Source organism: Spinacia oleracea, chromosome 1 (assembly GCF_020520425.1).
Source record: "Spinacia oleracea cultivar Varoflay chromosome 1, BTI_SOV_V1, whole genome shotgun sequence".
Lineage (NCBI taxonomy): Eukaryota > Viridiplantae > Streptophyta > Magnoliopsida > Caryophyllales > Amaranthaceae > Spinacia > Spinacia oleracea.
In genome coordinates this window covers 106,782,840-106,854,153 of record NC_079487.1, presented here as the reverse complement: position 1 = coordinate 106,854,153, position 71,314 = coordinate 106,782,840, and the positions used below count along the sequence as shown (strand labels likewise).

Below are 71,314 nucleotides of genomic sequence, written 5' to 3'. Positions count from 1 at the left end.
AATATTTACCTGTGGCTCATTCGCACCCAAAAAAGAAAGCAAAGAATTGAATCATTCTATAATACCGAAGGCTTAAATCGTTGTATTTACATGTCTAACTATAATAACGATGCCCTAGATCAGCCTATCAGGTTCCCATCCATCTTCAGTGACTGCAAGAAATCAAAACTGCCTTCAATTCAAGTGCAGCCACCCTTCAAGGCTTCAATGATTTCAAGAATAAGACGAGCTTTACGAATCTAAAAGGCATGTGAGATGCGACAGTTGACATCGGTACCTAAACTAACACGTCCCTATCTCAGCCTCCTCGTCTCCTGCGGCGCAGGTTGCTAGCCCTGGAATTAATACCAGAGTATATTTTCAAAGATAAGAACACCACAGAGACAATAAGGGGGATCGGAGCACATAACTATTATACCAAAGTAGTAAAATCCTGATTCTACCAACAGCAAATATAAACACTCCTTCCTGAATTAGAGAACAACAAGAGTGCTTCCTACACATTGGCCACAGAATGCTAAGACCAGAAAAGAGCAGCAAAACATACCAGTATTGATTGTGGAATACCACAGAATCGGTTGGTATACTTTTCCCATCATCATTGCGGTTCCATCGATAAATTGCATGGGTTCTGTTATGGACCTCCAGCGTGGAGTGTCCATAACTGGCTTCTCGGAACGCAGAATAGTCAGGTTGTGGATCCCAAAACCTGTATATTCATTTATAACCCTCAGAAACACGACCATGGTCATCAACGAAGATATCCAACATGTAAAAATGATGCATCATACTTAGTTACTTACTTGGCAGCTAGACCTTCTCGATTTCCACCGTCTCCAACGGTTATGTAAACCGGAGCTGCCTTATTTGGTACAGGATATCGATCACCAGAAGTTACATTGTAGTGTATATTAGACATCCGATACTGAAACAAACAAAAATAGCTTTTCTATTAGGCATCAAGTCTTTCATTCAAACCCCAATGCTGGGCTTTTGACCAGTACAATAAGAAGATAAAAATCTTCTTTTTGAATACTTAAATTTTTAAAGTTATAAACAGGAGCAACAAAAGAAAGTAAATTTTGTAATATCCAGAATACATAATATTGGGGCTACAAATTAAAGCATATAGTTTTTTTCAACCCAAAAATAAAAGGCATACTTTTAACAATTATGCACGAAATTTGTAAAGCCTTCACCTTCATTTCTTCCTCAAAAAATGCAAGGTTTCCCTCCCAAATTCCGCTTATCGCATAAAAAATTAATAAATTAACACATTGGAGATGCAGCATGGGTTTTATTGAGAGATTTTACTAATGAATGGTCACAGCTTGCATTGGAAATCAGATTTTTAGCTCATCGATACCCAATTTAAATACTTTCTCCGCTCCTTAGATATTGCAACATGTTAACTTTTACGCTCCCGAACACATGATTTTGAATCTTAATATCTCGAATTATGCATAAGTAAAAGTTATAAAAATATTGATATTTAGAAAGTATATATCGACATGAATCTAACAAGAGCCACATGATCACATTTTTTCTTATGTATAAATTACAAAAGATAAGATGGTCAAATAGTGAGAATAGTGTAAAAGTCAAATTGGTGCGATATTTGGGGAATGAGGAAGTATTTGCATTAAAAATTACGGGTTAGTAGGTTACTATACATGTCCAATTTTTACATGCCTCAAAAAATTGTCGCCAATATTAGTGTCCTACAACTTCAGAGTCCCACACAGAGTTTCCCATTTTCCCTCAAGGTAAAATATTCTTTTGAAAAATGACAGTAAAATGGGAAAGCTCCCATTCGGAGTTTACAATATTCAGCAAGCACTGGGTTATAACTTTATTAACATTTTTTGTTTTTGTGTCGGGCAAGAATCAGGGCTTCTTAGATTGACCAACCCTGGCAACCCATATTCTATAAGGTTCCTACACGGGCCGCACCCTCTACCCACATTGACCCATCAACAACTACCAGGAAAACAGCACACTTGCAAATCTGATGGGATTAAATTCAATCCTGAACCTAAAACAAAAGTTTCAATGCCTGAAGTCCGACCATTTGGGTAGAGCAGTATGACCCTCCCCCATACTTTCCGCAGTTTTTGTTTAATCCAGAACGACGTCGAACCATATTGGAATCTCAGAGGCTCAGAGCTTGAGGTGTCATCAGAAGTTTACCAAGTTTTATTGGTGTACAGATTATAGATATCAAAGATTTGTGTCCTATATACTCCGTACAAAGCAAGGGAAGTCTAAATTCAGTTTTAACATTGAATAATGAATATAAGAAAGTAGAGCATGAGCACTATTGAATAGTTGAAGAAAGGAAGAGAATATACATACTGATCTTTCATACGCATGGACATGGCCAGAAAAGACGAAGTCAACTCTGTACTGAACAAACCAGCTCTCGAACACAGAACGCATACTTTCACCCTCCATATAATGGCCTACATTACTACTGTAAATGGGGGCATGCATTAGAACAATAAGCCAAGGTGTTATTTCTCTATTCACCCTCTGGAGTTCTTCTCTGAGCCACATCCATTGAGGAGTATATTTAACTGTTCAAGATGAAGACAAAGTAGATCAGCAAATGCGGAGTTCTGAAACTGGCATTACTCAAGCTTTATTCAAGCATTGTCCAAGGATAGAAAACCCTTGATAGTAAAATGCAGTGTTCAACTAGCAGCAAGTAGAAAAATAGAAACAGTAAACCTAATAGGAATATAGCTATTACGAAATGTTGCAATATTATTTTCCAGTCGGAAAAAGGGGGGAAAACAGATTTACATTGACACTTATAAACTCTTTCCGTGAAAAGTTAATTAAATAATGAAACAGAACATTTAAGGCTACATCTTAGACAATATGAAAGCAAAAGCTAAAACAATGATATAAAACAATCATCCAAACCTCAATTGACATTCAAATTACAAAATATGGGACATATTTGATATTTCTTCATTGGATAGTAACTAGATCAAAACAAAAGAAGTAGGTAAAGAAATCCATCCATTCCTGGGGATCACTTTGCAAAATATTTATAATAATGATCGTCTCCTCACCTAATATATGACATAGAATGAAAACGTAACGTTGACACCAAGAGTCACAAACTCAAATTCAAGCTACAATGTTTCAAGAGCACTCTGATGGAACAAGTTCAAACAAAGGTTAATAAAACTGACCACCTAACGTTCTAGTCATCTTGTACTTTCAGTTCTTTTTTTTAGCCCCATGCAAGCTCAATACAATCTTGACTCTTGACAAAAATTCATTAATCAAATGCGAGGATTATATCAAAATATAACTAAGTAAACAGATCTTCGTGAAAAGAAAAGAAGGAAGAAGAAACTACCAAATGGAGAATAACTGGATAGCACAATGATATGAGCAGATGCACGGCGAACAGAATACCAGAGAGGGCTACTACTTTTGGAGGCGGCATGGGGTGTAGGATATCTATGTAGATAATTTTTGAACGTAGTAAGTTCCCCCTGAAAAATATAGCATAGCATGAAGCCATGAATTACAGAAATCTTATAAGCAATACAGAACGAGAGCAGAAAATCAGCTATCTACCTCTCATGTTTCACGAATCGCGATAGTCAAATTGCAAGTGTACTGACTAATAACACCACACAAGTCACAACCATGAAAAATGAAAAACACAGAGATACAGAGGCATGCAAAACATCTTCCAACTGCAAGAACAACTCTATATTCACAGTTTCACAGCTGTACGATGGTTATCAAATAATACCAATCAACCTCAAAAGACACCAAAATTAGGACGCATTCCACCTGAATATGTGCAGCTACAGCACCAATTCTACATCAGCAGCATTGATAATGTAAGACACACTCCAGTTTAGACCGAATATCAGCACAAAAAGAACCTTGCGTTCACACAAACTTAAAAATCCCACACTTTCTCCCCCCTCCCTTTCCCTCCAAATTACCTATCCAAACACATTGTGTGCATCTGCGTGCATCTGCAACCAAAATCTTACCAAAATCTTACCAAGTCTGGCATATACTCTATCTCGTGATTTCCAGCCGTCCAAATCCATGGTTGGTATGCGGCAATTGGCTCAATGAAACGACCCCAAGAATCCCACCTAACCCCAATATTATTGTATTTATACTGATCTGCATAAGAAAGATCGCCCACGAATAGTACAGTTTGTGCTCCAGTTTGCTTGTAATGCTGGAGAGTGGAAAGAGAGTTGTATGTTTGACCTAAGTCACCTAATGCAGGAAAATAAGTAGGCATGAGTTAATTAAGTATCCAGCTGTATGCATCAACAGAAAACTAAGCAACAAGAAGATATCATAACAGAGAGGATGTTCCATAGTACATCATCTATAACTCAAAGATACCCAAAAGGTGAATTTATGCCTCTCCAATTAATATCAATGGGTAAAACTGCAACAAACATTCAGCAATACTAGCAAACTGCTACTGGAAAGGGTCAGAAAATGCATGTAGTTTAAAATGATGTGAATGCTGGGTGGGATGTATTTAATGGCCACACTTTTGGCTTTTCCATTATTTAAGATACCTTAGACCGTTAGATGTACTCAACCGACTTATGTTTACTTTGACCAAAATGCCTATTGGGCTCAAAGGCAGACCCAGGATTATTGGCCAGGGATGGCACGAAAAATCATACGAGAGATTGCTAGTATATAATTATTATAATCGGATAAAAAAAGTGGTTAACTGTAGTTTTTTTTCATGATAATGCATCATATTCGTGTACTCCGTAATTGGTTGTGGGCATCAAGAGAATTTTTTTAAAAAAAAAATATTATGATAAAATAATAGTTGAAGGAAGTTACTTTGTTCCTTATGAAAGTGAATTGTTTTTATTAAAAAAACGTAGTCCGATTAAATATGTACAAAGTAGTAAGAACTACCAAAAAGAAAAAGAAAATGCAACTATATACTGCAGTATGAAGTATATGAAGGTGAAAAAGGCAAAAAAAATGCTTTTATTTATAAAAAATAAACAAAAAAAGATCAGTTTGTTTCAACTGGTTGTCGAACCCCATACCACTTGTAAAAGCACTTCTGCCTAGAAACCACTGCGCTATTTTGCAACTTCCGTTAATACTGCACATAATTTATTATATAACCGTATTAAATGATATTACTAAGATTTTCAGTTTTTTTTTCCCGGGGGTGGCACGTGCCCCCCGGCCCTTAGCTGGGTCCGCCAGTGATTGGGCTCCATGCTACTGTATTCTAGATTTGTGTGAACAACACACCAATACACCATCTGTTTAGAAAACATCGTACAGCCATATACCAATTACTAACCACACCATTGATACTCCTTTAGAAAATAACATCTGCGCTCAATCAGTATTGTACGACTTGTATTTGCAAAAAAAGTCTTATTAGTTCAGGCATCAGCACCAGTGTTATGCACACATCAGTTGAAGGAACTTCCTACAATACTAACCAGTCTGCCTCTGCATACGATACTTACCAATAATTCCAAAAGTGTAGGGAGCATCAGGATGGATCCTTGGAGGTGTTTGAAACCAAAATTCTCGAGACGAGTCTCTTGCTTCAATCTTGTAATAGTATTTTGTGCTGTACTGTAAAATAAGGATATGAAAACTGGTAAGGATTTGAAAGGATAGAAAAGAATAATTCACGAAATCATATTTATAATTTATAAATTAGATTACATCAACATCATAGACATGCAGATTAATAAAGTATGATGTAGTTATATCATCTGTAATGACTAATGAGACGAGGGAAAGAACGGCTAGCAAAACATTGAGTAAGAACAGAAACAAATTTAATTTTCCTCACAAAGTAATGATCTAAAAAATTTAAGACACCATGGTATCAGCACATATTTAATGCCAATGAAACAGCAATAAACTATAATTTTTAAAGCACCACTATTTCTAAAGAGAATGGAAAAGAAACTAGTTAACGATAGAAACATAGAATTGGGAGCTTTTACTTCTTTCTTTCTGATGTAGAGATATTATCAAAATTTCCATACAGTTATAAGTTATAACAGGTGTCTTGAGAAAAAAATCATTGATCACCCAAAACAGGAAAACTGGCAACAATCTTACACATGTAGTTTGTCAATGATAGCTACTCCTAGAATGCAGTTACGACTGCTACGAGGGGATGAACAATAATCAATTAAGACTTTGAATTTCAATTACTAACTTAAAGGGTTCAGGCGTTCAGCTTGACCAGTCTAATATGGAAGTTGGAGTGATGCAATAAAATATATATCAAAACTTGTTAAGTTAAGAGTTTCATCTATTGATTATATTATATACTCATATGCGTATCAAACAGTCGCTCAGTATTCATTAATATAGTTTTCATAGGATCCTTTAAAAGACAGTTTAAAGAGAAAGTAAAGTGACATACCTCAAGAGCATTAAGGAGACAATAATGAATGTAACCAGAATTGTATTTATAGAAAGTGTAGTTAGTTACAGTGCTATCAGCACTAAGTTTGTAGTCCTTGGATTTTCCATACTGTAGCTTACGAGGGCCTGGTTCATCAGGTGTAACCCATGATATTATGACAGACTTTCCATCATAATCTCCCTGGGTTATATGAACCTGTTTATCACAGAAAATGTTTAGAAATGGTCATTAGCAAGAGATTTCATTAAGGAGACATTAATGAATGTAACCAGAATTGTATTTAATCAGAATTGTATTTAATCAGAATTGTATGAAAAAAGGAACGTGTATGCATAACAAGCAATAACAAGCAACAACAATCTTATACAGTTAGACGTAAACTAAACAAAAATGATCTATTGTTCCTCTTTCAGTGAGAAACAGTACATGTTGAAAGTGGGGATGAACAGAGTAACAGACCCTTTTAGATAGCAACAGAAATCTTAAATTCCTTTACTCTGAGCATCAAAACCATGAATTTGACACACTTGGGATAAACGAGGCACTCGATGCTTCTTTTGTACCATGTTCAGAATCTTTACTGTTGTTACAAATGAACTATTTTACCACAACAATCATGTTTAACAAAGACAGATATTAGATTTAAAAAGGGTGCAGCAAAGCATATATTTGTGCGCTAATTCATAAAAAGTAAGGAGGCTTAGAATGTTAAAGAACAAACTACGAACCTGCTGAGGAATATTGTGACCCTCTGGAACTGCAAAAACTTCATTATCAAGAGGAATGTCAACAGAAGGCCATTCTGATCGTATGTACGCACTAGTTACCCCAGCATGCCCACTGCTGAAAGAACTCAATATCGTAGAAAACAACAATAAGAAATGAAAGCACGGTCGCTTTCTCCTGAAAGTCACGAGCATTGGTCCTCACAAATTGATCTGAGAAGTATTGAAGCAGACAGAAAGACTAGTCTCAGAGCACAACCCAACAAAATACAAAAAAGAAAAACCAATGAACATAGAGCAAAGCTCAACCACTTTCTCAACTAGTGTTTCTTCCTCCTTTAAAATTGATGATCTAGATAAGGACAAGTTTGATAGAGAAACTGCAATATATTGTAGCCACAGGACAACATATCCTTTTTAAAACAGGAAAGAACTGCAAGAAACCATGCAACCATACTGGATATCAGAAAGCATGTAACGTAAAAAAAACCATCCGACAAATACAGGTTACAAACACCATACAATTCCTCAACATCTCAGCCCCTTTAGCTCTATTACAAACACCTTCATTTTGCTCAAACCATAACACCCAATTACTGCCAGAAACACACACCTCTAAAGTATTCTTTGATGTTTACTACTCCCATTACCAACCCATCAAGGAGGTTGTAGTTTATCTTATCTAAAATGGTTTTCAACTCTAAATCCCTTACCTCCATATGGGCCTTTGTTCTTCCAAATAGACATCCTTACCGAAAGGCATGCAGAAAAAGTCAGCAGAAGAACAGGCAATCTAGGTTCTCAGATGAAGCCCTCTCTATCTTAATGTTGCCAAAACAAGTTATGTGCCTTTGAACCATAAACAATGAAACAGAAATATCATGTAAAGTGGACAAATGATAAATGCAGGAAACGAAGAATCCAAAAAGGTTTCTCATGCCCAAGAAAAGAAGTCTTGTAGATGATTTCATGGGCTTAGATAGGAAATCACAGCAATAACTGAACCCTTTTCAAATCACCAGCCCTAGATAAGAGAAAATCCTGCATGAATCTCTCTAAGATCCTAACAACTCCAACCAATATTGGAGGCTTCCCCCCTACCCCCCCCCCCCCCCCCACCCCCGTCATCATTAAGAGGCTTATAACCCAAGTACCCAACACAGAATTTAAATTCTTTGCATTAGTCCATATCCCGCCATCCCAATTATCAAAATCAATGTCACTGGACCCTGAAAGCATAAATTGTTATGTCACAAAGACATGCAAACCCTTTGCTTTTCTATTAGATGTCCGCCTCTCACGGCCCGTTTGGTAGCCAGTAATAAATTGTGTTAATGGGAATGAATTTGTAAGGAAGATTAATGTTCATTCTCGTGGTAATGCTAGTTCACCCCCAAATTGTCTCTTTTTCTTCACAACTTCTCATTACCATCTATTAGCAAATGGGAGTGGTATTGTGTGGTATTGTGTAGGAATGAAAATTTATGAATAAAAACACAAGTTAGGAGATGAGATTGTGTTACCAAGGAGATTATAATGTTATTTTGCTTGTCAAATTATACTTCAATTCATTCCATTGCCACTACTTATTACCAGTTAACAAATGGGCCGTCAAAGTCTTTTGTAAAGTTGTTTATCTAGGGACGTTTTGAAGTTAAGGAATGACAGAAATATAGTTACTTGAAGAGTTGCTCCCAATATCTTTCCTTTACTAGAAAAGTAGAAAATAACTTCCCTTTTATCAGGAATGGAGGCTTAGGGTTACCTTCTCTGTGAAAATGCTTCTCTAAGGAACCAACTCAAAGCTTAACCATACAAATTGTGGTAATTAAAGTCAACTCCAACACTATTAGCTCCTCTCAGGGCTATCAAAGCGGACAAAACAACAATAATCAACAAATACACACTTCCCTTGGTTTCAATTCAAGTAAAAATTACAAATACAACTCCGGAAAAATGAAGCTTCAATACATACTCACATTTTCTTTGGTTTACAGGAAGAAGGATTGAGCAACTTCAATGTTTTACTAATATTACTCCTATATTGATCACGAGTTCACTACTCATTACTCATTAGCTATGTAACTAGTTCCGTTGCCACTTTGTGTTATAATTGTGTAGGAATGATGACAGCTCGCCGGCTCGACCTCAAAGGGATCCCTAGCACTCATAGCACTCAATTTATATTGAATAAACAGTAGCAAATTTTTGCAAGAGTAGTTATTTACTTAACATAGATAATCAACTTTCAACCAAATTTCCTCATCAAAATGAATCCATCAAGCATATAACATCCTAATACTATGCTCATCGTCAAGAAAAACAACATACATTATTCAAATTGTTCTATCGATTATGAAAGTAAACCCCAAATTTTGGAATAATATAACGATACCCAGATCAATTTGACAATTGAAGCCAGATCATAGCAGATGAAAGTATAAAAATAGCAAAAATAATCGAAAATAGAACCAAAGCATAAAGGGTTAAACAGTTACCTGAAGATTAAACTGATACGAAGAACAAAGAATTGAACTTGGGGATTATAGAGTGAGAAAGAGGTGAAATCAGAAATGAGAAGGTTTCGACCTGTATAAACTATAAAGTGATGATTGGTAGCAGGAAGTTATCAGTAGTTAGGTAGGTACGGAGTACTAGGTTGTGCCGGCAAAAAGAAGTCTGTGTCTTCGTAAACACACTTATTTTGACGCCATTGACGGAATAGACGGGTCATTGCTAAATTGTTTAAATCACTCGATAAATTGGATACTACCCAAAATGGTTTACATTTTTCATTTTCTAATTCGAGGAAGTATTATACAAGATTTTACCAATATGTCTTAATTGAGTGGTAAACACCGAGGACATGTGTATGTCTGTATGATAGATCTTACGTTCGAATCTTTTTCGCGTTTTTAATTTATTTATTGCTCTTGTGGCTCATTTTTATCAGAAAAAATATTATACGAAGGACAAGATTTTAAAATTAAATTGTGTTACTCCTCTGTATTTTGTTAGGAGTCACACATACGATTTTTAGTAATTTTTCTACTCTACCATCTAATTAAATAATATATCTAATTTACCATATGACTCGCCACCATATTAAACAATTAATTTCAGAAACCCCCACCCTACACTCCCTCCAAAATTTAATGGTCTTCGCTTGTTTTACTTGATTAAAATAATTACCCCAACCCCTACAATATGTCTCAGGTTCGAATCCCCCCGCCCCCATTTGTAATATATATTGCCCTTCTAGCTCATTCGCACAAAAAAAAAAAAAAGTAAATGAGAGAAGATGGAGTTATTTGTTTGACAAAAATATATGCACTTTCTTTTGGCGCAAAAGAAAACCAAGCTCTGACAAAATACGAAGTAAAATTAAACAACAACTAATCTAGGTGTTGCCACCCAATCAATATCTTGAGAAATATATGGAATATGAGAGAAATATGTGCACTTTCTAACAAGATCTACGTAGTACAGAAATATGTGCACTTTCTAACAAGATCTACGTAGTAGTTCCCTACGGGAGTGGAAATTGATCACTTAGGCACTCCTAAAAGTTGTTTTTTTCATGAAGTTTGGAGTTTGATACAAATTATTCAATTGCAATTGGAATGTGAAATTACTAAAAATAAGAATGAAAATACATAATGATTTGGTGGTTTTTTTTATAAAAATAAAAAAAATAAAAATGAAGGGGAGAGGACATTATTTCATGGTGGCAAAAAAAATTTATTTTAAATATTAGTATAGATTATTTATTTTTGTTCAAAACCGATTGCAAGGTGAAATTGTCAAATGAAATTATTTCATAAAAGTTAATTAATACAGAGTATATTTTGCCAAGAATTTATAACCACGACTTTCAATGACGGAATTAGTTTTTGGGTTCGGGTACTGCCTCGGGTTACTACATTAATAACAATTACATTTAATTATGTATATACTCTTATGTAGTACGGAGTATTATTTTACAATAATACCATGAAACATGTAATAGCTTAGTGGTAAAAGTTTTATCCTTTAAACTTGAGATTAGGGTTTCAAACCTTGTACGAAGTATATTTTATTATAAACTCTTTTTAATATATAGTATAGATTTACGAATCCCCTCTAAATAAACCGTAAGCCTAAAGTTTTAGAGCTTATAGTTCACTCTCTCCGTTTCTTTTTGTTTGTTACGTTTGGAGTTTTGCACGTTTATTAACGTATAATAAAGATTATTTTTCTTTTTTATTAAAAAAATAAACCAAAGTAAAACCTCAATCTAGTAATCATTACAACAACCAATAAGATTGTTTTATTTATCAAAATGAACCAATAATGGAACAAAGATTGCTAACTTAACATACTTGGGAAATTGTAAAGAAATTTAATGAGTTGAAAAAATTGGACCAATTAAAATTAAAAGTTGGCACAAAAAATGATAGTATAATAAGTTTATAAAAGGAAAGATTCTCTCACGTAACAAACATGTAAAACACCCTAAAAAGAATACGGAACAAACAAAAAGAAACGTAGGGAGTATTTCCGATCCAATCCTATTAGCTATATGATGCATTTCTCCTATGTAATTTATTTTTTAAATCCTTTAAACTTTGCAGAAACTTTTGTGTGAGACCGGCTCACAGGAAAGACCGCCTTGTTGGCAGTCTTGCTGGCAGCCTAGTTGGCAGTCTTGCTGACAGCCTAGTTGGCAGCCATGTTGGCGCATGTGCTGACGTCAACTTTTTTTTTTTTGAATTTTTTTTTTTTGGAAAAAAAAAATAGATTTTTTTTTCAGGCTTAACTAATTGGACTTCAGGCTTAACTAATTGGTGTTCAAACTTAACTAATTGGATTTCAGGCTTAACTAATTGAATTTCAGGCTTAAACTTTTTCTTTTTTTTTTCCGATTCGAATTTTATTCTAATTTTTTTTTCGAAATTAAAAATTTTCAATTTTTTTGGGTACTAACTAAACTAGTGTTAAACATAACTAAAAGTAATAAAATCATAACTAATTGAATAACAAAATAGTTAAACTTATGAGTCAAATAGTTATTAATTTAAAACAAATATATTATTAACTAAAACTCATAAAAGCTTAACTAATTAGTTGCAATGCTTAACTAATTGATTTCATTGCTTAACTAATTGGTTTCAGTACTTAACTAATTGGTTCATTGTTTAACTAATTGGATTCGTTGTATAACTAATTAGTTTCGTTGCTTAACTAATTGAATCTCAAACTTAACTAATTAGTTCCAGTGGTTAACTTAATTAAATCCAGTGCTTCACTAATTGCTTCCAGTGCTTTACTAATTGCTTCCAGTGCTTCACTAATTGGTTTCAGTGTTTCACTAATTGATTGCATGGTTTTACTAATATGTTACATTGCTTAACTAATTTATTACATTGTTTAACTAATTGATTCTGAAGCTTAACTTAATAGTTTAATTTTTTAACTAATTGATTCAATTGCTTAACTAATTGGTTTCAATGCTTAAAAATTTTATATCTTAACTAAAACTCTGAAATTCGTTATCTAAAACTCAAAAATACATAACTAAAAGTCAAAAAATCTTAACTAAAACCAAGAAAATCGTAACTTAAACTCGTGAAACTCAAAAAATCGAAACTAAAGCCCTGAATTGAAACTAAAAAATACGTAACTAAAATTCAAAAAACTTTCACTAAAACCAAGAAAATCGTAACTAAAACTTACAAATTCATAACTAAAACATAGAAAATCAGAAATTTTAAATTAAACTCAAAAATTCGTAACTAAAATGAGAAAATATTAACTAAATTTCAGAAAATCTTAACTAAAACTCAGAAATTTAATCTTAACTAAACAAGATTATTCTTAACTAAAATGAAATAATTCTTAACTAAAATGAAATTATTGTAACTAAAACAACAATATTAGTAACTAAAACAAAATAAATTATAACTAAAAGAAGCATTCAAAATGAAATTAACTAAACCACCAACATTCTTAACTAACCCATCAACATTCTTAACTAAAAGAACCATATTCTTAACTGAAACAAAAGACCTAAAACTAATTAAATAACAGCAATCAATTGCTAATTCGCGACACCGCAAGTCTTAGCAGCCACCGGAAAGGCTTCCCTTCTGCATCAATTGGTCCGATTATCACACCAACAACATGAACAACACCGAGCACCAGCAAGCCCGAGCACCGCAACTTCCAGCACCAGGGTGGTGACTGTAGCCTCCACGACAACCACCAGAAGCAACCACCAGTGGCAAATCCTCCTCCTGTCAGAAATTCAAAAATAGAAAAAACCTAAATCAAAAGAGGAAATTAGAAAAAACCTAAACAATTCAATCGAAACGAAACATAAACCTAATCAAAACAAAAACAAAATCGCATACATAAAAATCAAAATCCAAAAATTCCAGCAACATGATAATTTCAGATAAATAAAATTAAAATCTACATATTGTAGAAAATCAAACCTGTTTCCTTCGCCATTTATCATCATAATCGACTTCTCGGCTGAGGCGGACACACGAGCAACCTTGGTGGCGGGCGAAGGCTTCCATTACCACTATATTAGACTTCTTTTTCCTTCGTCGTTCTACTTCACGCTTCCGCCCCGTCGCAGTCACCGCCGATAACGTCGAGACCGAAACCGCAGCGGCTCGCCGTAGGTTTGCGAGGAGGTGAATCGCCGCCACTGCTCCCCGCTTCCACCATCCGCGCGGCTCTCCTCCTTCCTCTCCGCTCTCCTCCTTCTCGAATCTTGACGAGCAGCGGCGGCGTGATAAAAAAGCATAGGCTGTGGTGGATCTTGCGGTGGCCAACCGCTGTAAGATAACACCAAAAAATCAATCGAAATTCGAAATGAGGAAAAATGGAGGAGAGATGAAGGAGATAGGGAGAAGAATTACCTCAACAACCAACCATTGATGTCTTCTCCGTCGTCTGCTTCATGATTTCCGTTGTAGAGTTTAGGAGATGACGGAGGCCGAGAGAACGAGATGAGAGAGAAAGAGAGGAGAGAGAAAGACTGCCGAAAATTAGGGTTTAGAAATAGAAAATGGGTGCATATATATTTTTGAAATAAATAAACAATAAAATAAATGCTGATGTCATTAATTCCACGTGGTAGGATGAGTGACAACAAAGCGGTCTTACCGGTAAGACCGCCTTATACAAAAGTTTGTATAAACTTTGTGACTTTATGAGGACCGTTTGAATTGAATGGTTAGTCCCGCGAAATTGGACTAGTAGTTGAAACCATTCTTCATCGTGCGAAGCATAAAACCCTCTTTATCTCTAAACATCCATCTACCTCTCTTTCTCTCTCCTCCTCACCATCTTCTTCCATTGACTTCAGCCATGGATGACGATGACTCTAATCAAATCATGTCATTTCTTCAAGCTCTAAATACAGGATTGGATCATATTCAAACCAATTCCCTTTATTATTTAAGTATAATTGACGTAAACTCACCCCAACTCAATTATCTTATAGAGCTTGAAAACAGAGCATCAACCTATCTCTCTCCTCAAGATCCAATTCTATTTAATCTGAATCATCTCAAAACCCTTGTTAATAATTTGAGATCGTGTCAGAGTTACAGCCCTCGATCCTTCGTTCAACGCCGTCTAATTTCTTACGAAATCTCTCGCCTTGGTTTATTGATTCAGAAGGAAATTCAGCTCTGTTTTGATAACGAAAATATCAGAAATCTTGTTAAATTACTCCTGGAATCATGTGATGAGGAGGAGAAACTGAGAGCTATTGATCAATTTGAGGGTCGAATCTCAACTGGGTTTGATCTAGAATTGCAGAATTTGATCCTTAAAGAGAGGCTATTCCCGGTTTTGGAGTCGCTACTATGTGATGATTCTTGCCCACCAACTGTTCGACTAAAAGCCGGGTGCGCGATAGCTTGTTTGGTTATGTTCAATCGGAATGTTTTTGTAGGAGATTTGTTAATGGGTTTTACAGTTCCTAAACTAGTACAAATGGGTTCAAAACAATCAATTGAGGTTCTCGTATCTTTAGTGAAATCATGTAAAGGTCATTTGGTTAATGAGATGGAGCTAAACGGCGAAATCCCCATTATAATTGGCTTGTTAAGCTCAGAAGATATGGAGGTAAGATTAATGGCAATGCACTGCCTTACTGAAATGGCGTATTTCGGTAGAAAGGAAGTAATTAAGTCCATGATTGATTGTGGGTTGGTTGAGAAGCTTGTGTCTTTGCAAAGAGTTGAGTCTGAAACTGAAAGTGTAGATGATGATTTGGGAAGAGAAAAAGGTGAATGTTCGTCGAGTAATCCGTTTTCTGGGTGCATTGCAAGGTTGGCCGTGCAAGTAGAGGTAGGAGAAGGGATGGAGAAGAGAGAAAAGAAGGAAATTAAGATGGAGATAGTGAGGAGAGCTAGTGCTGCCTGTGTTACTGAGGCAGAAGCTGCTACTGTTGTTGCTGAAGTTTTATGGGGATCTCATCCTTAAAGTGAGTACATAAACTTTGTTACAAAAATAGGTGACAAACTCTAACCATGTTCAGCCCCACAAGTTTTGAGCGTGAAACTACAGTCTTGTAAAGTTGTAATCAGAAAACATAAGCATAAAACAGCTCGAGCTAATTAGATTGTGCTACGTTGTTTGGATGAAATTTTAAGCATATAACTAAAACCATTGTATGAACCGTAGGAGGTACAAAGGTTCAATATCAAACTTCGAAAACAGTGAACAATGTGCTTACACCTGTGTAGGGACTTGAGCCGTTAATTAAGCTAAGATCTTATGGGAAAGCAGATTTCATATGTATAGTCTGAATATATAATCTCTTCACGTATATATTATATTGAATCAGATTGGTGTTTCATATAATCCATGTTGATAAATTATCAACTTTCTTTGAGTCTCTAGCGTCGTTGTAGTCTCGAGGCTATGGAGGTTTAATCTTCAGCGCCCCACCTCCACCCAAGTCACTTCTTACAGCGCACATCAGGGTCACACACTTTTCTAGTGCTTTTTCAGCTTGCCCTGGAACAAAGCTAAGTTGTTCATGAATCACTTTTTCTCTTGCATGAGCTCGACGACCGCATTCTCAAGTCTTTCTATTTCTTTGGCTTGGCCAGCTAATCACAATTTCCTCGAGTCGGGTCCAGTTTTCTGACTTGTTCTCTAGCCATGCTAGTCTTTCTTCTATTGATCCTATCTTAAATTGCTTGCTCGGGCCTCTTAATGCCTAGGTTTGAACCTTGGCTCTGATACCAAGTGTCACGGTTTGAGTGTTTTGACACCAGATCAAGCGGCGTATTCTTGCCTATGGGGGATGCAAGGGCGCAAGCCTTGTGTAGAAAGTGAATCTATCTCAAGGCTTGGGGCAGGAGCGGAAGCTGGATTTAGAATGCATGGGAACTCTTGCCTATTGGCAACAAGAGCGAGGGTCGAAGGTTGATCGGGGCGCTTGTGTGAGCACAACATACACAAGCGGGACTGACAACGAGAATGTATTTGTTTTGGGAAGACTTTGTTGTGTTTTGAAAAGCTTAAAACATGCGACAACACAATATCTATAAAGACTAACAACAGCGCAAGTAATTAAGCAAAGATAACTTTCGATGATGGGTATTGGTCCATTCCTCTCATAAAGGTTCATTTTGAATTAGCTTTAAACTTCAAGTGAACGCTGCATTGCTAGAAACATAATAATATTATCTAAAGCTTAGAAAACTATTAGACCTAGAAAGCAATAGATAAACAAAATACAAGTAAAGAAATATTGAATTCTAACACTATGACTACGTGGCCTGGCGTAGTAGGAGGGTAACCGTAAATTCTCTATTGTTAAGGAAAAGACAAGAAAAAAACTAAGAAAGAATTTGAGGGTATTTCAGTAATATCACTATTATAGAAATAGTAACTAAACTTCATGACTTTTGAAGTGTTAGGATGCGTAAAATTAAGGCTCTGTTTGGTAACCACTTTCAGTCACCTTAAATGATTAGGTGCTAAAATTTTAAGTCACCTTAAAAGATTAAAAGTGTAACATCCCGACCTCTAATTCAATTATTTAATCATAATTAACAGCGGAATTAACCTAATTCGGTCGGGACATTACCCGCCGTAACTCCCTCTTGGGAATTACAAGGCAACTATCAATCATAAGCTATTAAACTCCAAAATTCACATAATCATCCTTCTCAATTCCTTAATCAAAGTACATAACTTAATCTCGAATCTTTACTGAAACTTGTTACAACTTAACATTAACTTAGGTGAACTTGGTAATAGTGAAATCCTCGCCACTACTCGTTTCCGTGGTCCCCAGCAGCACCTAAAACGGAAAACAAAACGGTGAGCCGAAGACTCAGTAACAAGTTACCCTAGCATCGTAACATCATTTCAATTCATTTTATTTAATAAACAGGAAGAATAGAATATAGTAAAACATTTAATAAATCCTTGTTTCAGAAGCATCATCATTTCAAAAACATCATTTCAATAACGTCATTTCAGAAACATCGTTTCAGGAATATCATTTCAGGAACATTATTTCAGGAACATCATTTCATTAATCTTTTTCCTTTTAACAGTACTCCCTCCGTCCCATAATATAGTGCCTGTTTTCCTAAAATGGTGTCCCTAAATGATGTGCCTATTTCTATTTTAAACCATTAATTTTTAATTTGAAAATTGTATTTTTTGACTTTTATTCAACCCATGTGCTTGATTTTTGTCTTTTTTAGGCCTATTTATTATGTACACACCTTTAATCTCTAATTTCTCTCTCCATAAAAGCCAACTAACATGTACTTTATCTTGAAAAAACAAATAATTATTGTTTTTATTATCAATGTTATACTTTACCTTAATAACCGTGATTTTGGTCAAACGGGCACTATATTATGGGACGGATGGAGTATTATTCTGGTCGTCAGGACTTTACAGGAAAACATGGTAGGACGTCTCCTACGAACAGGGGAAGCCAGTGCTTCATAACAGGGGGAGTCAATGCTCCATAACAGGGGAAGCCAGTGCTTCGTTTCAGGGGGAACCTTGGTTCCATATCAGGGGAAGCCAGTGCTTCTTATCAGGGGGAACCTTGGTTCCATATCAGGGGAAGCCAGTGCTTCTTATCAGGGGGAGCATGGGCTCCATATCAGGGGAACTTGACCAGTTCTTACACTTTTATTTATCATGTTTACATTTCTTTTAATCGAACATTAATCAGGAAAATCTCAATCCTTCAGGGTGGTTCAATAAACCATTAAATCTCGTTATTTCATAAAATCATTTCTTTCAGGAATAATAATAATTCATTAAATCAATACTTTGCATAAAGCTGCATTATCGTAAAACAATTCAATCAAATCATACTTGTAATCCCGCAATTCATAAAACATCATTATAAAACATCAATCACTCATAACATCATTCATAAATACATTTCGAAGGGATTGCGGGTACTAGCAATAACCGTTACCTCAACTGTGGTTTTACCCTTCCTGTTTGATGGATCGTTCTTCCTGAGCTCCAAGTCCGATTTCTTTCAGAATATTAAATTATTGAATTAGTAACTAAAACGATAAATAATTTAAAATCAACATTCTATAAATAACAAATTTTGTAAGTAATGAATAACGAATTTTCATAAAATTCTATTTTCGAAATTTAACGAAAATGTTATTAATAGAATTTTCAATCGAAATATACATATAGTTTATAAATCGATTTTCATGAAAATAATATTTAAATTCTAATTTGATAAATAATACTAGAATCTTAAAAACCTAAAAAAAATCATAAATAATTTATTAGTAAATAGTTATATCATAAGAATTATTAAAACATGAATATTGATAATATTGGAAATCTGAAAATTATAATTCAGTTTTTAACTTACCCAAAGCCCAAAGGAAAGTGGCCCAATTTAGTTATGGGTTTGAGGGGAAAATAAATCAAGTTTCAATTGAAACTGATTTGTGGTTTCTGGGAAGGGAGGCACGAGCAGGGGAAGACACGAGCAGGAGGAGAAGAGAGGAAGGAGAGGAGGGAGGAAGGGAAGAAGGAAGAAGGGACGGCGGCCCAGCCAGGGCGGCGCGACAGTGAGGCGGAAGGAAAGGGGACAGCAGGGCGCGGCGGTGATGGTGGTTGCAGGGTTGCGGTTTACGCGGAGGTGAGGGAGAAAAGGCAGGGGAGGTTGGAGGAGAGATGCAGGGGTGTGGGAGTGGTGGTCGGCTGAAGGTGGACGGAACCTGGGCGACGCGGTGGTGGGGGTACACTGATGTGGTGGCTGCGTGGAGGAGAGGAAGACAGGGAGTTGGGCGCAAAGGCAAGGGAGACAGGGGAGGTTGTGCGAGGCGGAGAACGGAGTTTGTGGTGGTACTGGGTGGTTGTTTTTGGTGGTTTCCGGTAGTAGTTAATGGTGGTGGTGGTGGTGTTCTGAAACTGGAACGAAGGTGATGCTGAAGAACACTATGTTCATCAATGGTGAAATTTTGGAATTTGATTTTCCAGACTCTGAACAAAGGAGCTATTATAGAAATGAGATTGAATAATTTATGCAATTGATGTTTTAATTTGCAAGAAATATAGATGACAAATGTAAGAGAATAGGAAAAAGGGAGGTGATGACTAATGAAAGCTAGTAATTTAGGGAAGTGAATCAGCAAAGCTAGAGATCTTAGATACAATACATGGCAAGCACCATGGCTTCCATTTGCCCAAGTTACACGACAGAGAAGAGGAGAAAAGAAGGGTTGACTTGGTTTCAATGGGTCAAAAGGGAATTTGGTAAATATTTATATTGTTGCAAAATTTTCAGAATTTCTATTGCTATTTTTGGATGAAAATAGAATCATTAAAATTAATTTCCAGAATAATTCTTTTATAAAGTTCTAATAAAATAAATTTAGTTTTCGAATAAAATTAGTCGTTGATAAGAACGTTTTTGAAATTATTAAAATCTTTTATATATTATGAAATATAATTTAGAATTTAAAAGGTAGCTTAAGCTCGTAAATATGAAATTAAATTATAAAATCTGACAAATAATAAATCGTGTAACGATATTGAATTTAAAAATAAAACTTCGTTAATCAAAACAAGGTTCAAAAATTTGGATTCAAAACGAATTTAAGCTAAATAAAAATAATTAAGCATAATTAATCAAGTTTTAGAAATTCGGGGTATTACAAAAAGCGTTTGGTAAAGAGCTGAAATAAAATTGAAGGTGAATAAGTCGACTGAAATCGAAACGTTGTTCAGAGTAACGTCTGGGTTTAAGGAGCTGAAACGTCAGCAACTTAAATTTATTTGTCACTTCCAAAGCATTTCAAAAATCAAAATTCAGAAGAAAAAAAAACATACAGAGACTGCATATGACCAACGGCAAATATCGCACATACATTTGATATGAACTAACAATATCGCAGATCCATTCTTCAATTTTTTGTTTCAAGAAGAAGTAGAACGGTGAAGAAGAAATGGAGGAAGGAACTAGAAGAAGGATAAGGGGAAGAAGGAGAAGGAGAAGGGGAGAGAGAAACTTCACGTGATGTTGTCATGTTGTTGGGTTTTGAACTTTTGATGTTAGACTTTGAGGGGTAGGTGGGATTGGGGAAGATTAGTGGTTTTTATATTTTATTTATTTTGCTTTTTTTTTTTACTCTGAACTTAAGTTTAATCTGTACGCAGTATTAAAGAAAATGTTGAATCTTTTTAACTTCCTTTCGAACGAAAGTACCCTTAAAACTCAAAATTTTGTCCTTGTTTGTTTTATTTAATTATTTCGATGTTCACATTATAAATTTCAATTACAATAATGAAAAAAAAGTTAATTGAGATTCAATATTCTATTAATAATTACTCCGTATACAAAAAAATTAAATGTAGAAATATATAAAATATCAATTAAAAACTTAAAATTTCAGGTACTTAAAAAATAATAGTTTACCAAACCAGTAATGCAAACAACAATCTTATCAGTTTACTTATCAGTTTCAACTCAATTTCAGCTATCTCGTCACATATCGTCATCCTTGACATGTCATGTCATATATTTCCTTGATCATGATCAATGTTAGTTATAAGTTTCGAACCCGTGACCTCTCATTTATTAGTCACATATTTTAACCACTACGTCACAACTCATTTGGTTGTTTCTTATACTTGGACAATTATATTACGGAGTATGTCAATATAATTAGAAAAATTATTTGAATAATTTATTAATAGTCTTACATCACTAATTAGTCATTATTTTTACGAGTTAGTAATCCTTACATGATAAAGTTTATTAAAGTATACTCAAATAAAGATATATTGTAATGTATTCCGTAACAAATTAAATTAGACTCAAAGCGAGTTATATAATAATCTAATTAATCCATTTTTTTTACTATCTGGAACATCGCTTAGGACACTAACTAGTGCAGATTTAAATCTTCAATTGGCTAAAAATATTCTCCCTAATAATACTATGTTGTAATTCAAAGCTTCAAACTAATTGTGGTTAAACCCTAACAGATGTGCATGGGGCCGGTGGTGTCATTTTCAATTACTTGTATCAGTGATCAGTTGCATAATGCCCACCATCATCATCAGCCAGCGAATGTGCATGAGGATTGAGGAATGGAATAGCTAGCCAAATCTGATTTGTCAGTTCAAGAACTTACAATTTATGGAAAAATTGGTGGAAATAAGTCAACCTTTGTACCATTTATTAATATTAAGTCTAACTTTTAATTATATCTAATTAAGTTAATCTTTTATTCCCATTTATTTTTAACAAGTTACATTACCGGTAACCAGCTAGTTTAAGGATCAACCGGTAAGCTTTCACTTCTCCCTCTAAAAATGCATATACGTGGCACTAACTTATACAAATACCATCCACCTCACATTTTCTTCACTTATACCACAAACATAGAAAAAATTAAATAAAATAAAGGCATTCAAAGTTTTTGTCAATCGACACATTCAGCAATTTGGTCGATCGCCATTCTCTGCCATTGCCATAGCCATAGCCATAGCCATAGCCGAGCTTCACCCACCTTCATACCTTCCTCTTTATTGATGAAATCACCGAGAAAAATTGATAGAGACGCAACAATTCAAGGAATAAAGAGCAATTAATTCATTCTCCAAGAAAAATTCGCAGGTATAATTTGATAACCCTAATTTTTTGAATTATGAATTATGGGTTAGTTTTATTACTTAAAAAGGTAATTTGCTTAAGTATAGGAATTAAATTCTTCGTGGGTAAATTTCGTTGTTGGTGGGATGAATTATTAACAAAATTTCATAACAGAGTTGGGTTAATTGAATTGAATTGAATTGAATTGGGGCTCAATTGAAAACTAAAAACCGAAATTCGCTAATTTATCGGGTTAACTGAACTTTTTGAATTAGTTTCTTAATTATTTTTCAGATAAAAGAGGTGTCATAAGATGTATTTCTCACTTAAAGTGGCTTAATTTCTCAACTTTTAGCCAAATTGCAATAAACAGAGCACTAAAAGAATACCCATAAAGATGTTTAAAGTGCAAATCTTATAAAAATGGGCTTATGGATTGCAATGGGAGTATTCAGTTTATCCTTTTGGACGTTGATTGTACAAGTGTTGGGATTGGTTTTTGGGAATCCATGGAAGATTGGGAAGCTTGTTACGATTTCAGTGATTATTGCCCTGCATTTTGGTTTCTTATTTTGGGTAGAACCAAACTTTATGGGCTAAAGCGCTTGTAATGTAATAATATCATCTTCTTTTGTGCTAAGATTAGTACTGCAATAATTTCAATAAATTACCAAACTTGTAAGTTGGATAAGTATCCAACTGTAACCTAGAAGCTTAATGTGTAATATCATATGTGGCTTATAATTCTCGTGTAGTACTACCGTAGTTACAAGGATGACTAGTTGAGTGATACCTCCTTATATTACTGAATTGCAGGTTATCATGAATTCTAGTGTGTTTGCTGATATTACTCTGAAGTTTTGGCATGGTGGGAGATTTAAAAGGGTTGGTGTTGGGGAGTTAGTGTACATGTGAGGAAAATGTAGGACGGTAGCAGTTGACCCAGATGAATTATGTTACTTTGATCTGGTGGACTTGGCAAAAAAATGTGGACAGTATGAGAAAATTGCGGGATTATATTATCGGGTTCAAGGCATTAGTTTAGAGGATGGGTTGAGGCAAATTTTCAATGACGAAGAAGTGGCTGAGATTGGTGAGCTCGTTGTAAAATGCAGGACTATTGAGTTATATGTGTTGCATTGTGATGATGAAATTGTGCATCCTGATACTGATCCTAAACATTCACAACCACTTACTCATCCTTCACCTTTTGCTGGTAATGCAAAAAAATTAACACCAAAAAGGGCCCCACCTAAATCTTTGATGTCACCGACTAAGAGTAGCCCAAGGAGACAATTTCAAACTACTGCTAGCAACACAAATGATAACGTCACTCTTTCCTCTCCTTTGAAAAAAACACAAACACTAGCTTCCACATTATCCAAAAAGGATTATTTTTCCACGAAATATGTTGCCTCTTCCTCTTTGGTTGAACCATCCCTCTACAAACAAATAGAAAACCCTGATGTCAACACACAAGCTGCACAAAACACCAATTTCCTATCTCAAAACACAAACTCCACGTATGACTCTAGCATACCTTCAGATTATGAATGGGAAGATCCTAGGCCGGAGAGTCCTCTGAAGTATAATGAGTTGATTAGTGAGGACAGTGATGATGATCACGATCCACTTTATAAGCCTGACAGTGGGGTGTTGTTTCATGACAGTGAAGATGATGATCTAAATTACGAAGGGGAAGAGGGGTTAAATCTGGAGTTTGAAGAAGGAGAAGAAGAAGAAGAGAATGTGATTGAAGGAACAGATTTTATTGAAAATGAATCTGATGAGAGTGATGATGAGCTAAGAGTAGCTAGGGAAAGGGTTAAATTTTGCAATGTTCGGTTGCTTGAAATAGCCAATCAGGTGGAAAGGGAGGCCAAAGAGGGTAAGCTCGGGGCACAATCTTCACAACCTACAGAAACAACACCTTCACAATCTGGTTATTTAAGTGAATACGAAGACAGTGAAGATGATATTCATACTCCTCCTGATAGTGGAGATGAGTTTCAGGAGAGAAGAAAGGGAAATAGGGGTTCACTTGTGAGTTCAAACACCGATTTCTCAGTGTTTAAGTGGAAGGTTGGTCAGAGATTTCCAAATAGGGGTGAATTTAAGGCGGCAGTGGCTAAGTACGGCATTGTTCAAGGGAGAAATGTGTACTTTGTTCTGAGCAACAAGAACAGGAGGGAAGAGTTAGGGGTTAAGTGTATAAAGGGGTGTCCTTTTTACCTATATGGTTCTTGGCACTCTAAGTTAGGTACTTTTTTAGTTAAGAGGGTCAAGGAAAACCACACTTGTCATAGAAACATGAAAAGAAATAGACAACTTAAATCATCTTGGGTTGCACGGGAAATGTTAGAAGTGTTCAAAGCAAGGCCTCATTGGCCTGCTAAGGAGATCATGGAGGCAGTTAGGATAGCCTATAAGGCCTTGATTAAGAGACATTTTGCCTATCGAGTGAAGTATCGTGCTCACCAGTTACTTCACGGTTCAATGAAAGAACATTATTTGAAGGTGGGGAGGTACATGGAAGCTATAAAGGCATCAAGCCCTGGTAATGTGATGGAGCTAAGGGTAGATAAGACCAAAAAGGTCGATCCTCCAACTTTTCAGAGGTTTTTTGTTTGTTTTGATGGACTAAAACAAGGGTGGAAGGAAGGTTGTAGGAAGGTCATTTGTGTAGATGCTGCCTTTCTTAAAACGTTCTTGGGTGGTCAGATATTGAGTGCAGTTGGGAGGGACGGCAATGATCAGATGTATCCCATTGCATGGGCTGCAGTTGAAGGTGAGAACAACTTATCATGGGAGTGGTTCTTCACTCATCTTCAATCATGTCTTGACCTGGGAGATGGGACTGACATTGCGATGATATCGGATGAGCATCAGGTAATCGACATAACTTTAAATGAATATAAATTTTGCTTGTTTGATTCTGGTTTCTTTATGTTTTGTTGCTTTATACCTCTACTTATTTGCTTATTTTATTGCTTATGATCTATTATTCTGTTATCGTTGATGTGTTTTGATGCGTTACGTTATGAACTATTGATCTGTTTTGCTTCTAATTTTTCTAATTTTCTTTTGTTTTGCTTCTACACAAGATGTTGTAATGGTGACTTTATGGTTTATGTTGTTGTTTGTTTATTTTTAGGCTATATTGCATGCTGTTTCTACTATACTGCCAAAAGCCGAACACAGACATTGTGCGAGGCACATTTTTGCATTATGGCACAAAACTTATAAGGGGGATGAGTTTAAGCTAGTTTTTTGGAAGGTGGCTAAGGCTTATAACATGGCTGATTACAACGAGGCATTGGATGAGTTGACTACATTAAGTGAGGATGCTGCTACTGCTTTCAAATCATATAACCCAAAAGTTTTTTGTAGAGCATACTTGAATAGTTCCATTAAAACTGATGCTATAACAAATAACATGGCCGAGACCTTTAATGGGTATATCATTAATGCAAGGACAAAACACCTCATTTATATGTTAGAGGACATTAGGGTTGCTTTAATGCAAAGATTAGTTTGTAAAAAGAAAGGAATTCAGAAAACCCCTTCTCTTCTTTGCCCTAGAATCCAAGCCAAATTAGAGAAAGAGAAGACAAAAGCAGCAAACTGCGAGGTTTTACCATCTACAGATAACTTGTTTAACGTGAGGTATTACCTAGACCAACTGAATGTGGACTTGGATGCTAAAAGTTGCACTTGTAGGAAATGGGACATGTTAGGTATACCATGTTGCCATGCTATTGCTTGCATTTTCTTCTTAAACAAGGAAGCAGAGTCCTTTGTTGATGCCTCTTACAAAAAGGAGATGTATTTGAAGGCTTATGGTGGATCAATACCACCTTTGGAGGGGGAACGACATTGGCCTAGGGCACTGTGCATCATAGACCCCCCGCCAATCAAAATAGGTCCTGGTAGGCCTAGGATAAAACGGTTCAAAGGCCCTAGTGAAAACCCCAAGAAACCGGGAACTTTGTCAAGAGTTGGTATGGAGATGACTTGTAGTATTTGTCAAACGAAAGGCCATAATAAGAGGAGGTGTCCAAATAGAGATAATCCCGTTATTAGGGAGCCAACATCTAAAAGACCAAGAGGGAGGCCTAAGAAAGATAATTCAGCAACGAACAACCAATCTGCATCAAACATGATTTCAACGACAGTAACTGCCCAACCATCTCAACTTGGAAGGAATGGTAGACTGATTCTAGGTGGATTGGGTGCTAGAGATGGCTCTCAAATAGTTGGAAAGGGAAGAGGCTCACGTGGAAGGGGTCAAGGTGATGATGTTGGTGCATTCGGAAGAGGCTCGAGTGGAAGGGGCCAAGGTGGTGGTTGTGCTGCAACTGGAAGGGGCAAAGGTAAAGGGAGAGGAAGGGGGAAGGGTAAAAACCAGGTATATGATTCAAATGACCTTTAAATGTGAATTTATGTGAATTGCTCCTCGTGCATTACTAATCACTATTTTTTTTAAAACAGGTGCCTGTAGGAGTTGGGGTCTACATTGGTGCTGATGGTACACCATTCTCAAATGTAAGTTGATAATCCTAGCTGCAGTGGAACCGCAAGGGTGCTAAATGAGGCCCCTTTAATTGGAACACGAGCAAGTCAAACGTACACAATGTGATGTAATAGCTTAGGTTTATGCTCAAGTATTTGGTTTTGTAATAGTTTAGGTTATTTGAAACTTATGTTGGATTTACCTTCACTTTTGTGCTATAAGGTATTTTGGAACTTAAGTTGTGTTTCTATTCACGACACTTCTATGTTGTAAGGTTTTTTGAAATCTATATCGTATTTTGGGATTTTAAATATACTTTGGAACTAATTTATATCGTGTTTGTTATGTTTGCCCTGCTTCTGTTACTGGCAGTGAGTTTTGGACGTGCTAACTGGTCAAATTTGACTTGTATAAGAAGAGGCTGTATTTTCTGAAACACGGTCACTGGCTGGAAAATCCTCTAGTGCTTAAGTATCTGTATCAGCAAAGTTCCATTAAATTATCAAGGCCAAGAAGGTTTTTGCGTTCCTTGTACACTTCAAGACCTCGATACGCATTTCGTGAAGCTCGTTTTTCATCTCCAATATCCTTCTTCAATTTCAGTTTATGTATCTTAGCATCTTTGATTTTTTTTTCTCAGCCTCCAATTTGCAGATTGTTGTTTCCTTCTCCTCAAGTTGATATTGGAGAGTTTCCACAATATTACTCTCGTTAATCCACCTAAACATATCATATAGGGTATCCTACATCAAAACTCATTTTCAATTATATAACTAACACACCAATTTTACCAAAAAAGAACATTTAATTTAAAAAAAAAAAAAATCAAATTTCAATTATGTGGTTACTTACAAGTTACAACAGCCAACCAGATCTTCGTTCCCAATTCCAGGCCATTTTTTACCGTTCTCGTCTCTTCTACATTCCCACATGTACAAAGCCTTCTCTGAACAACCTCCATTATTAAACTCGGAGAAAACCCAGATCCAATAGACGACTTCTTCATTAGTCACGAATTGCAATTAGGAACTATATATTTATTAATATATGCATATGTATAATAAAAGGAAATAAACTGGAAATACAAGGAAAAGGTGGAAGTTTAATGGAGGAAGGGAAGAGGAAGCGTTGAAGATGAAGGCATTAGAAGAGGAAGAATAGAAGATGAACCCAGAAACTAATTCAAGTAACAAAAAAAATCTTAAAATAAAATAAAATAACATGACAGGTCAAATTAGTGTTGCCACCTCATAACTGTTACCCACTATAACCAGTCAAAATTTAAGATAACTTGTTAAAAATAAATGGGTATAAAAGATTAACTTAATCAGATATAATTAAAAGTTAGACTTAATATTAATAAATGATACAAAGGTTGACTTATTCCCATCAATTTTTCCATAATTTATTACTAATTTCAATTTGTTTAATGCAAGAACAATTATAAATTGATCTTTATAAGTTCCACTATCAAAAGTAAACTATCCCTTTAATCCTTTATCACAATAAATTATCTCACCTTCCCAGTATATGCTATACCTCTTATAGTCTTATCGATTAACTAGGTTTTAAGCTCGGTCGATGCATCAGGATATTACATGAATGAATAAGTAATTATACTTATGCTCTTATACATAAAATAAATCTAATGAAAGCTTGATAACAATCATAACAATATGTGACTGAGGATTACGTACATGTAATAAAACCTAATTCAATTCTAAAGTGAGTAAAGTGCTTTTAAAAGCAAGAAATAAAAATAAACGGTAAACCACAAGAAATATATATTATTACCGCCTATCGAACAAACATGTGAAGGTGGACAATACATAGCTAAACCGTACGTAGTATCGTATTTGGAAGATAATACAAAGAAAACTAGATGTTCATGTAGCTTGAAGCTTAATTTAACTATTGAAAATAATACTTCGTATTAGACATATTTTCATAGAAGGATTTTCATAGAAGGAGATAATTTACTAATTATTCAAATGTTGCAGCAACATGCTACTTGTCCGCGGAAAATTAAGTTACTTATGGACGACATCAAGCACTTGCTTACGCCAGCTATATTTCGCGCTATGTATACCGGGAAGCTAATCGTGCAACAGACTATGTTGCAGGTATTTGTCAACACATTCAGAGCTACCAAGATATAGGCCTTCTCATCGATGTTAAATTTTCTTATTTTATTTTCTTAGATAAATTAGGATACGGAGTATAATTTTGAGAGAAAATTATCCTAATTTTTATTCACTTTTCTTCATAAAAAAAATGTAGCTTGAAGCCTTGAATTTTTTTTGTAAGCACTAAAGAATAAGGTGCCCTCCCGCTAAAAAAAAAGAAATACTTCCTCCATTTTTTTATTATTGCACCATCTACATTGGGCACAAGAATTAAGAAAGGTGGTAAAAGGTGAGAGATTGACAAAAATACCCATGTGATTAAGTACAAGTTGTAGGTAAAGAACAAGTGGGGTTTGGTCCCCACCACCCATACAAGGATAAAAATGTCATTTCATGTAAGTAAACTTACTAAAAAAGGAAATGATGCAATTAATATGCAACTTCCAAAAAAGGAAAATGGTGCAATAATAAAAAAATGGAGGAAGTAAAAGGTAAAATACACGTAGTAGAACAATAAGAGAAGATGCACGGTGCACCTACCGCGACTACCGGCTACCGGCTAGAGCTGTCAAAACAGGTCATCGGGTCGGGTTTGGGTCGGGTCATCTCGGGTTTCGGGTCATGATCAGGTCGGGTCGTGTCGGGTCAATATTTCATTCGGGTTGAGTTCGAGTTCGGTCGGGTCGATTTCAGGTCGGGTCATATCGGGTTTTTTCCTATCCCGGGTTCAGGTCGGGTTCGAGTCGGGTCACATTTCGGTCAGGTTTGATTTCGGGTTCGGGTCTTATCGGGTCGGGTTTAAGTCGGTTTGTAGCAGATAATTTCGGGTTCGGGTCTTATCGAGTCGGGTTTAAGTCGGTTTGCAACACAGTTATTTTCGGGTTCGGGTCTTAGTTTGGATCGGATAATAATCAGATCAAATAGAATTCAGATTGGGTCACTCTCAGGGACGGGTCAAACTCGGGTCTGATAATTAACCTATACATTTTAAGGATTTATATTCTAAAAAATTTTGTTTAACTTATTTTAGAGTTAAATTTTTCAATATTTAGCAATAAATATTTAAAATAGATATATCAATGAAGTTAATATTTGGTCATGTCATTGATAACTCGGGTAAATCGAGTAGCGGGTTCTCACAGGTCGGGTCAATAGCAGGTTTCATCGAGTTACAATCGGTTTCGGGTTGACATCGGATCGGGTATCAAATCGGGTTCGGGTCATTGTTCGGTCGGGTCAGTTCGGTTATCGGTCATTTTCGGGTCGGGTGTCGGGTTCGGGTTCGGGTGTTACAACATCGGGTTAAAATCGGTTATCGGTTTTTTCGGGTCGGGTACAGGTCGGATTTCGGGTTACCTGTTTTACCGTAATTTCGGATCATGGTCGGTTACGGGTTCGGTCGGTTCAGGTCGGGTTTTCGGGTCGGGTCAGTTTTTGACAGCTATACTACCGGCTACTCCGTACATCATAGTGAGTAGTAAGTTAGTAACTACGGAGTACCCAAATAATTGTAGTGGACTAGTAGTTTTCCCTCCTCTTCAACTTCCTTCATTCCCCCGTCTTTCTTTCTCTCTCTTCCCCACAAAAGCAAAAATAACCCCCCAAATTTCTGCTTCAAGCAACCCAAACCACCCTCTTCAATAATACAGTATTCAATTACTTCACCACCCTCTCAGATCTCACACCTTTCAACTCCCTTTTCTGTTTATTTCAGCAACCTAATATTTTCCCATAAATTTTCGAACAAGTCCCAGCTCAATTAGATCTCTTCATTTCTTTTCTGCTTGAACTAAAATTTTAGTGATTTTAGGGGGTTTTCGTTGATTTTTTTTTGATGAGTTTTAAGTATAATGCTGGGTTGTTTCTCATTGGAACTGTTGTTGTCATTTGGGTTTCCTCTGCAGAAGTTACCCAGGTTAGTATTCAATTCTGTTTAATTGAGTTATTAACTGTTTTGTGATCCTTTTTTAGGGATTATATTGCGAATTACGGGTTTATTTACTAAAATAGTTATGGGTTTGATTTATTTTGTTATTTGTAATTGGGTTTTATGTTATTCAGTTTAAATTTTGATGTGGGTTTGTATCCAATTGTTCAACATTGAAGACTGCTTTTGCTGTATTTTGTGTTTGGGCATAATTCTGTTTTTTGTTGTGTGTGTTAGTCGAGGTAGAAATATTTGTTGGAAATTGAACATTAGAGTTTTTTTATTTTGTCATTTTTTAATTATAATTGGTGCATTTGATGTTACTGGAAAGGGGTTTGTAGCAGAAGATTTGGGAAAATTGTGCATTTGTGCATCAATTACTCATCGAATTTGCTTCTTTATAATAGCTAAATGACATAAGTATGATGATTGATGATGCTATTAGGATGGACTTCTAACTATACAATATGGGTTAGTGATTGACCAAAGTTGACTGTAGTATTGTGAGAGAATCAGATTGACTTTAGTCAAAACTTTCGTGTCCCTGTCTCCCAGCGTTGTATCCTATCCATGTTTGATGAACACTTTCGAATTCCGATAGAATGACAACTTAACTGGAATATAATATCTTCCATCCATCTAGGCAGTACAGTTACGAAAGTGGATAGAAAGGTGCATTCTATTCACCTGATTTTCACTTACTTTTTTTTTTTGTGAACTTATCAACAGAGCCTTAAGATCAATTCTTTGTGACTTGGCAAATAGTCTCTCCGTCCATAATTAACAAGCACATACTGATTACTATTTTGGGATTTCCGGAAAATGTTATCTTTCTAAAGTTGGCATGGTTTACAAATGAATTTCCAAGATGCCCTTAGTCCTTACATGTTACACCCTACATAGAGTGAGTATAAGGGAGAGTGAGAATATCCAAGCTTTATAATGGATGTTTAAGTACTATTGTTATGGAGTATTAGGGAGGTGGTAGTTTGTGTGGTTTTCTTTTCGTCACTTAGGGGGGGGGGGGGGAGAGGTGCTGTTGCGATGCCTTAAAAGAAGGGAGAGGATGGGGTGACACTGTGCCAGTAGAAGGACTTTAGTGCTTATAAAGTATTTACAAAACAATAAAGCAAATTACAATAACACCTTACTGTGAAGGAGTTGCTGTACTCTGCTCCTTTGTCATCTCGCCGGTAAACTATTTCAGCAGCCTTTACCATACCCCGTTCCTTACCCTGAGAATATATTCGTGCAGAACGTTCTATCTTTCTGCTCTATGTCAAAGTTTACATGTGAAGATACAGCTTATACGTGAATGAATAATTTCGTGTTTTCAGAGTTGTATCAATTTTTGTTTCATAATTACTTTCCATAATTACACTACACGATTGAAGCATACGTTTGTCCTTACCTTGTCTGACAATTACCTACCATGCAGGACATATATAATGCATATAGACAGCCGTTTGCAGTGACATATCTTGGAGCATCTCTGATGGTGGTTTACCTTCCCATATCCTATATTAAAGATTGGTTTTATCGTAAAATGAAGAATTGCTCTTCAAGGAATGGGAAACTTGTTGAAACTGTGAAAGATTCTGTGGACATACTTGATTCTCCTCTTAAGTACGTTGAGCAGAAAATCTGTGCAATGGAACTCGAGGGGAATCCCGTAAAAAAGGACAGTGACTTAAACCTTTCTTTGGGAGAAGAAAAACCTTTTCTAGATGATGGTTTGAGGAAGTCGGAGAGGGAGCTCAGCAAATGGGAAATTGTTAGATATGGATTATACCTTGCCCCTCTTTGGTTTGCTGTTGAGGTAAGCAAATGGGATATTCTTTTTATTTCTCATTTCTGTTTGAATGGTTTTGTCTACTTTTTTATGATCCATTTGACTGTTTACATTCTGTCATATACTATAAGTTCTATAAGTTGGTTGCTTGAAAAGTTTAATCTTTTTGTACTGCGTTTTACATATTATGCTTTTGGTTTTTGACAACTAGTATATCTTATTTTTGCTATGTGTGTTCCTTGAAGTCGGTTTCTTTTCTTTTGGCCCGTTGAAGTCTGTTTCCCTAAAAGGCGCATCTCTCTAAGCCAAGATCGTCCGCGGTGCATTCAATTGTACTTTCTGGGGGGGAGTATTTATAACTTATAAGGGGCCCATTTAGGGTAGAAAATAGGTTCTTATGAAAACTCTTCTTTTAGGTTACAGATGAGTTTCTTTGGACAAGAACTATATCGAAATTTCAAGTAGATTTTGAATTTGCTGTTGAAACTCAGCAGGTTGAGGACTTGAGGTTGCACTGTGGAAGGAAAATCCTGTTGCTAATACATCTCATCTGTTCCCTTGATCAGTTTTGTAAAGCAAGATTTATGACATGAAAATTTATTTTCCTGTAGTATCTTTCAAATGCTGCCTTGGCACGTACTAGTGTTGCAAGTACAACAGTCTTATCCTCGACCTCTGGGCTTTTTACTCTTTTCATCGGAGTGCTCCTTGGAGAGGATTCATTGAATATGGCCAAGGTTGTTGCTGTATTTGTTAGCATGTCCGGTGTTCTCATGACAACTCTGGGGAAAACTTGGGCCGCGGATGAGTCGCAACTTAGTAGTTCAAGGTAACTCTTCTGAAGTTTCTGCCTTCCTGTTAACCAATTTGGGAGTCATTTTTATGTAGTGTATTGGATGAATATGTATGTGTGGTATACGACAGGAAGAAGCACTTATCTTCTGTTTCTGCCTCATCCCCATTTCTCAAGCGCACAAGTACCGATGAAATTTTTCTTGTCTTTTGAATTGGATCCATCATGTCAAGATAGTAATTTTTGGTTGCAGAGCTCTATTTTTCACTTTAATGGTGGAATTTTATTAAAAATAAAAGAGGCTATTTCAGCTTACATTTTCTGCAGAATTCACAAAGGATGAGACTAAAATAGTATAATGTTTGAGGCCCTTAGTCCTTGCCTTGATCAACCACATCACCCTACAAGATGTTTGCTTCCACTTCTGCAGAGCCTGTAGAGACTTTCTGCAATATGATTGAGACTTCTAGGTCCAATGGAGCAACCTCGCCGTTGCACCACAAATCTACTATCATCTGTTATATTTTAATCTTTGTAGTTTATATCTATTTTCTATTATGAACACAAGTTACTTGCTTACATGTTCATTGTCATTCATTATGTTTGAATTTAATGCTACAAGTAGGATATTGTAATTTAAAACTACCGTGTTTGAGTGATTTTTTTCTCCTTCCTCAGCTGCTAATGGACCATTTTACTTTGTCAACTATTGACAAGACATTATTTGCTCAGTAGCTTCGGATTAGTCTTTGTGACTGCATAGTAAACTGTGCTGTCAGTGTATCTCAAACGGGTATGGAGCATAAACTATAATGTAATATATCACCTGCCAAATGGGAGTAACATTTATATATTATTACTGATCTGCTCCTTTATGTGGGTAATAGGTTCCTCTATCAGTTTTAACAACTGCCATTACCACTTTCTTGAGGCCTACTAATTGATTGTTGTATCCCAATACTTCATTCCTCTCATTCCAAGTGTGTCCTGATAAGGAATAAATAGTTCAGACTTTAGACTTTAGACATTAGATGCTAGTTTAGTACAGTAACAAACATGTATTTGGATAGGTTATGATGTCACATCTTTTCAACTGAAGCCCTTAATGTCATGCAACGTCCTTTTATGGTCATATGTAATAACTATGAAGTGTGCTTTCTCTTTTCGCATTCTGATGATCTACTGGGTTACTGATTCTGGTTTTTTCGATATTTGTGATTTTTGTTACTGATTGACATTTCAAATCTTTTCTTCCAGTGATGGACAACGTTCACTTACGGGGGATCTTTTTGGGCTTCTCTCAGCTATGTCATATGGGCTATTCACCGGTTAGAGGCTATGTTTAAAACTTTAATTTTTTTTTTATTGTTAGCAGTTTAGCACCATACCCCCTGCAATGCTTACTTTTCTATTTTTAAATATGCAGTGCTGCTGAAAAAGTTTGCTGGTGAGGAAGGAGGAAAAGTGGATGTTCAGAAACTTTTTGGATACATTGGTTTCTTTACTCTAATAGCCCTTTGGTGGCTTGGTATGTGATCTTTCCTTGTATTTTTAAGTGATCCAGTTTTCTGTTATCTATTCTGGAACAAAGGGGGAAAAAAATTGTGACAAGAAAGCTAGTGCAGGGTTTGCTGGAGTTTGTGCTACCATGTGCCTTGTGAGACAGTGAGAGTCTATATTATATTTTGCTTGTTCAGTCAAATGACAGTTTTTCTGGTATTTGTCTTTCAGTGTGGCCGTTGACGATTTTAGGAATTGAACCAAAGTTCACTATTCCCCACTCTGCTAAAACAGATGAAGTTGTTCTTGCCAACGGACTAATTGGAAGCGTTCTCTCTGATTACTTTTGGTATTTAGTCACCCAATCCCAAATTTGCAATAAATGGTTCATCTTTTCAGTTTATTCTTAACAAAAGTGCTAACTATTCTTCTTATCAGGGCATTATCTGTTGTATGGACAACTCCACTAGTTGCAACTTTGGGTATGTCACTCACGATCCCACTTGCGATGTTGGCTGACATGGTTATACATGGTCGGCATTATTCCACAGTCTATGTTCTTGGCTCTGTCCAGGTAACTTTCTCAATTTCAACTCAAATTTGATTTCATTTACAAAGTGAGGAATTATATGAGTGCTTTGACAGGATAAATACCATTTCCCAACTTATTCCATATGTTTAAGCAATGGCATACACTAGTTGTGCATAATGTGCTTATCAGTTAACTCACACATCCTATTCCCTATCAAAATGGTGGTTGGGTTTTTTCTATCCTTTCCTCTCTTTTTTTGACAGCCTTTTTTGTGGTACTAATATGGAGTACTGAAATTTATGTGAAATCTGTCATAAAAAGCCTCACCAGAATTTTCTGTTAGAAACATCAGTAGAATTTTCTGTTAAAAATATGCATAGTTTTTAAAGCTTTATGATTTTCAATCAATTTTGCTTAAACGTTTTCATGGAAATGCTCAACATTACAGGTATTTGGCGGATTTGTAATTGCTAATATTTCGGATTGGTGCTCGAAGAGGCTGGGTTTATAGCATGCAGGAATTACAGTTAGCTCAGTCTCTCAAATTCTTTTGTCTCGTCATCAGCTTTAATTGCTCTTTGTGCGAGAATTGTCATAAAAAGGAGTATGATCCCCTAAGGGGTAATAGGCATTTGCACAGAATAGAAAAAACAGAATAATATACTCTAAATCATGTCTTGGTGAAATATGAAAAGAAATACGAAGCGTAGTCATTAAGATTAGTTACTAAAAAATCGGTTTGTGTATGGGTCTTGCACCCTGTGTATATACATTGTTATTGTACTAATCTGGAAATACAAATTCAACTCAGTTTTGTGTCAAAGTCAATTTGACTGCGAGTGTGTTCTCAACTCCACCTCTGCTGACTGGGGTGTGGCCCAAATAGTAACCGAATTAGTATCTAGGTCTTGAATTATCGATTTTTTAATTTTTTTTAAAGGTAAAATTAGTTTATTAGTAAAATAGTGGCATCTACAATAGAAATCAAAAATAACAAATACAAAATAATTTGGATCAAACACAATTCTAATTCGGTAATACCACGATCGTTGTGGATGAGATTAGACAAATGATGAATACCCTCTTTCACATCGTTGTTTGAGCCTTTAACAAGGTTTGTTACAAATTTGTATCGTTAAATAACGCTTATTATCAGTTTATCACAACCTAAAAAAAGCTTCAAGAAAAACAATGTCCATGACTACATGATTAAATTTGGTGTTTGTTACTCTGCCGAACCAATGTAGTTTTGATGATGACAAACTAAAGTAATTAACTAACTTGGCTTTTAAGTTGTATGTGTGCAAAGATCGTTAATGAAAGGTTGTTCTTATACTATCAATTATAGAGCTTACTGAAAGTTGATGATCGTGAGAAGTTCATAGCAAATAAGCATAAGTTCCACAGCTAGAAATCTGGAAATGCAGGGCAGTTCCTAAGGAGTACCTCCAAACAAGCTGGAAATTACAGAGTTTATAAAGAGGAACTGGAACTCCAAATGAGTTGGAGGAATTGCGGAAGAGAAGGAACAGTTCTTAAGGGGAAACTCGAAGAGAAGAATTTGAACGTATGAGTTTACTTTCTAGGCGTCAAGGTAAGGAAACAAGAAGGAACTATGTGTTATGGAACTCGTGTCAATGGAACTCAGTCTAGGATCACTTACTATATTTTTTAATATGTTGTATTTTCTGAAAAAATGAATAATTATGCCCATCTTCCCATAAGAACTTCATGTAAAATGAATAAAAATGAAGGCGATTGATACACAACTATTGAAATACAATCATCTACTAACGAGACCTTGGACCTAGTGGGACTAAGTGATGCTCAACTCGAATAGAAAATTTATTGCCAGTGCTCGACTCGTGCTCATTGAAGTTTCAAGTCGAGTCGCTCGTTAAAAGTTTTGGTCTTTCTAGAATCCTACGCCTTTTTTTTCTACTCTTTATGTAAGTTTTAAAAATATTTATTACTAATTTACTTGTTTTAAGAAGTATCGAGACTAGACCCGTTAAACGGATCGGTCGGGTTGGGTTGTAGAAAATTATTATCGGGTTCGGGTTGAATCGGGTCGGTCACTTTCAGGTTTGGGTTTACAAATGCTTGTTCAAGACCCAGAACTTTCGGGTTCGGTCGACCCAACGGGTTGAGAGATTTTAAAACGCACATTATATTTTCATTAATTTAGGTGATAAATATACAAAATATGGGCACAATTTAACAAATTTTCCTACACAAGTTTATATTTAGTCAAATTCAACCTTATATGGCGTATAATTCAAATTAAAATCATATTACACACAACAATGGTAAAAATAACGTGTTTATTATGCTTATATTTTCTCATAATCTCATTTATTACTATAAATACGATGATTTTCAATCGGGCGGGTCAAAAACGGGTTCGGTCGGGTTTTGACCCATTACTTTTCGGGTTGTTTGGATTCGGATAAAGTCGGGTTACGGGTCACAAAATCTTGGTTCAAGACCCAGTATTTTCGGGTCGGGTCGATTTTTAAAAAGGAAGTTGTGTTTCCTGTCAATATTTAAAAAGGAGGTTGTGTTTCCTGTCGAGAAAGTGTTCCGTATTTCAGCAGCTTTTGTGTCAGACGGCCTGACGCGCGCGTGAGCGTCCGACCGTGCTGACGTCAGCTACTTTGCCCACGCGCAGCTGTGTCACGCGCGTATAAATAGCAGTTTCATTTCTCTCTCCTCCTTGTTTCCTCTGTTGCCCCCTCTCTGCGGTCTCTCTCTCTCCTCTCTGCGATCTCTCTGCGATCTCTCTCTCCTCTCTGCGATCTCTCTCGGAGACCACCACCACCATGTCAGAAGGTTCAAGATCTCCTCTCTCTCGTCGTAGTCCCACCATCTATGTCCTGAGGTTACCATCATCTCTGAGATCTCTCTCCTCTGCGAACTCTCTCTCGCCGGAGATAACCACCGCCGTGTTAGAAGGTTCTCATCGGTCCTCTTTCTCGTCGCAGTCCCACCATCTATGTCCTGAGGTTTTAGGTTTTTTATTTTTATGTTATTTTTCCTTTAATTTTGTTGAATTTACGATTTGAGTTTTGGATTGATTTGGTTGATATTTCGAATTTAGGAAAGTTCGGTTTTTGATTTTTCGATTTCGATTTAAGTTTTGGGTGGTGGTGGTGGTGGTGGTGGTGGAGGAGGTGGAGGTGGATGTGCGTCTGGTGCTTCCAGGAAGGCGGTGAACTTCAACAGTTCAATCAACAATGGTGGCAATGGGTTCCGAGTTCCGACTGTTCAATCAACATAATTGAATTTTGTTTTCCTTTGATTTTCTGAAGCCTGGCTTCCACTCTTGAGTCAAAAAAAAAATTGGTACAATGAAGGCACAATGAAGGCAGAAGCCTTCCAATGAAGGTACAATGAAGGTAGATAACATCAACTAAAATGATTCTATTATTAACTAAAACAAATTTAACTTTAACTAGAATGAACTTATAATTAATTAAAACAAAACCCTTCTTCACTAAGGCAACATTATTCTTAACTAAATATAACAAAAGTGTAACTAAAATAAATGTGACTTTAATGAAAAAAATGTAACTAAACCATAAAATTACATAAAAATAATCAATAAATTGATTTAATATTAACTAAAACACGATAATTCTTAACTAAACCTAAGAAACTCTTAACTAAAACTCAAAATGCGTAACTAAAACTCAAAATGCGTAACTAAAACTCAAAATATCTTAACTAAAATTCAAAAAATTATAATGGCAAGAAAAAAAAATGTTGTATTTAGTTATGAAATACGATGTTGTATTTAGTTAAATTTGGATTTAGTTAAAATTAACTTATTGGTTCTCGTGCTTAACTAATTGGTTACATTGTTTAACTAATTATTTTCAATACTTTTTTTATATCTGTAAAGTTATAGGTTTCATTGCTTGACTAATTAGTTCATGTGCTTAACTAATTGGTTCAAATGCTTAACTAATTAGTTCGATTGATTAACTAATTAATTCCAGTGCTTAACTAATAGCTTTCATTGCTTAACTAATTGGTTCAAATGCTTAACTAATTAGCTCGATTGATTAACTAATTAATTCCAGTGCTTGACTAATTGGTTTCATTGCTTAACTAATTGGTTCAAATGCTTAACTAATTAGTTCGGTTGATTAAGTAATTAATATCAGTGCTTAACTAATTGGTTTCATTGCTTAACTAATTGGTTTCATTGCTTAACTAATTAGTTCGGTTGATTAAGTAATTAATTCCAGTGTTTAACTAATTGATTTCATTGCTTAACTAATTGGTTCAAATGCTTAACTAATTAGTTCGATTGCTTAACAAAATTATATTGTGTATTAGTTAAAAATTATATTGTTTTAGTTACAGTTTTGTTATATTTAGTTATGGAATGAAATGGTTCATTTACATTTTTTTTTTCACTTAAGCCATTTGAATTAGTTAAAAATATTTTATTTTAGTTAAGAATAATTTTCGTTTAGGTATGATTGATTTTGTTATGTTGTAATATAGTGTCTATGTAAAAGTTTTGGTTAATATTGTTTTAGTTAAGATAATTTTCATTTTAGTTATAAATAATTTCGTTTTAGAAAATCTGTTTTCTAGCTTTTGCGGGTTTCGAAGAGGACTCTCTCCTCCTTCGTCGCCATGGCAAACACGCGAAAGCAATCCAAGAAAAACAACAATGGTGGAAGCAAATCCAAAACAAAAACACCACAAGCACAATCGAGAGTAACAAATAAGACTAAATCCCAGGAAAAGCTTGACAAGAACCCTTCAATGGAGGAATGCGATGATATTTCCATAAACTCAGAGGAAAACCCAGATGATCAAGCTTTCGATCTGAATGAGATTTTGACACCAAAATCAAGCCTACAACATTTACAGCAACAATCGCAAGTCCGAGGAGAGTTCAATGCCTGGCTAAATGGACTCCATAGTGGTAAGGATGCTCGAACCCACTTTCAATCGAATTCGAAATTTGGCGCGAATGCTACTAGGTTGAGTATTCCTACGATTGAAAATCAATCTCTGACTATGAATAAACCCATTAATCTCACCAATAATGAAAATCTGAGTAGTAATGACTGTAACCCAATCCCATCCCCTGTTTTACCCTCTGTGGTGACAATTGATTTTGATGATATTAAAGAGGAACTTGAATTCTGGGAATCAGCTGTTGTTTGTTATGTGTTGGGTGCAAACCCTCCATAAAATGTGATGGAAGGATATGTGAGACGAATTTGGGGGAAATTTGGGGTAGACAAAGTTTCTCTGGTTGGGAAAGGCATATACCTGGTTCGTTTTGCAACTATGGAGAATTGTGAGAAAGTCCTCCAGAGTGGTTTCCAGTTGTTTGATTCCAAACCATTAATTGTGAAACCATGGTCACCTGACATCAATTTCAGTAAGGACCCTATCAAGAAAATCCCAATTTGGATCCAATTGCAAGGATTAGATGTCAAATACTGGGGGGATAAAAGTCTCACCAAGATTGTTAGTCAACTTGGTACTATGCTCAAAGTTGACCAGGCTACAAAAAATAGGGATAAATTGTTGTATGCAAGAGTCCTTGTGGAGGTTAGTGTGGATCAACCATTTCCAGAGGTGATTCACTTCATCAATGAAAAAGGAATCCAGGTTGACCAACAGGTCAAATATGACTGGTTGCCTATATCTTGTACAATTTGTGGGGGTATGGGGCATGACAAAGTCAAATGCACTAGGAGACCTGTTGGACATACTAGAAAGGTATGGATTCCAAAACCAATTCAGCAGGAAACAACTACCACTCAACCTATACAACAAGTGGAACCAGCCAATGTGTTTGTTCAAGCAACCAAGTTCAGTAGAATAGTGGGACATCAGTTGAAACCAGTGGTCACCTCCAACACATACCAAGCCTTGTCTGAATCTAATAATGAAGTGGAATGTGATGTTGAGGAGTCTATGAAGAATCATGCTGGTAGTGGGCACTCATTAGGCAGGGGGGTGGCATCCCCTAGTCCTAATGGATAAAGTGCTATGTTGGAATGTAAGGGGGATCAACAGGAAAGATAAACAATCAGATGTAAGATCAATGATTCATTCTCACACAATAAAACTTTGTTGCCTCCTGGAAACAAGAGTAAAGTCAGCCAAAATGGGTGATCTGTATCTTAACATTTTCCCAAATTGGTGCTTTACTACTAACCTAAGTCACCACAGAAATGGTAGAATTGTCCTAGCTTGGGACCCTGATGTGTTTCAGATGAACATTATCCATATGGACAGTCAAATGATTCATGGTTTTGTGATCCCTAGATACTCTGGAGTGGGATTTTTTGTCTCTTTCATTTATGGTTTTAACCTTGCAACTGAGAGAGAACCATTATGGGCCACTTTATGCACTCTGGCTGGCATGATCCACTCTGCCTGGGTGATCATGGGTGATTTAAATGCTGTAAAAGAAATAGAAGACAGGATTGGCTCTCCTGTGAGATTGTCAGATATCCAGCCAATGAGAAACTGCATGGCTAAGTGTCAACTTACAGAAGTAAAAACCATAGGCAGACTTTACACTTGGAACAACAAACAAGATGGTGGTAATAGGGTGTTCTCTAGAATTGACATAGTTCTCTCCAACTCTGCATGGGATGTTATGTTCCCCAATGCAGAAGCTTTATACCTCCCTGAAGGCACCTATGACCATTGCCCCATGGTTCTGAGTTCCTACCCCACCATACACCAGAAGAAGCCATTCAGATTTTATAACATGTGGACATCATCAGATGAGTTCTTACCCATTGTGGAAAGGAACTGGTCAAAATATGTTTATGGGTGTGTGATATTCAGAATCATTCAGAAGCTGAAATGGATCAAGCATGATCTGAAACTCCTAAACAAAACTGGTTACAGCAATGTTGAGGCAACCAAAGTTCAAATGCAAGCCCATCTGGCTGAGATTCAGGACAAACTTCACTCTGATCCCACCAACATTGATTTATCTACAGCAGAGAAGAATGCTGCAGCTGACTAGTTGCTTTCTTGGACTTTTACAGGAACCTTTTTTGCTACAAAAAAGACAACAGGATTCCCATCCAGAGAAGCATCATGGATAGAGGGCCAAGGCTCACTGAGACCCACAGGAACTCTCTCACTTGTAAATTCTCTTTGAATGATGTCAAGAGAGTTCTGGATAGCATACCAAGCAATAAAGCTCCTGGTTTAGATGGTTTCAATAGCCACTTCTACAAAAGTTCCTGGGACATCATCAAGAATGATCTCCTTGCTGCAGTGAATGACTTCTTTGAAACTGGGAAAATGCTAAGAGAGATTAATGTCACTTCAATCACCTTGATCCCAAAAATAAATGTTCCTTCTTCAGTAAGTGATTTCAGACCAATAGCCTGTTGCTCAGTTCTGTACAAATGCATATCCAAGCTGTTGTGTGATAAGTTGGGTTCAGTGCTACCAGATATCATTTCTCCTAACCAGGGAGCCTTTGTGAAAGGGAGATCCATTCTCCACAATGTCCTGGTGTGCCAGGATATAATCAAGATGTACAAGAAAGGTCAACTTCAAGCTAACTGTATGATGAAACTGGATCTCAAAAAAGCTTATGATACAGTTGAGTGGGACTTTATTGAGGAAGTTCTACTGGACCTGGGTTTTCCTACTCATTTTATTCATTTGATCATGACTTGCCTGAAAACCACTCAATACTCAATCCTGATCAATGGAACACCTACAGAACTGATCCACCCAAGAAGAGGTTTGAGACAAGGTGACCCTTTGTCACCATTGCTCTTTACTCTTTGCATGGAGTATCTCACAAGAGCAATGACATCCATTGGTGATCAAACTGATTTCAGATTCCACTCTAGATGCAGAAGATTAAAGCTTAACCACCTTTGCTTTGCAGATGACCTTCTTCTATTCTGTAAAGGTGATGCTCAGTCTGTGAAATTAGCTCTGCAAGGTTTCAAATGGTTTTCTGATAGCACTGGGCTAGAGGTTAATGCCAATAATCATCTCTTTATTGCTGTGGCATGTCTGCTTCTCAGTCACAGGAAATGGCCACTCTTACTGGTTTCAAGTTGAGATCTCTTGCTTTTTCTTATCTTGGTGTTCCAGTCAGTCCATGGAAAATGAAAGCTAGGGATTGTGATTGCCTCATTGATAAAATGACCTCCAAAATCAAAATTTGGAGCTCTAGGAATCTCTCCTTTGCTGGTAGAGCTCAACTGGTGAATTCTGTCCTGATGAGCATCTGTGTATACTGGTCTCAAATGTTTTTGCTTCCTAGTGCTATTCTTAAAAAAATCAATGTTGTATGCAGATCTTTCCTCTGGTTTGGCACCTATGATGATAGCAAACCAGGAGCAGTTGCCTGGGATAATTTATGTCAACCAAAAGCACAGGGGGGTCTTGGGTTTAGGAACATCTTAATTTGGAACCAAGCAGCTGTTGGGAAACAGGTATGGGCTATTGCTCAAAAGCAAGACAACCTATGGGTCTAGTGGATCCATACTGTCTATGTGAAAGACAAAGATTGGAGCCAGTTCACTGCCCCCACTGCTGCTAGCTGGGTAGTGAAAGTTCTATGCAAAATCAAAAGCCACTGCAATCACCAACTCAATTCCACTCAATGGCTGGCTAAGCCCAAGTACTCCATCAGGGACACCTACAGTGAGCTTTGCACTCAAGGAGCCAAAGTTCAATGGCAATCTTATGTCTGGAACAGGTTGAGTGTTCCTAAACATAGATTCATTCTATGGCTTGCTCTTTTGGACAAATTAAAGACTAAAGACAGATTGCATAAGTTAAATATCAGCACTGATGATTTGTGCCCTGTGTGTGGGACTGGCACTGAATCCACAATGCATCTCTTTTTTGAGTGCTCTTTTGGCACTGTTTGCAGGCAGCAGGTCTTGGCCTGGTTGGGATTCCAACAAGGCAGAAACTCCATGTTACCTCTCTTGAAGTGGATCCAGAGATATGGTAGAAGCAAGGTTCATAAAACCATCTTATACACTGCAATTGCATGTCTGGTGTACCACATATGGAAGGCAAGGAACTCTGCAGTGTGGAACTTGAAGGTTCCTAGTATCAAGTGTATTGTTCAGTCTGTACAAACTGAAGTGAAGGGTAGAGTCACTAATCTCATCAGTAGTAAAGCAAGTACAAGGGATAGGGACTGGTTTTTCAACCTGTAAAGGGTGGGTCTGGTTAGCTAAGGTTTCTTAGCTTTTTTGTTTGCTCCTGTTTCCTTGTGATAACAGGTTAGCCTGTGTGTAAACTGTTTTGGGTGATCAATAAAATTTATTACTTGCTTGCCAAAAAAAAAAAATTCGTTTTAGTTATGAGTATATATTTGTGTTAGTTCAGGAAATTTTTGTTTTAGTTAAATATAAATTTGTTTTATTTAAGATAAAATTTTTGAGGTTTAGTTATGGTTTTGTGACTTTTAGTTAAGATTTTCTTAGTTTTAGTTCGTATTTTTGAAAAGATAGGTAAAAGCCCCAAAACATTACACCTAGCCCAATATAATATAACTTTAGGTTCACTAGTAAAAAAATTTCATTAATCGATTTATCTTAACTAAAACAAGATATTTTTTAACTAAACCTAAGAAAATTTTAACTAAAACTTATAAAATCTTAACTAAACTTAGAAAAACGTAACTGAAACTTCTGAAATCATAATTAAAACTCCGAAAATCTTAACTAAAACTTCTAAAATCATAACTAAACTCAGAAAATGTTAACTAATTAGTCACATTGCTTAACTAATTGGTTTCATTGCTTAACTAATTGGTTTCATTGCTTAACTAATTGGTTCAAATGCTTAACTAATTAGTTCGATTGATTAACTAATTAATTCCAATGCTTAACTAATTGGTTTCATTGCTTAACTAATTGGTTCATATGCTTAACTAATTAGTTCGATTGATTAACTAATTAATTCCAGTGCTTAACTAATTGTTTTCATTGCTTAACTAATTGGTTCAAATGATTAACTAATTAGTTCGATTAATTAACTAATTAATTCAGTGCTTAACTAATTGGTTCGATTGCTTAACTAATTAGTTCGATTGCTTAACTAATTGGTTTCAGTGCTTAACTAATCGTTTATATTGCTTAACTAATTGGTTCAATTTTAACCAATTAGTCCGATTGCTTAACTAATTAGTCTGATTGCTTAACTAATTGGTTTCAGTGCTTAACTAATCGTTTACATTGCTTAACTAATTCGTTCGATTGCTTAACTAATTAGTTCTAATGCTTAACCAATTGGTTCGATTGCATTGCTTTAACTAATTCGTCAATTATATGTATTACTTTATATAACTAAAACATACAAGATGTAACTGAATACAACAAAAGCTTAACTAATTGGTTTCATTGTTTAACTAATTGATTCAAGTGCTTAATTAATTGGTTTCATTGCTTAACTAATTAGTTCGATTGCTTAACTAGTTGGTTTCATTGCTTAACTATTAACTAATTAGTTACATTACTTTAACTAATTCATTCAATTGCTTAATTAATTGATTTTATTGCTTAACTAATTAGTTCAAATGCTTAACTAATTGATTCTAGTGCTTAACTAATTAAATAACTAAAACAAAGTTATTCTCAACTGGCAAGCCTAGCACCAAAATACAAATTATTTATCAACCAAGTGAAGGATCTAATTGCTCACGAGCTTATGGAGTCGATTTAGAGCTTTCTCAACTCGTGCTCGCCAAAGTTTCGAGTCAAACTTTAATCGGTTTTTTATTTGAGTTGAGTTTGTTTAACTCGATTAACACCCTTGTTCGTTATCATACGGTAAGCCAACTAATATAGGATAATGGAATCTTCCCCATTTAGCTAACCAAGTTTTGGAGTTAACCCCATGATTGGGGTCCAAGTTTTAGAAAAAATCAACAATTGGGACCTCACTTTTTTTTGGTCAATAATTGGGACCTCATCTTACTTTTTTAGCCAAAGTTAACTATGGTGGTTAAAAAAATGTTAAGTCCTTGGGTTAAGAAATAAGAAATATAATTATAACATTTTATTTTTGCAAAAATACAAAACTAATTTAATTAATTAATTGTTATTCTTACACCTCCAATATCTCCCTCTTGAACAAACATCATCGGAAACTATCAACACCACATTAATTTCTATTTTCTTTATTAATGAAGTTCGTCCATTATGATTAGTTCACAGTTCAACGATAAATTGAAAAAAGAAATGTTAAGTAACTAATTTCTAATATTTACATAATTTTACTTCGAAACCAACAAAATCAAAATGTTCCCTTGAATGTTTTAACATAGAGCTATAAAATGAGCCATGTCAAGGGCGGCTCCGGCCCAAACTTAATGAAATTGGTCTGTTCGGGTCATAAATAAGTCATATTTAGTCAGTTCAAGTGACCTATTTAGCATAGCCCAGTCCGTCCTGACCCATAATTTTTTTAAAGAAAATGAGTACGTATACGAGTCACATTCTAAAAATACTTGTAGTATGTATCAATCTATCATACTTCTCACTGTATGTCACCCCTTTAAAAGGCATCTTCATTTGAAACAATGGTCAACCTCATTTTACTTTCAATCAATTTATAAGGTATGCAAAAAAAAATTCTCTCCTTAAGTGATTAAGGTATAAACATCACGAAGTAAACATAAAAAGTTAAAAAAAAATAAAAAATCAAACAATAACAAATCTATCAAAATCAACACAAAAACAATAAAATTTAGCAGCATTTAATATCATACAAAATCACAAAATCACAAAATTAACCAATTCAATCATTAATCTCACAAAAAATCACAATTTTTTTTTGAGGGGAACAAAAAATCACAAAATTAACAAGTACGGAGTACTAATTAACTCAAATCTAAAGACGAACAAAATAAACCCAATAAAACCCCTAAAAAATTGGCAAATAATACTACTTATTAAGTCATAACTCTTATAATTTATTTTTGATTTATTTTATTAGTTTGAATAGTCAACCTTGAGTTAAAGGTGAGTTAAACTACCAAAAATCTAACCTTAGGTCCCAATTATTGACCCAAAAAAACGTGAGGTCCCAATTGGTGATTTATTGCAAAACTTAGACCCCATAATGGGCTTAACTCCCAAGTTTTGATTTAATGTTTAACTAGTATGGGCCCCTGCTTATGCACGGGATTCTATAAATTAGGAAACAAATAAAATGGGGCATTAGATTTTTAAAAACACTCACTTTGTACATTGTAGTAGTAATAACATAAATAAGAAGTAATTATGAAATATTTTTTTAGCGATGCTAGATAATTGAAATGTTGCTAGATGCCTAAGACAAAATGTCATATTCTAATAAAGTAGCTTATCAAAAAGTTGTTATCAATTGACTTTTCTAAGTATATCATTTTAGTTTTGATTGACTGTATTTAGCTAGTTGGAAGTACACTTATAAGAATGATTACAATAGCGATATTGTATAATTTTATGGATGTTAGTTGATTTTTATGAAATAAATATTTACTTGAAATGGTACTAATTTTCATATAATTATTCAAGATGTGACTTTCTATAAATATATTTTGTCTGATTTTTTTATAAATAGGTTGGATTATTATAACCAATATTCCTTTTATTTAATGAGTTTTCATATTTTCTTTGTTTAAAAGATGTTCTATATCCCTCATAACGAATGATGTTTTATTCGAGCTTCCATATTGTTGACTAAGTATATATGTAAATAATACTCCGTAGTACATAGAATTTATTTTCTCGTAGTATACAACCATTTTTCACATATTTTCATTATTTCCTTTAATGATCTCATCCTAAATATATTCATGTTTTTCTCCATGTACTATTTATATAGTTGTTAGCATGTAGAGATTGATTAATGAGCGTTTGTTTTAAGGTTTTCAAGAAATATAAGTGAATCAATTGAGTTGATTCCCTTATATATGTGTTGTTTATTAGTTAAATTTTGTGTCATTCCCATACCCTTTCTTACCGTCAAACTTCCTCCCCACCTCCGTCTCTTCTTTTCCTCTACTCTAAGGCCACCTTGATCACGTCACCTCACATTATTCCACCACCTCTCGATCCAACGACCACACCCACCGGAATCATCTACCTTCCTAACCCTCTACCTCCAACCACCAAGATAGAAATGTTACCCAACTATCACGAATTTTACACCATCAACAAAAATATCCTAACCAACCCAACTGCAATCAGAATTCCCACCATCGGCGACAAAAATCTCACTCCGATCCACCAACAACCGAATGAGCTACACTCTTAATAACCCACACAATTACCCGTAAAATCTCCCAGCTATCACGAAGCCAACAACCATCATCCTCTCACATGTATCTTATAATAATATCTTATTAAAATGACTGATGAAGTAATTTTACCTTGCTCCTTATTTTTTACTCTCTTCTAAAATATTACATCTTTTTGCCAGAGGGTGTTATGTTTACTTTTTTCTTGATAGTCGAAAGGATTGTATGTTTATTTTATTTTTTTAATAATAAATTATAAAATGTATGGTTTAATCATTTGACTGAAGTACCTACTTTTTTTATTAAATTGATTAATTATACGTTAAATGAATAATTAAAAAAAATGACGCCATATGTGTTAGATTGATTGGAATTATTTTTCAATTATTTCATAATATTTAATAATTTGTGTCGAAATAGTAAGTTATTATATTTATGTTATTCAAATTTCCTTTCAAGAGATAAGCAACCTGATTTTTTTTTTCTTTTTATTTTTTCCTTATTAATTGGTATGTATATATCATTCATTTAATACAATATTTTTTATTTCCTTTTTTGTCAATGGTTATTTTCTTATTATGGGTAGTTTGAATTCTCCTCTTTTTTTCTTCTTCTTTTTTTCCTTATTTATTGCTTAATTGGTGCATGATTGAAGTTGCATGTGATTGATTGATTTCCTTTTGATGGAGTATGATGTGGCAATTGACGTGGCATATGTGAGAAGAGAGGATTGAGTGTTTGGAGGCCTCACATTCACCGATATTCTGCTTTAATAATATAGATATTCTGCGAATGTGTACTATATATCTTAGTTTTGAATTCCCTCTTCATTGATTATATTGCCTACGTCTTTCTATAATAAAAAGCCGATACAACAATTGCTTTGCGTAATTTTTTTGGACTTTTTGCCCCCCCCCCCCCTTAATACTCCGTTACATCCTTACACCTTATTTGGCTTCGTTTATTTTGACAGAAAATACTTTTTCGAAAATTAAATTTTTTGTTCTTTGTCTATTTTGTTAAGGATGGATAATAATTTTTCCAAATACGGAACACTTTCTCGACAGGAAACACAACTTCCTTTTTAAAAGTTGTAGGAATACCCCTTACATTTCTATTACTCCCTTAGTCCCTTAATACTCGACCTGTTTTGACCGGACACTTTTGCCAATGCACAACTTTGACCACCAATTTCTTTAACTACATATTATAAAAACTTATAAAAATATTAATATTTTGAAAATATATATTAAGATGAAGTCAACAATATATTATATACTAACATTTGTTTTTATATACTAGAAATAAAATAGGGTCAAAGTGAATTACGGAGTATGTGAATAGTGCAAAAAGTAAAAACAAGTGGAGTATTAAGGGACAGAGGGAGTACATTTCTATTACTCTCCTCCAACCCATCTCTTATTTTCACTTTCATGTCCTTTTTTCTTAAAACTTTTCTTGTAAAAAAACAAACAAAGGAAGACTATTATCCGTTGATGTTTTCCTTTGAAAATTATTTTTCATGAAAAATCATTTCCATTTAAAATTGTTTTTCGTTGAAGCAAACAGAAAGTTATTAATTAAGCTAGCAAACAATTTAGCACATTTACAAGCTATGTTCTTAATTTTTTTTTTGTACATATAAACTTATAAAGAATGCAAATAAATAGATTATGCTTTAAAAAAAACAACCACGTAGTAGTCATTATCCTAACACTTATAAAGCTTCATACTTTGATTACTATTCACCCAATAGTGCATTTACGTGCATGCCTCTCGTTTCCTTCTTTGTTTTATTTTGTCTTGTTCTTAACAATAGAACATTTACGGTTTCACCATTCCATTGCTATACAAAATGTATTGTTTTCTTTGGGTATAATTTCCTATATATTGTACCTTCGAACTATCAATTAAAACGTATATAGTTTCTATTTCCTGCTACATGTAAATCCAACATCTAACTTTAACATATCAATTCTAACATTTACCATAAATTGTAAGTTCCTAGCTTTTAAGTAACATTTTTACAAAAATAATTTTGTATACTAGTGCGCACGATCCAACAACTAGTAAGGACAAAAGAAAAAAGTTTTAACCCCAGGTTATTCTACCATAATTAATACCGGGCCAAAAATACGGGTTTCATCTTTACCAAAGCTTTTTAAGTAAATTGAGCATCTGCTAAAACACGGATTGACTCTTTCGAGCTCTTCTACCATGGTGACGATTAGCAGATCCAATCTTTTTCTTTCTCTTTCTCTAACACTTTGTTTCTGCCTTCTTCTTCCCACAGCACACGCTTTTTCATCTGGGTATGTCTTATTATCTTCTTAATTTTATCGTTTGACTCTTTTAAAAATATATATATTTGAACTGAATTAGCAAATAATTAAGATCTGCTTCATATTAATTTCTGATAATCTGTTGATGATTATGTTTTTTCAGGCAAATTGATGGTTTCACTATCAATGGTCGGGTAAAAATCCCAAGTATGATTATTCTAACACTTTTTCCCGTCCCTTGATATGTTTCATCAATTGTAATATAATATTCCTGAGCTATGAATTTTGTGTTCTGTTTGGTGAAATTTAGAAACTTAAGTGGAGAATTGTTTAACAATTTGCTAGTTCCATTGGAAGATTGGGTTTTTTTGGGGTTTGAATTTGATTATAGGAGTAATCATACCATAACTGATTTTAGGTTAACCCCTGTGGATCAAATTCTCTGCCAATTTGTTGAAATTTTGAACTAGTTGAAACTTCTGATTTTTCGTAAGATGATAATGGATCCCCATAGAGTTTTACTGATTCAACATCATTCAAATGCCTTGATATATTGTGCATATGTGCGTGGCCGGGCTGTCTGGGTGCCGGGTTTCATCATATATAGCTGCCCCTCATGTGTTATTGAAGCATTGATAGTCTATCTGCCTAATTGAGGGTTTATCCGAGTAGTCTCAGCATCTCATGTCTCACGGTAGATTGGTGTCTTGTCGATGGCGTTTGGATAATGATATGGTTGGTATTTCACATCATTTGATGAAATTTTAGTGAGATGAGAATCAAACTAGCTAAGATTTTGGTAGCAAGATGAATGTATAGTAGAGAAGCGAGGTTGTGAAGTCAGAATTCTCTTTGTGGTTAGATTAAAGAAGAGTTCATCTTTAGTAGCTTTCTTTGAGAAAATTTATAGTGGGTGATAGGCAGGAATAAAGTCTATATGTAGTGCTGTAAAGGAATCTAATTTGGAACGTGTGAAGGATGTTTTAATTGTTGCTACGACTCATGGCACTCCCTGAAAAACCAAGCGATTTTTCAAATTTCAATAGTATGCAGGGCTTTACTTTATTGATGGAGGGTTCAGCTTAAAAGTCTGAGTGGAAGTTCTTTTCTCAGTTCTTCAGTCTTCACCAATGATAGATGTTTTCTTAGCCAAGAGGCGAGAAAATGTGGAATTTTTGTTTCAACCATACAGGAGTACACAAACATTGAACCAATTATAGATTGGTAGGATGACTCAAGAGATATATAAATGCATTTATCTTGGATAGCTTTTTGGAGGTAGTTGACCTGTTGAAGTGATTGACCAAAAACCCTATAATTAGGTGTAAAGGAGAGACATCCACAAAGTCAATCATCTTGAGATCAGTTACATTAGAATTGTTTCTAGTAAAATAGCATATGAAATCCATGCAATACACCTGCTCTCAACTTTTCATTATCTGATTTGTTGGGAGGAAGTCCATAAACAAAAGGCGGAATAGATATAGATGTTATAATAGATGTAGATGTTATGAGAACTTGACCAGCTACTTGACGTTATCATCACTTCATCAGATATGGCAAAGAGAAAAGGGACTAATTGGTCAAAATTCTCTATGTTACCTATTATGTTCACTTGTAAAAGGACTTCAGCATTTGAGCTGTTTGAGCTTTCCTGACTTAAAATTGGTGAGAGACATGAGCACACAGCACCACAGTTGATTAGGGTGGTACATGCATTTGTTATGACTATTGCAACTTGTCTTTGAAAGCTGAAGTATGTTTCAGTTTACATAATTCTGTTCACATCTAATCTTCAATTTATACACTGGGAAAGTTGGAATACGTCCAATCTCAGTCCGTTGTTTGTGCTTGTGATGTTTCTTTCGCATCATTTCATGGTTCAAGTTGATGAGAAGATTCAGCAAGCTAACTAAATTACATCTTTCCTTGCAGATTTTGGGACTAGAGATTATGGCTTGCCTGCAAAAACATCAAATATCAAGGTGATACTCAATGGCGGTCAAAGGGTTACATTTTTGAGGCCTGATGGATATTTTTCATTGTATCCTTCCACGTAGATCCTACGATTTAAATTCTTTTTTTATTATGCATTCAAGTGTATTCAATGAAGTATAATTTATTAATTTTGTGCGGGTAGGGCTAACCGGCCAATCCTTTACCTTCTATGGCTTGCTGAAATTAGCATTCATACTTGCGTTAATGGCTTAAGAATTAACATATCTTGTTGTTATTTGTCTTATGCACTAAATTTTCCTTGACCATGCTTAAAGCCATAACATCCCAGCCGGCACTCATCTAATTGAGGTGGCTGCAACTGGTTATTTCTTTTCCCCGGTATGTCTGTTTTATGGTTTTTCGGTTTTTCCCTTTTAAGCACATTTTATTATCTGCTTTCTTACCATGTTATTTGTGTAGGTTCGTGTTGATGTTAGTGCTAGAAACCCTGGGAAAGTTCAGGCTGCATTGACAGAAACCAGAAGAGGGTTATCTGAGTTGGCTTTGGAGCCTTTGAGAGAGGAATACTATTACGAGGTAAGCCACAAAATATTCCGTACTTGAATTTTATCCAAAAGTAAATTTCATCGCAATAGCTCATATAACGGTTCGTTCTTTGCTAACCACAGAAAAGGGAACCCTTCTCGCCCATATCTCTTCTGAAAAGCCCCATGGGTCTGATGGTTGGCTTCATGGGCCTAGTTGTTTTCGTGCTGCCCAAACTAATGGAAAACATGGGTAAGTGCTCTGAACTCTGTAATTGATGAACTTTCTGCCTGCTTACCTAGAACCGCATCAATTTGATATTGTGCAAAGACAAAAAGGTAACCCGGAAAGTAATCAACAGTTAGGATTCATGCCACATTTGCTGTGCTGTGTTTTATACTATCTAATGTATAGTATAATTGTGTAAATGGCAAGGCTTGCATCTTCTTGGAAACAATATATTTCTCTACATATCATGTATTCAGATCCTGCTTTAGTTTGACTTTGACTTTCATGGTATCTTCTCTGAGCATATAATCATATAATGTATATTCTGACCCTGTCAGATACTGAGGAAATGAGGGAAGCTCAAGAACAAATGAGGAGTCAAGGTGGATTAGCAAGCCTTTTAGGTGGTGTTGGTGCTACTTCTGCTCCTGCCGCTGCTCGGATAAACTGACCCAAAGCTTCAGACTCCTGCGACTGAAAAAAAAACATTTGGAGTAGGAAATGCATAATGGATTATTAGCCGATAATTTTGCACTGTTTTAAGCAAAGCTCTTGTGATATTTTAGAAGATCATAATCCTTTGTAGTTTTTCTGGCCTTTCCAATTTCCATACGATGTTAGAAGATCATTCTAGTCGGGCTTTTTCAGATTTACTAGTCATGTTGAATATGTTAAATTTACAGATATGAATTTTTGGGTATGTCACGTTTTATATGTTTTCTCTATCTCTCATTGATTAATCATGGACACTTTTGATTAATCGAATCTGTTATCTGATTTTGTCGATCATAATCCTTCACCATCAATCTCCTCTGCTTAATTGATTCTGTGTTGCCTTCAATTTTATTTATCCTCCCTATGGGATTGGTTTTAGTTTTGGTTTTCATAATCATAAATATGTTGGTTTATGCAGGATTCTCAATGCTCGAATTCATTAATTTTTTTAAAAGCACGTTGATTTTGAAAAATGACATAAAAAAAACTAGAAACTAATTTTTTTTTTCCATACTTTTTTTTTAAAAAAAAAAAAAAACCCGAAACAAAAAACGATACTGATCAAAGCATATAAAAATATGCTTTTCAATTGTAAACATAAAAGGAGTTGCATTTAAATATGGGCACTTCGTTATTTACTGATAGAATATTTTTATTGTTATTATTTCCAAGAAAAATTTATTGTACAACTCAACTTACAAAAAGAATATGCTTAAATTATAAATAAATAAAAATACAATGTGAAGTTTTGGTGTGCTTTAGTGTGAGGAACTACGAAGCATATTGTACATAAAATTTCTAGTATTATGTAAAGTTTTCTATTATTAATAAGTTTATGTTTTTAAGAGTTTATGTGGTGTTAGAGTTGTATGTGCATATTATAAATATGTGAATAAATAATAGAATAAATTATTTTATACGGAGTAACACCTAACAAATAGAAAATTTACTTTTTCACAAAAAAACTAAAATTTCCGTCCCTTGTCCGTGAAAGGGAGAGAGATTTCCAATTGAAATTTTGTTGAAAACGAGTCCAGGTAGAGTTGTATCTAAACCGTACATTTTAAAATTAATGGCTCATATTGATGAGAAAAAATAGGGGAATTTTGGAAAGATAATATATGAACCATTGATTTTTCATTCAATGGTTGATATGCTCAAACTCTACCTTATAGAGTTACTCCGTATTTTATAACTCTAGGATCCAAAACCGTTGGGAACATAACCCAATTTGTTTTCCGAAAAAAAAAAAAACCCAATTTGGTATTTCCAATCGAAATTACTTCAAGCACCGTCCTAAATATATTCTCCGGGTGTTTCATTACATTACCGCATACATTACACAGAGACGGACGCTGAAGTTGAATCTCCTTCCGATACAGGTATCATATTCTTCTCTTGAATTCCATCAAATCCCAAAATTACTCTAATCATAATTACTCTATATTAAGATCTACAAATCAATTATTCTTCCAATTTTCTGGTAATCAAAATCAAAATTTCAACAATTTATCAACAATTGATTTACAGTTAATAATTTAATTTCTTTTGTCGATGCTGGCATGCTGCTGCACTATAATTGACTATAACTTGTGAATGTGCAGTTTATTATTAACAGTTTATTAATTCAATGAATTATTGGAATGTTTGAATTTGTGTTTCTAGCAACCTGTTGAGTGTTCTTTATTTGGATTTGACAGCTTATTCGGATACATGGCTGATTGGTGTTCGTTACCCGTCGATATCCTTGGAGAAATATTACTGAATCTAGATTCTGCCCAAGATGTAGTCTATTTTTCCGCGGTTTGTAGTTCATGGCATTGTGTGTTTTCTATGTTTAAGACAATGTGGTTTAGTGGAATACCATTGTTGATGCTACCCGAGAACACGAAAGAAAACCCTAATTTCTTTAGGAAACTATTTTGTCCAAATAAGCAAAAATGTTACCAATTGAAGCTACCTCAAACTTTTGGGGCTCGATGTTGGGGTTCATCATGTGGTTGGGTTATTACACTTGATCTTAACCTAGAGTTGTATCTATTTAACCCTCTTACCACAGCTCGACTTGGTCTACCCCCTCAACCAACCATGCCCAACCAAATCAAAACAGATATTCATATGATACGTGATTGTTTTGTGGACAAAGCAATTGTTTTTAAAGCAGATGGAGGAGATAATGATTATATCGTCATAGCAATACTTGGTGAGTATTGCAGCCCAGTAGCTTATGCAAGGACCGGTGACAAAACATGGTCTTCAATTCCAGCTTCTGAGACATATAAAAGTGTGGTTGATGTTGTTCAATTTGGTTCACAAACACTTTTCTTGTATCAAAGAGGGGCGGTAGGATGTTGTGACATGAGTACCATGACGGTAATGGAATATCTACCTCCACCTCAAGGTATTTTGGATAATGTTGGACTATCTAGATTATACTTGTTCGACTCATTTGGCGATCTTATAATGGTAGCTCGACATAAAATGGAAGTTCTAAATGAGGATTTGGATGCGGTTGAAGGTTGGGATCTAGATGTTTGTTATCGAACAATAGATTTTAAGGTATATAAGCTCAATTTTGGCAACAAAATTTGGGAGGAAGTCAATGACTTAGGTGATGTCGCATTATTTGTTGGCAACAATGCTTCTATGGCAGTTGATGTATCAGGTACCAATAATTGCAAAAACAATTGTATCTATTTCACTGACGATGAGTGGCAATTTTGGGATGGACCTACTCTTTATGGGGGGGGGCATGATCTTGGAATTTTTAATATTGCCAATCAGGATTTCGAGATCCTTTATGAAGGTGATGATATACGTTCTAATTTTTGCACTGCGTTGTGATTTGTACCTCAGTTTTAGCCTAAGGTTTCTTTCAAGTATTGTTCTCATAAACATAAGTATGTTTTCTTTGATCGGAGATGGTAGTATTACTAATTGGATTTTTTTTTTTGTATTTACAAATCGTACATTCTTCTCAAATCCAAATTGCGTTGATATTGACTTTGTTTTTTATTTAGACCTGTGCAATGGGCCGGGTCGGGTCATCAATTAAATGGGTTAGGTCGGGTCAAAATAACTCTTTAATTGGTTGGATCGGGTCACGGGAAATGGTGAAATATTGTAAAAGTAAATATGATAAGTGTAAGTGATGATTTTTTTAATTAAATGAAAAAAGATACGAGGGCCAACTTTTGTTATAGAAAGTGAAACAGTATAATAATTGTGCCCAAGTTTTTCAGATTAATTAAATGATTTTGTTATCGTTTCAGAAGATGTACTCGTAATCAACTAATGATCTAAAGATATTGTCTTTTATTATAATTCATATATAATATTTCATATGTACTTCCATATATACTTAGTACTACGGAGTACTACGTAGTAACGCAGATAGCTTAGTTGTTAAACTTTCAGAGTATTCACATAATTAATTATGCACGTCTTTGGGGTAGCTAGTATTCTACTAGAGAATAGCGATTACATAACGTTTAGATGAATCTCATACGTACGAGGCTTTCTAATACTAAACGTTACGCATACACTCCTCAGAAAGAACAATGAGCGTAAAATTTCGACTTCAACTTTTTGAAGTTTGCATTAAACCAAAAGAAAATATTATTGAAGTTTGCATGCAAATCGATATTAACCCATTAAGCACTAATTAACCAACTACTCCGTATTAGAGTACATTTGAGCAATTAACCAGACTAAGCAAATTAGCTCTACAAGACTACAAAGCTTAATTATCTTGGGAAAAAAGAACAGAAAAAATAATAATTGGTTAGTCGATAAACATGTGAATAGAATAATAAAAATAAATTAAAATAATTGGTTAGGAAATTCAAGCAACTTGCTAACTGTTGGTAGGGATGACAATCACATCCGAATCCGAACCGAGTCCGACCCGATCCGAAGGAAAAAAACCCGATCTGAATCCGAGAAAAAAGTCCGAATCCGAATCCGATTAAAAACATCCGAATCCGATTAAAAACATCCGAATCCGAATGGATATGGGTCGGATATGGAGTCTGCAGAGACTCCGACCCGAATCCGACCTGAGTCCGAATCCGAGTGCAAATCCGACCTGAAATTATTTCAAAGTGTATTATTTATCATACATAACTTCTTTTTTTTAAAGGAAGTTCTCAATTTAATCTAATATATTTGATTAGAGCACATATATTTGGTAAATGAGAAATAAGATTTCTAAATTCGTTTAAAATTAAAAAATACAAGTTCTATGTAAGTAATGTTGACGCAAGATTCGAATTTGGATATGGATATGGTGGATATGGATGCGATTTTAGAGTCCGAATTAAAATTGGATGTGGAGGATGCAATTTTGAAGTCCGGATTTTAAACGGATCGAATATGGAGTTTACTACATCCGACCCGAGTCCGATCCATTGTCATTCCTAACTATTGGGGTAAAACGCACATGAAAAACTAGTAGATTGAAAATCTAATGCGGCAAATAAAAGCAACATATCAATTTGTTTAATTACCATTAAAGATGCTCTATATAGAAATGGATTATGAATATAGTTCGTTAATCTTGGAAGAACGTACGTAGACGAAACTCCATTAATGGAGCAAGCAAGAAAGCTGCGAGGAGAGAGAGAGTTTAAGAGAGATAGTACTAAGGGTGAGTTTATCCCCAGACTCATCTTCAATCTTCAGACACTGCCACATCAGCTTTTCACTAACTTTTTCATTATCCAGACTCACACAAAACTCACCCTATTTTTATACATTATCCACAGACTCACCTCAGACTCACCTAACTATTAAAATAATATTTTATGTATATATCTTTTTTTTGATACATTTTCTAACAATATTGAAACTATGTTTTCTCATATACAAACAAAGTAGACCTGATCAAAAGGCGGGCTGAGCCGGGTTCGGGTCGGGCCGAGGACATAAAAAATTGTCCATTATGTTGGGGCGCGCCGGGCCAATTTTGTATGCCCAAAACCCGCTATTTCGGGCTAAAAATAACGGGCTTTTCGGGCCAATTTTGGGCCCGACCAAATTTATATACTAAAATTGTTGTTTTGTGTTGTCCAAAGCCCGTAAATTTTTTAAAAAATCGGGCCGGGTCGGGCCTTCTTCCCAAAACCCGGTAGTTTTCGGACCAGGTCAGGCCGGGCCAGTGGGCCTGGCCCATGTTGATCTGCGCTAAAACAAAGTAATTTATAATTCGAGAAAAAAAAACAGAAAATGTTAATTTCGAAATTGACATATATTCCGTACAAATTAGAAACAATAATACAACATATTAAATTCAAAAGATCTAGAACATATGTTTAAAGGCAATTGAAACAAAATAATACATAAACCATCAATAATTTAGTTGCGTGAAATAAGATAAATTAAGTTTGATGATATGGCATGATTTGATTGGAGGAATAAAAAAGTGGAGTCTTAAGTGAGTCTTGAGTGAGTCTTGGATTTTCAAACTTACTTCAAGACTTGGTGTAGTCTTTTACCACATTATCCCAAGATTTAGACTTGAGACTCACCTCGAGATTCTCTTCAAGACTAGGGATAAACTCACCCTAAGCTACGTAGTACAAAGTAAGGGTTACAATGTTAAAGATTGTTGTCGCTAACTGATTCATCGACTTAAAAAATTGTTTCTAGCTAAGAGCATGATCACTTAAAACTAGAGTTGTGCTGATATAACATATGAATCACCTAGTATAAGATTAGACAAAAGAATTTGTAGTATTTGTTAAATACGGGTCTGGGCCACGCCCGTCATTAAGAGATAGAGTCCACTTAACAAGTCTAAAGAGGTTCTACCTTAAAAGCATATTGCAATAAGGGGAGTTAGCCTTATTAAGTGATTAACTTTCTTATCGTTTATCAATGTGGGACACTTACCTATATTGTTTGGAAAGACTTGTTTCAACAGTATTGAAGTAGATAAATCTTGACAAAAATCTTAAGGCTTGTATGAAGGATTTAAATTGTTTTAGACTTGTAGGCCAATTACTACAACAAAAATCAGGAATGCCATGTTTTCTATGAAGGATTTAAATTGTTAGGTAGTATTTTTTTTTAAAAAAAATGTGTTGGTACATTAATAATTGCATGTATGGCATTGGGATTTAATTAAACTAGAGTTCTGAAAATATTAGTGTGCATCACGTGCACCAAGTGCTATATTCTATAAGAAAACCTAAACATTTAAAGATGCTTCCTACTATGAGAACTCTTTGTTAGCTGGGTTTGTTCTTGTCTGTAGAAACAAAATAATGCAGGTGTTTGGGTGGATGCTAAGGCTGATACTTTCAATACTACTGATGCCCTTACTGCTGAGACAATTGCTATCCTCGAAGGGCTAAGATGGATTGAAGAAACTCAATGGAATAATGTTAGATTGTCTTCTGATTGTCAACGAGCAGTGATTGGTATCAATTGTGCTACAACACCCCTGACTGGCTCACTAACATATGCGAAACATGCAGGGAGTCCCTCCTAAGAATAGACAGAGGATGCTTGAAGAGCGTCAAAAGAAACAAGGTGAAGGAAGCGGATTACATCGCAAGGAAAGCACGGGCACAATGGAATAGGTGGCAGCAACGCTCGAGTGTCTACCCAAAAATTTGTCTTTATTGGTTGACAAAAACAATCACAGTGCCTTTCATGGCTGTAATATTTTGCAAGACTCTTTGGTTCTGGATGTAGATCCTAGCTCTATAAACAATCGTGTAGACTCCCTAATTCTGAATTAATTTAATGCAGTAGCTCTTTATTACCAAAAAAAAAAAGAGCTTGGAGTTCACAAAAAGTGTTAAATTTTTCCCTATTAACTTAATATTTAAGATTAATTTAAATAAGTTCAAATAATTTAATTTCATATAAAATACAATTTTAACAACATCAAAGAAAAGTGGCTAAAAGGAAGGCTACAAGGCCCAGAAAGTCGCTTACATCCATTGACACAATTCCAAGCTTACGTACATATTGCAAGAAGGTCCATAGTGAGTTAATGACAACAAGAATTTTTATGCAAAAAGCGTTTAATTTTATTTTGTTGCAATAATCTACACTCAAACATCTTAGATTTGGGATTTTTTTGGAGAATTTGGTCAGTAATGAAAACTTGAAAATGTCCAAAGATATTAACAAGTTAGTTCTTTTAGTTAACGTTAGAATTTGAGAAATTCTATCAATCTAACCTAATTCCTAAAACCCAAAGTTAATGTAGGAGCGTCATTGAGATATAATATGACCGAGATACTGAAAGCTAGAAGAATCCAATGATTGTAAAGTACCTCATGTTAGCAGATAGTTTCGAAGGACAATAAAAAAAATTACAATACACGTCTAATTGTCTAAGTACTAAAAAAAATTAGGTAAAATATAGATATACAAATGTTGTATGTAAAATTACAAGGGTGGTAGTATATGAAAATCAAAATATTATATGAGTAACTTTGAAAATGGGTAAATGATAAAGTTAGCATGTAAGGCTACGTTCTATTCACCTGATTTCCACTTATTTTTCCTGAACTTATCTTATCTGAATTTATCTGAACTTAACTGAACTTATCTGAACTTATTAGAACTTATCAAAACTTATTTTAGTTATAAATTATATTTGGTCAACCCTTATTTTTCCTGAACTTATCTTATCTGAACTTATTTGAACTTAACTGAACTTATCTGAACTTATTTTTCCTGAAATAAGTGGAAATAAAGTGAACAAAACAAGGCCTTAAATGATGCAAAAGTCAAGTAGCATGTAGATGATGCCAAAGTCAAAGTGACAAAATCAAATTATTAATCTTTACTAATATTTTAAAATAAAAATAAAAAACTACTACGTATATGTTACTTGATCACCTTTTAAAAAAAATTATATAATTCATCTTCATTTTAATTTTTTAAAAATAAAGATATTTAGGTTCGTTTTAATTAAATTTTAAATAAAAACTTTTTGATTAATAACCTCCATTTATCATAAACTTTTTCATCAATACCTTTGTTATTCCAACTTTGCAGAAAGATATTGTTATACTCCCTCCGTCCCAGATTAGTTGTTACACTTTTCTTTTTTATCCGTCACAGATTAGTTGTTACACTTCTAAATTAGGAAAGACCGCACAACTATTTTATTGTTTATCCTTCCTAGTAATTTTTTTTGTATCCACACCCTCTCTCGTTCAATTAAAAAAAATACCCACTAACTCCTATCACATTTACTTTTTCAATAAAATAACAATTAATAACTAAACAACCACTTATCACCTAAAATTGTGTGCAAAGGTAAGTGTAACAACTAATTTGTGACGGAGGGAGTAACTTTTTTCTCGACTTGAATCGGTCACTTTTAGACAAATGTTGAATAAATTGATTTTCAAATATCAAATTTATGTGAACATAATTGTATAACACATGTAACCCATGCGTCACATGGTAAATTACTAAACGTCTGAGTGATTTATGACCAATTGGACATAAGTCACCCTTATACAACCACTTTTAGTACCACAAATAATATGTCACTGCTAATGAGGCCAATAACTCGTATTGGTACTTATTAGCAGTGTACCAAATACCATACTAGTCTCTGTTACTTGTAACCAATTGCCTGTTGGTTCAGTGGTGACTGGGGCTGTGCTAACAACAACAAAAAGAAAATAACAATTACTTGCATCCATCTTATACACAAATTACCTTAAAGCTGAAGTGTCTGAGATCGCAAAGGCTAAAAACGAGTTCTTCTTCGATAACTCAAATTAGTGAAAGATTAATGCAATATCATATCAAACTTTGCAAATCAAATCCGGTTTCCCATATTTGCAAGGTTTGATTCGATTTTGCATTACGATTTTGAATTAATGGCAAAGAATTAATAATTTGATTTGGCGAAACAAATTAAAGTCAGAGTACGAATAGCACAAAAGTCGTAAGTGAGAACTGAGAAGTACGGAGTATTTAGCAACGGGGAGAGTATAATATAGATTCCGGGTGAACGTAAAATCTATTTATTTGCAGAAATGGAGGGTTCACTGCCGTTGACGACGGCGGCGAAGGGAGGAGAAAGAAGAGGCGTCGGAAGGTCATCTGCGTCGTCATACACTTCTGCCACCACCAAACCTTCTCTTCTATTGGCCTTCCTTTCTTGCGTCGCTTGTCTCTACGTCGCCGGCAGGTTTTTTTTTCTCTCTCTTGTTTTTGTTTCGTACGATTTTGTTATAATTTGGTGCAATTTTGTCGATTTTTCGATGAAACTTGCAAAATTGTGTGGTTTTGAAGAATTTAGGCAATAATTGGTGCAGTATTTAGGGCTTTTATGTATGCTTAGTGTGAGAAATTAGTGTTGTTTCTCAACTTTTAATCTAACAACTTTTGATTGAAAAATTAGGCATCTCATTTGTTTGATGTGATCGGATCATTTCCGGTGTTATCTCCTTTTCTGATTGGATTTTAACATTCGTTCAATTGTTATTTTGAATCAATGATCTTTATGAACTTTTAATGCTTGATTTGTACTTTATTTACTGATCTTTTTTAAGCATTTGCTAAAATGGTTCATCTTTGTCACCGGAATGATTGTCATGATTTGTTAGATTAACTTAGTGTATATTTGAAATTTTGTGGTCTTTATGTAATTGGCAAATTAGGTGCATTTAACTAATTTAAGATTCAGCTATGAGCTTACTCATCTTGAAACTAAAGTAAACTGTCACATTGTCAGATTTCGCTTTTCCAAAGAGGAACTTTGTAAGTTTTGGGTGAAATTTGTACAGTCTTATCTCTTATCTGCCCATTTTAGTTGCTCATGGTTGGACCCAAACCCTCTTATGCCTAATTATGAGTCCGATAAGAAAGATATGTATGTTGCTGTGCATCTATAACTTTGGATAAATGGGGTGGACTTCTGCATTTTATTGGTCAGGGTCTTAGAAACAATGTGTTTTGGGATTTTGGTGATAACTTATGGCCTTATGGGTTTGCAATGTTATATACTTGCTTCTCACCTACATGTATGGAAGATGTGTGTTTTCAATGTATACTCATTCTAACTTTACTTCCTGTTTCGCATAATCAGGTTGTGGCAGGATGCTGAGAACCGAACTTTACTGGTCAACCTTCTCCAGAAAAACTCAGACCAGGTTTGTTATGTTATAACCAGATTGGAATTACCTTCTATTTGGCTATTTTCGCAAGAGAGATAATGCGGGAAGGGTATTGGCACTTTGGAAGACTATGTAGGCAGTAGGCTCTTTCTGTGTTGTTTAGTCAGCAATGACTGAACACATCTCCAAATAGTGACTTTGGTTTTCTTCTAGTTGTGGTGGATGTAAAGTATTATTCGTGTCTTAATTTTGTTTTCCATATCCCCTTTTGCAGAGACCAAAGGTTCTCACAGTAGAGGATAAGCTTATGGTGTTAGGATGCAAGTACTGCTTCCATTCATTCTTTCTATCTATATTTTCTTTGATTCATATTCTCACAGCTTATGGATGCATATTAGCTGTATTAGTTTCATCTTTTTCACTGACATTTATAATGCTTGTTGTTTTAAGAGACTTGGAGAAAAGGATTGCAGAGGCAGAGATGGATTTGACACTAGCTAGGAGTCAAGGATATCTAAGAAATCAACTGAGACATGAAAGTTCTACCGATAAGAAGCTTCTTGCTGTTATCGGAGTTTACACCGGATTTGGAAGTCGTTTGAAGCGCAATACTTTTCGAGGCTCGTGGATGCCTAGAGGTTAATGTTCATTATCTTTATTTCAGTGTTTTGTTAGCAATCCTAGCATGTACAATCGTGACTCACTGAAGTACTGAACTACTTCACGCTAATGTCTGTCTTAGGAATTGGGATCACTAGCTTGGATGTTGCAGTCAGTTGATCCGTCTGGCTATTTACTACTATACTTCTAGCTTTTTTGGATGTTGCAGTCAGTAGATTTCGTGATATCTTCCTTCTCTTCACAAAAAAATTGAACAATTTCGTCATTTTTATTGTGTATTCACTGATCTTGCTCTCTGTTCCCTCTCCTCTTTCCCTTCCTCCTAAATTCCTTCTCTCATATCCTCAAATGAATTGAATGGTGTTCTTATTTTGCATGACCATTCATCCCTATTGGGCAATTGGTTATGTATTTGGCATTGCCTCCTATTGTACTAGTTTCCTTTTTTTAAGTAACGAGGCCTGAGTGACGGGCCTTCAATAAATCGTTACTGATTGACTAGAGATCTTTAACTTATCTGTTGGGAGTCTTTTGACCTTGAAATTTTTTAGGGTAGGTTTGTGAGTAAGGTAGCACCATGCCATCATTCACCTTCAGACCTTCAGTGGAATTTTCTCCACTAATTTTCTTTGTTGCCTGTTTCATTGCAATGTCTTTGGATGTTATTTTTCTTATAAGTTGCTCATGTTTTGTAAACTATTGCTTCGTAGCACTTTCTATATCTGAAACTTAAGCATGTGTTACTGTTTCAGGTGACAATTTGAAAAAGCTTGAGGAGAAAGGAATTGTCATACGTTTTGTGGTTGGTCGGAGGTTTTTTCTTCTGCTCAACTCCTTCTCTTGTCTTTGTAGTAGGCACTTTCATGATGCTGTCATGCCGAACATTGTTTTCATGTTCGCTTTCTTATTCTTACTATCCTAATAATTTCTTGGGCAGTACTCATTAGTAGACTTTCTGAAATGCAGTCCAAATCGCGGTGATAGCTTGGATCGTGGCATTGATGAGGAAAACCGCCAAACTAAAGATTTCTTGATTATTGTGAGTGAAATATTGTTTGTTAGTTCGATGACGAACCTTTATCCTTTTTACTTATTGTTGGTGATTAGTGATGGGAAGACTTTATGCTTCCTTAGCCGTGTTCTATATGTGTATGTGTGTTTCCTAGAATCATTTGCGTGCTCTTGCCTTATGAATAATTTCCTTCGTTGTTCCCTGATTCGTAGCCTATTTCTCATTTTTAAATCTTTCATTATCAACAGCTTAGAGATACAAGTATAACCAGAATGTGTAGCTATCTGATATTTCAGCCAGTTTATTCATATGCTAATTACTGGGTAGGCAACTAGGGATGCATCTTTTTAGTTTTTTCTTGTCTTTGTGGATATCAGGTATATTGGTTCTGCAAAGTGCTAGTATGATGTATTATGTCAATTTACCAAGAAAAAATGATGCCTTATGTCGCAAGGATTTACTTTTAACATGCCAAAAAATGGTTGGCCATTTAATCATGTGATGTTGCACTCTTTGTGACTGGTTATTAGGAAGGGCACGAGGAGGCTCAAGAAGAGTTGCCGAAGAAAGCAAAGTTCTTCTTCAGTACAGCTGTGCAAAATTGGGATGCTGAATTTTATGTTAAAGTTGATGACAATATTGACCTTGATCTTGGTAAACCATTGAATGTCCATCCTTTGCTTTTTGCTTGAGTTATACACATGACTTGATTCAGTGTCCTGTAATGTTTCCTCATCATATTCTTTTCTTTTAATTATCAGATGGGTTGATTGGACTTCTTGAAAGCCGTCGTGGTCAGCAAAGTGCGTATATTGGATGTATGAAGTCCGGAGAAGTGGTAGCGGAAGAGTAAATCTCAAGCCCTTCTACTTGTTTTAACATGATTTTTTCCCCCCACTATTGAGTTACGGTTAGTTCTGCATGAGACAATGAGAGTAATGCCTAGTGTGTCAGCTGCAACAGGGGCTTGTGCTCTTTTATCAGATAACAGTTTTGATACAATGTCTGAAATTTTATGATGTTCATTATTTTCCAGGGGAAAACAATGGTACGAGCCTGACTGGTGGAAGTTTGGTGACCAGAAATCGTAAGTTTGACCCTTTACAAACTGGTACTTTCACTATGTGTTGATATCATTTGCTTTCTTCTGCCATAGTTTGGAGTTTAAAAATGGAGTTTCATGTACTGAAATGATACACTGACTGATCTTTTTTCTTTGTGATATTTCCATCACTTGTACTCATAATACGGTTGTGTGGCTGATTTGTGGATTGTAACAGAAAAACTGGCTAAATTATTATCTTTTTCATGCGTATTGTCGTGATATGCTGTAGTCAAAGCACATTTTCGCTGATTGCGGAATTTAGACCGATATTTTTTCTGTTATTTGGCACCCTTATTTTGATCACCATTTTCTCACTTCTTTTGTTTGCATCAGGTACTTCCGACATGCTTCCAGTTCACTTTTAATACTATCCAAAAGTTTATCAGAGTACATTTTTGTGAACAGGTAGTTATTGCCTAACTATTTTTGCGCAGATAATGTTATTTTATATTGTGAAAGAATTAGGAGTTGTTGCAAGTTATGCAGTCTTTTGAAGTTTGCTTTCCTTGCCTGGAGATGGTAATTGTAGAATAAGCTTAAAAAATGATTTACAATCAATGAGGATGTTCGAAATCCCCACTTTTTTTTAGGAAATTGGTCACGGTGCTTAGTGAGACGATTAATCACCTAACTCCCCCCTATCTCGATATAAAAAAGGAACCACACTAGTAAGTTGGCTTTTATAGAATCATATTTCAGCCTAGTAGTTGGGACTTGATAGTTGGGAGCACAATCAGTGAGCTCTTACATTTGTTTTTACTATTTACTCAAAAGTTGATCTGTAGAAGAGTATTTTCTTCAAATTTTGTGTTTTTCGTTTTAAAATTTGAATCACAAGGCATATTATTTAAACCATGGTCCTAGGCCTAATACATTTTTGTGTTCCTTCCTCAAGTGTATCTTTGAAGACGTATGCACATGATGATACATCAGTTGGTTCTTGGATGATGGGATTGCAAGCCACTTACATAGATGATAACCGTCTTTGCTGTAGTACCAACCGACATGGTAATGTTAAATTTTTGGACAATTGTGATTTTTTGCCAAATTCTATTAAGATTTAATTTTCTGTTTCTCTTTTCTTGCAGACAAAGTGTGCTCTGTGGCATGATAGGGGTGGAGGACAGAGGGAGGAACCAGAAGGAGCATTTGGGGGGCCGGGGTGTGCGATGGGTGTGGGGCTCGAGTTAGGGATTGTAGAGAAAGAATGTGAAGCCCCAGGCCCTGCATAAGCTACAGGATGTTAGGAACCCACCGCGCCATAACGAGAAATCATTATTAGTTCATCCACTATTGATTAAAACAAACGCCTTATACACAAGTTGTTATACTCAGCTTATGAGTGTCAAAATTTTGTGTCCTTGTCTTGCCAATGAATATCACATCTGTCATAATCCAAATCTCTCAATGAACTCTGATCCATAATATTGTTCTCTCAAGGAAAATATAAAAGTAGAAAGTAAGATTGTGTGGCACCTAGAGTTGGGCTAGAACTGTGCTGGTTAGTGGTTACGAGCTCACTCTTGACCTGGCCGTGCATGAATTCTTCGACTGTACCAGCCCGTTCAATTTTGATCACGAAATGGAGGGTGTGCGTTAGAAGCTGGGCGCAGTGTGAATCAGTTTGCCCGCATGGGGCATGTGCAGTGCGGGCGTCATTCTTGAATTGGCTGGCAAAACACATTGCCGTCTTTACTTAACAACCAAAAAACCGGATTGAGGAAATAAATGAACATGTAACATCAACACTTAAACTACTTCTTGACCCTTTGATTTCTACTCAACTAGTATAGTACCCGTGCGATGCACGATTTGTGATATGAATATTAAATTTGCATATCTAAACTTTTACTAAACTATAGCTATAGACAATTATCATCAAAATAGAGCTTATAGATAATCTTATTATTGAAACTAATGATGGATAGATTTGTTACTGCCTCATTTCTTATCTTATTTATTTAACAAATTCAAAATAAAATAAAATAAAATAATGGTACATAGATAAATTTACGTTTTTCCCCTTTCATAACCCATGTCAAACATAAATTTATTCTCATTCGTTCTTTACTTTGATAGTCATACCCACTTAATACTCCCCTACCATCTACATCATTATCCGATCATTTAACACTCACCCCACCATATACCTTATTCATCTAGAGATAACTTCGAAGCGGGGTGGGTTAGTCCCTCAACACCTGTTTCTGCCTAAAATTATCATCCCCATGCTCGTCACCACGATAGGTATGATACTCATCACCGTCTAAGCCCCGCCTCACAGACGGAAAATAAATTAACCCCCCTTCATCACCCGTATGTGCACCCACGCCAGACTCAAGCCAAGCCCTAGACAACTGAATTCGGCATTATTTTTTGACAAGAGAGTTTTGACCTTTAAAACTTTAAAGTATTTCACAATTTGTTTCTCTTATTACATTATACTTTGGACACATATAACGTATAAATATTTTCCTAATTAAAACTAATGATGGATAAATTTGTTATTGCCTCATTCGGTGTCTTTTTTATTAAAAACAGAAAACAAATAAAGGTACATAGACAAAGTTATTTTCATTCTCACTCATCACATGTGTAAAACCTAGCCCTAGAAAGCTGAACTCGACATTATTTTCTGGTAAGAAATATTTTAATTTTAAAACACTATTCTAGAGTATTTGACAATTTGGTTGTCTGATTAGATTATACTTTGGACACATATAGCTTAAAGATATTCTCCTAATTAAAACTAATGATGGATAAAATTTATTATTACCGAATTTGGTGTTTTGTTTATTAAAAATAGAAAACAAATAAGGGTACATAGACAAAATTATTTTCATCCTCATGCATCACATGTGTCAAACCTTGCCCTAGACGGTTGGACCCGGCATTAATTTTTGGTAAGAGAGTTTTTAATTTTAAAACTCTTTTCATAATTTGATAATCACTTACTACACTATACTTTGGACACATGTACCTTATGGATATCCCCCCAATTAAAATTAATGATGGATAAATTTTTTATTACCCCATACGATGTCTTATTTATTAAAAAAGGAAAAACAAATAAAGGTAATAAATAAAATTATTTTCATCTATTCAACACATGTGTCAATCATAGTGTTATTCTCATCAACCTTTCACTTCGATAGTCACACCTATTTAATCATTTTATATTTACACCATTACCCGATCACATACTCTACCATTGCCTTTATTCATCTAGTCATGACTTCGAGGCTGGTCGATGCCTCCGCACTCGTACTTGTCTAAAATTCTCATCCATATCCCTGTCACACACAATGGGAAAGATACTCACCCTTACGAATCTCCTCATTAAAGGGTAAAAAATAAAACTCATCCTCGATCTATCACCGACATGTGTATCCATTCTCGCCCCACACTCACCCCTGGACTAACATATTTATTTTTGTTTTGGTAAGAGAGTTTTGAATTTTAAAATTCTACTATAGAGTCTTCTACAATGTAAATGTCTTATTATAATAATTGAGTAAATAAACAAAGCGTTATATTATGTACTCTCTCCGTCCAAATTTAATCGTTGCAATAGTCTTTTCATGGAGTTTTATGCGATAAGTTATTGTAATCTTATATATTATAATTTAATAGAAAAATAGGCATGTTGAGAGAGAGTGGAATTCCTTTTATAGAATCAAGTATAAGAACGACAAATCAGAGAGCGACATAGCTCCACATCGATTTCGTTATCCAAAATTACGCGCAAATATTTTTTATTAGATTACAATGTAAAATAAAGGCAAACATATTACCCATCAAATAATCAAATAATCAAATACAAATAAACTGATAATATAAAATGAAACTAAAAAGCTCTTAAAAATATTTTTCGTTTAAACGATTAAGGAACTACTAAATAAAAGGATACATAGAAATTTAAATTTCGAGAAAAAAAAATACAAAGTTATTAAACAATTGTTTTTTCAATAAGCATATTTTACACAACATTGATAAATGCTACTTCAAATATTAAAGTAAAGGTAAATATTCGTTATACATATCCGCAGTCAATATAAGACACATATTTCAAATAAAAATTGACAATACATGCAATTAATCATTAATAAATTTAAATTCAATATTTTAATACATGCTAAGAGATGTTAAAATATTTTAAATAAAACGATATTTTGGACAACCTAGTTAAAATATTTTTATTTTTTATTTTAAACAGATTATTGACATATTGTAAATAAGTCTGTTT

General features: G+C 35.1%; 7 protein-coding genes across 7 annotated transcripts in view; 6 read left to right on the top strand and 1 right to left on the bottom strand.

Annotated features, from left to right (window-relative positions):
* Positions 1-9,909, bottom strand: part of LOC110801160 (bifunctional purple acid phosphatase 26) — a 10,008-nt gene extending 99 nt beyond the window's left edge. Inside the window, exons 1-10 of the mRNA XM_022006486.2 lie at positions 9,660-9,909; positions 7,165-7,374; positions 6,434-6,631; positions 5,514-5,625; positions 4,040-4,266; positions 3,374-3,512; positions 2,356-2,576; positions 804-925; positions 548-709; positions 1-335 (exon numbers count right to left, since the gene is read on the bottom strand). The exon at positions 1-335 is cut by the window's left edge and continues 99 nt beyond it. Coding sequence (XP_021862178.1) covers positions 299-335; positions 548-709; positions 804-925; positions 2,356-2,576; positions 3,374-3,512; positions 4,040-4,266; positions 5,514-5,625; positions 6,434-6,631; positions 7,165-7,356 — 1,410 coding nt within the window. The 5' untranslated portion in view covers positions 7,357-7,374; positions 9,660-9,909 and the 3' untranslated portion in view covers positions 1-298. The remainder of the gene's footprint in view (positions 336-547; positions 710-803; positions 926-2,355; positions 2,577-3,373; positions 3,513-4,039; positions 4,267-5,513; positions 5,626-6,433; positions 6,632-7,164; positions 7,375-9,659) is intronic.
* Positions 9,910-23,548: 13,639 nt separating this feature from the next.
* On the top strand, positions 23,549-26,915 carry LOC110779032 (uncharacterized). The gene is made up of 3 exons (XM_056838750.1): positions 23,549-25,174; positions 25,440-26,693; positions 26,777-26,915. The coding sequence occupies exons 1-3, from the start codon at positions 23,549-23,551 to the stop codon at positions 26,837-26,839; spliced, it is 2,943 nt and encodes a 980-aa protein (XP_056694728.1). The 3' UTR covers positions 26,840-26,915.
* Positions 26,916-30,441: 3,526 nt separating this feature from the next.
* Positions 30,442-36,291, top strand: LOC110801180 (uncharacterized vacuolar membrane protein YML018C). Its single transcript, XM_022006506.2, has 8 exons — positions 30,442-30,839; positions 32,290-32,670; positions 33,255-33,472; positions 34,694-34,764; positions 34,863-34,964; positions 35,168-35,285; positions 35,375-35,510; positions 35,917-36,291. Exons 1-8 carry the CDS (start codon positions 30,759-30,761, stop codon positions 35,977-35,979), a joined length of 1,170 nt encoding a protein of 389 aa, XP_021862198.2. The 5' UTR covers positions 30,442-30,758; the 3' UTR covers positions 35,980-36,291.
* A 4,400-nt stretch (positions 36,292-40,691) lies between these two features.
* Positions 40,692-41,489, top strand: LOC130465595 (uncharacterized). The gene has a single exon (XM_056834419.1). The coding sequence runs from the start codon at positions 40,692-40,694 to the stop codon at positions 41,487-41,489; it is 798 nt and encodes a 265-aa protein (XP_056690397.1).
* A 9,387-nt stretch (positions 41,490-50,876) lies between these two features.
* Positions 50,877-54,460, top strand: LOC110801179 (ER membrane protein complex subunit 7 homolog). The gene is made up of 7 exons (XM_022006505.2): positions 50,877-51,053; positions 51,187-51,230; positions 52,959-53,067; positions 53,297-53,360; positions 53,442-53,558; positions 53,651-53,759; positions 54,074-54,460. Exons 1-7 carry the CDS (start codon positions 50,959-50,961, stop codon positions 54,184-54,186), a joined length of 651 nt encoding a protein of 216 aa, XP_021862197.1. The 5' UTR covers positions 50,877-50,958; the 3' UTR covers positions 54,187-54,460.
* Positions 54,461-55,412: 952 nt separating this feature from the next.
* Positions 55,413-57,388, top strand: LOC110801171 (F-box protein SKIP23-like). The gene is made up of 2 exons (XM_022006498.2): positions 55,413-55,612; positions 55,931-57,388. Exon 2 carries the CDS (start codon positions 55,944-55,946, stop codon positions 57,072-57,074), a length of 1,131 nt encoding a protein of 376 aa, XP_021862190.2. The 5' UTR covers positions 55,413-55,612; positions 55,931-55,943; the 3' UTR covers positions 57,075-57,388.
* Positions 57,389-63,024: 5,636 nt separating this feature from the next.
* On the top strand, positions 63,025-68,462 carry LOC110801161 (hydroxyproline O-galactosyltransferase HPGT3). Its single transcript, XM_022006487.2, has 12 exons — positions 63,025-63,402; positions 64,303-64,366; positions 64,605-64,654; positions 64,781-64,968; positions 65,704-65,764; positions 65,918-65,990; positions 66,494-66,617; positions 66,725-66,812; positions 67,000-67,050; positions 67,402-67,473; positions 67,964-68,076; positions 68,157-68,462. The coding sequence occupies exons 1-12, from the start codon at positions 63,248-63,250 to the stop codon at positions 68,177-68,179; spliced, it is 1,062 nt and encodes a 353-aa protein (XP_021862179.2). The 5' UTR covers positions 63,025-63,247; the 3' UTR covers positions 68,180-68,462.
* Positions 68,463-71,314: the final 2,852 nt, after the last annotated feature.

Coding starts and splice junctions, on each gene's coding strand:
- LOC110801180 (XM_022006506.2), top strand. CDS start 30,759: ATGAGTTTTAAGTATAATGCTGGGTTGTTTCTCATTGGAACTGTTGTT. Junction 32,671..33,254: donor CTCTTTGGTTTGCTGTTGAG/GTAAGCAAATGG, acceptor ATTTTCCTGTAG/TATCTTTCAAATGCTGCCTT. Junction 35,286..35,374: donor GTTCTCTCTGATTACTTTTG/GTATTTAGTCAC, acceptor TCTTCTTATCAG/GGCATTATCTGTTGTATGGA.
- LOC130465595 (XM_056834419.1), top strand. CDS start 40,692: ATGGAAGGATATGTGAGACGAATTTGGGGGAAATTTGGGGTAGACAAA.
- LOC110801171 (XM_022006498.2), top strand. CDS start 55,944: ATGGCTGATTGGTGTTCGTTACCCGTCGATATCCTTGGAGAAATATTA.
- LOC110779032 (XM_056838750.1), top strand. CDS start 23,549: ATGTCACCGACTAAGAGTAGCCCAAGGAGACAATTTCAAACTACTGCT. Junction 25,175..25,439: donor TGATATCGGATGAGCATCAG/GTAATCGACATA, acceptor GTTTATTTTTAG/GCTATATTGCATGCTGTTTC. Junction 26,694..26,776: donor GGGGGAAGGGTAAAAACCAG/GTATATGATTCA, acceptor TTTTTAAAACAG/GTGCCTGTAGGAGTTGGGGT.
- LOC110801179 (XM_022006505.2), top strand. CDS start 50,959: ATGGTGACGATTAGCAGATCCAATCTTTTTCTTTCTCTTTCTCTAACA. Junction 51,054..51,186: donor GCACACGCTTTTTCATCTGG/GTATGTCTTATT, acceptor ATGTTTTTTCAG/GCAAATTGATGGTTTCACTA. Junction 51,231..52,958: donor TGGTCGGGTAAAAATCCCAA/GTATGATTATTC, acceptor CTTTCCTTGCAG/ATTTTGGGACTAGAGATTAT.
- LOC110801161 (XM_022006487.2), top strand. CDS start 63,248: ATGGAGGGTTCACTGCCGTTGACGACGGCGGCGAAGGGAGGAGAAAGA. Junction 64,367..64,604: donor TCCAGAAAAACTCAGACCAG/GTTTGTTATGTT, acceptor CCCCTTTTGCAG/AGACCAAAGGTTCTCACAGT. Junction 65,765..65,917: donor CGTTTTGTGGTTGGTCGGAG/GTTTTTTCTTCT, acceptor TCTGAAATGCAG/TCCAAATCGCGGTGATAGCT.